A 72,089-nucleotide genomic window follows, 5' to 3' on the forward strand; every position below is an offset into this window, starting at 1 on the left:
AAAATTCAAGATAAGTTATGAGTTCAATTAGCGTTCATTGCGTCTCCTCCTCCTAACATGAAAACTCGACCTCTTGCCTCGTTGCCATTGTTATTGTTGTTTCCCCCGTTGTTGTTGTTGTTGTTGTTCCCGTTGCCCTGGTTATTGTTGTGGTTCTGATTCTGGTTCAACTGAGGGCAATCGCGTTTGTAATGTCCTTCTGCCCCACACTGGAAACATCCCCGGTTTCCACGCTGTGGTTGCTGCTGCTGGTTCTGTGGAGCTGGCGGTGGGAGTTGCTGGTTCTGATTTGCTGGCCGCGAGCTTCTACAATCCTTAGCCTCATGACCCATCTTGAGGCATCTTTGACATTGTTCCCTGCGACATCTTCCGCTGTGGTGTCGGTTGCACTTATTACACAATGGGTGAATTCCCCGATATCCACCCTGCCCCTGACTGCCAGATGATTGCTGACTTGAGTTCTGGTAGTCACTTGTCTTGCGCTGCTGAGACTGAACAGAAACTGATCCCTTGCTGGAATCCCCCTCCCATTTCCTCTTGTTGTCACTGGGAGTAGCAGAAGTGGTGACAGCAGTAGTGGTAGCCTTGACACGTTTTGGCAGTTTGTTCTGATCCACTGCCTGATCTGTAATACGGTGAGCGAGGCGCTGAATAGCCTGAATGTTGTCAAGATTGGCCGATGTCACATGGCTCTGGATCTCTGGCGCCAATCCCTTAAGATACATCTCAATGCGCTTGTACGGAGGGTCTACCATAGTTGGACACAGCACGGCCAGCTCGTTTGACCGTTTAGTATACGCTTCGATCTCAGATCCAACCATTTTCAAATTGTACAGCTCGTCTTCCAACTTGTGAATATCTTCACGCGTGCAATATTCCCTTTTGATAAGTTCCTTGAAATCGTTCCAGGGTGTGGCGTTAGCAGCTGCCAACCCTAAGATCTGTACTTGCGCGTTCCACCAAGTCAACGCGATTCCTTCCAAAGTGCCAGTGGCGTACTTGACCTTGCGAGCCTCAGGGCACTCGCACATTTCGAATACTGACTCTAGCTTTTCAAACCAATGGAGGAGTCCCACTGCCCCCTCGGTGCCACTGAAAGATTTTGGACGACAGTCCATGAAGTTCTTGAATGTGCAGACAGGCTGCTGCGCGTGTTGACCTGCTTGAGCTGCTGCAACTGCCGCAGCAACTTGAGCTTGAACGAAAGCCTCTAGCTGGGCTTGTGTCATGCTAATTCTTCCAGACATGATCTTCATAGTAAAAGTAATGTAAGTGAGAGTGGTTCGCGAGTAGGGCGATGACAGAAAAGTGTAAGCACGTAGGGGTTCTCAAGCAATAACAAGTAATGAGCAAAGTAATGTAAGCATACTACGAGCAAAGTTCTATGCAGTTCTAGCAAGCAGGTAATAAACATAAACCTTATTACCTAGGATGTCGAGTCTTGCACGTGGAGCGAAGCGTCGTTGTGGATCGTTGAGAGCACTGTTCTGGTTATAGTCTGGTTTTAATAAATACGTTTTCCCATATTAAAACCAAGTTCTCTATAACCAATGGCTCTGATACCAATCTGTCACACCCCCAAAATCCACCTGCGGAGTATCACCGCTTGGGAGCGTGACTGACCAGGATCAAGCCACCAATCATATCGAACATGTAGTTAATGTCAAGTATAATAAATGTAAACCAATTATTCAATACGATTGATTGTTTCAACAAAGCATAATTTAAGTAGCGGAAACGTAATAATGAAATCCAATGTATGTAAATAGTTCAAGTGTTGTAAGTATAACATCACATCCACGATCCAAGCTCCACAACGACCTGCTCCTCCCTGTGCAAGCTCCATATGTACCTAATATCCTGCAAGGCATGCAGCAGAGAATCAACAACTAGTTGAGCGAGTTCACAGTTAACAGTTCAGTAACAGTATAGTGTGAGTAGTAGTATGTTCGTTCGTTATGTCATGTATCGTATTGGTTTCCATCGCGGCCTCCCAGGCAGGTATGCGAAGATATTAGGGGAATGTTCCTCCCGTGTATTCTAGACTAGGTTTATTTGTATCGCGGCCTACCAGGCAGGTGTGCGAAGATTAGTAAGTTACAGTTCGCGGCCTTCCAAAGGCAGGTGTGCGAAGTCAGTCATAATATCGCGGCCAACCCTTGGCAGGTGTGCGAAGATCAGTTCAATAAGTGTTACTAGTCTAGTCGTAGTTCAATCAGCAGAGTATGTACCATAGTTCATCAATTCGCATCACTACGTTCCAGTATAGATCAGTACCAGTAAATAATCAAATCCCATTCCCACCCTGGGAACCCCATGCCTTGGCTGTGTGAACTCACCTTGGTTTGCTCGGTATGTTATTGCTTCTAGGGTTTATGAATCTCTAAGTCCGTAACACACGACCTAGGATGTGTTGCATATGATACGATGTAAGTGTTTGCATCAAATTACGGTTTACAAATCATTGATATTCAAGAGACTGTGTTTTGTGTGCTTATTGTATGCATAGATCGTTCATTCATGCAGGATTATACTGTTGCATTCAGTATCATACAATCATATACAGAATCATACATCACTTAAACAGTTAATCATATTCATATAGTTCATGTGTCGCATCTTGATTACACAGTTTAATCTAACGTAATTGTTAACCTGGTTACCACTGATAACATACTGAACATGTTATTATCGTTAATAAGTTTAACAGATTAATCATTATATAGTATGCAGCTCATTGATTCAATTTAGACATCACATAACATCAGACAGACAGACAGACAGACAGGGCCTTGCCCTTCTATAACTCAGACAAGTATGGGGGGCTTCCCCTGTTTAAACGTCGCACTACTTATAAACTTATTAAAGTCGGGCATGATAGATCATATTAACCTCGGACCAAACTAAACTCATCACACATGAAACACGCAAACTCGGACATGAAAGGGGTTATAAACTCTGTCCACACATAATAAATATAAACTTGGTCCATTATTCATCTATAAACTCGGTCACCACAAATCACATTAAAGTCGGCCCATGACAAATCAATAAACTCGGACCATGTGTATTCATTAAACTCAGACAATATACCATTTGTTAAACTCGGACTATAAGCATTCACATAACAACTTCGGACCTGATCATTCTCTTTCAACAAATTCGGACCACCTTTATTAACATACTCGGACCACTTATACATTAACATACTCGGACATGATCAACCACTTAAACTCGGACCAATTTAGGTGGGGGGGGGGTTTCCTTGCATTAAACTCGGACCTACATCCCCCCTTTTAAACTCGGACATAAGTATTGGGGTTTAAAAGAAACTCGGACATGGTTAAGCTCATTAAAGTCGGACTAAGTGCACTCATTAAGTTCGGACCAAATTCAATTAAACTCAGACCTTCAATTGTTCAATAAACTCGGATATGAAGCATGTTTTAAGCTCGGACCATGTTTTCATTCCATACTCAGACATGTTTTCATTTAACAAACTCAGACATCTATCATATATATATTAACCTCGGATCAAGCTTGATGAATTAAACTCAGACAACTATCATCCAATAACTTCTGTCTAGTGAATAATCATGTGCGATCAAAACAGTTACGTTTCTTTTGGATTCTAACCCTAATATCAAACACAGTGACGGCAGAATCATAATCAATCCACTCATGATCAACAATGATCAAACTATATCATTATAGGAACCATCTATCAATCATACGACTAATCATTATCATCAATAATTCAGAATCAAATCAAAATCACAACCTATCACATGAAGAACTAGGGTTTTATAAGCATCAATCAATCAACAATTAGTCAAGAATTGATACAATCAAATAATCAACGCACAATCATTAACAATTACCTTGAATGATTCTAACGAAATAGAGGAATCGAAAGTGATGAATGCCTTGTGCCAATGGTGGTGGTGATGATGATTGCTAGAGAGATGAATGTACGTGCTTTGGTTTTTGTGCCAAATGATTAGTGAAAGAGTTTAGGGTTATGTATCACTAGAATTCCACTAATTGTCCTCTACATCCTCAGGTATTATATTTTACAATAGTGCACTATTCCAATTAATTACACAGTTTCACCACCAAGTTTACACATTTGGCAAGTTTATCATAATTAACACATAGTCATGCACAATCACACAATACACTTCATTATACCAAAACGTATACAATTTTATAGTAATCAATTGTGCAATTAAACAGCTAAACAATACTTGAACGTGCAATAAATGCGAAATAGAAATCTTGGAAATTCGAGTTGTCACATAACTAGTGTTTTCACGCGCTGCGCGTTGCGCAGCGTGAAAACTTATAGCAAGTCGAATTTATACTGTCAAATATTTGGCCCAACTTGTTTTCGAATAAAGTTCACGTCAAATATATTTCACCGTTACGTTTTGGTATATATACAAATTTCGTATATATGCTAATCGAATAAGAGAGATGCTTTAAAATATAAAAATGCCATTTTTTATAAGAAAAAGTAGATGACTTGGAAAAGCATGTTTTAATACATGGAATTAGTTATTGCTGGACTTGTCTGTGTATTTGAAGTATGCAATCGACATAGCTATTCATACCGCCAACCTGCTCCTCAACTAGATTTGAAAGTAAAAAGAAACCTTCACGCGGTTGTTCTCGTTGTGTTAGCAGATGACATAAAGGATAATACGATGTATCTGCCTCTCTAAGTTTCTTTATTATCCCCATCAGCTTTCTTGATATTTCATTCTCGCGTTGTACAAGACTTACCTGCTTATTAAAACAATAATCATATCATCTGTACATTCCTTCATTTCAATCTCCAAACTATATTTTCAAAATGAACATGCTACATACCCTTGAGAACCAATTATAAGCATCCAATTCAATTTCAAATGGAAAAAGTGTATCATAACATTTACAACTACAGTTTCAATCTCATTATGCAAACAATTCGAGATCATCTAATTATTATTGAAAGTTCAACATGTCGGCTAATTAAAACTAAGATACAATATAAGAACAGTCAAAACTCAATAGTTAACTAACTAATCAACTATATAGCAGTTTATAAGAATTTTATAAAATCTCATCATCCTCGTAAGCATTAGTTATTAACAGAAACCTACACTACATCGACAAACATTCATCATTCTTTCAAATAATCCCGGACAGTTTAAAACAATCTTTTGAATCCTATGTATATCTAGACCAACAAACAGTTAACAATTTCATATATCAAAGATCCTCAAACAAAATTATCAACACTTCAACATAAATTATGAAGCACAAGACTAAACGATGAAACAGCACAACTATTACAGTATACTAAACAAACTAACCAGTTTCATCTCGCCCCCGACTCGAAACTCCACGAGAAGATGCCGGACCTGAACCACAGCAACTTACCCAAATCGAAGCAACAGTTGGATACACAACTTGGCGGACCCCTGTTTCCGAAGATGACGAAAACCGCTGCAAATTTGACTGTTAATTTCATGTGGCTCATCTTAGTGATATTGCTACCTTAGACCCTAGAAATCGTCTGTAGAATGGTAGTCTTGCTTGCTGTCGTTGTGATAGTCATTCAAAGCCAGGAACATTGAGGTACAAATTCGTACAGGATAAAGTGTTATTATTGGGTCTGGAGTGTTAATTTTATCGGTTTAGTGTTTTTAGAAAATATGATTATGAATGGGGCAACAACACTATGCAGTGCCGTTTCTAGACCCGAATTGCAGTGGAAATCAAACAACCAGAAAACGGAGTTACTGAAAAAACACGAACCAACTATAAATGAAATTATTATTAAATCAAAATCAGAAACTCCTTGTTATGGCGGTGGTGGATGCAGGTTAGATAAACCATGTGGTTTCCTAAGCAAATCGGAGCGGATGTACTTACCGGAATCAAGTCGAAGCATCCTAGCGATGAAGTGCAAGAAACGGAGTTACTCAAAAAACAAAAAACACGAACCAACTATAAATGAAATTATTATCAAATCATAATCGGAAACTCCTTGTTATGGTGTGGATGCAAGTTAGATAAACCATGCGGTTTCCTCAGCAAATCGGAGCGGATGTACTTACTGAAATCGACTCGAAGCATACGCAGACAAAGAAGACGAAACTTATCACCAAATTAGTGTTACCATATCAGTTTAAATGATTCAAAATGATTAATTAATTTGTTTATTAGCACTATTTTCACATGAAAGCTTAGAAATAATGTTGATTACATTAAGAACCCGTCATTTTTTACAACATTTAGCAACTTTTATTAAAGGTTCAAAAACTCACATCATAACAGTAAATGACTAAAAAAAACAACCAATATTTGGAATACCTTAATGATTTTAAAGTGGGTTCGCTGAGGTGTTTCTACTGTTTGTAAACTTGAAGCTTTTGCTTGAAGTTGGTGGCTGCATAGCACAATAAAGCGAGGCCGGATCTAGGAAGAAGTTAATTCCAACCCTTAAATTACACAATTATCAATAACGAAACAATTATATCATATAAATTCTCGGCAATGGTTCCAACATAAATCTCACATTGAATTTAATGTCAGAACTGTTCACGAAAGATGAGCCCTAAATCTACATATGTAACCGTAATTAGAAGAAAATCAGAAACCAAAATCACATTAGATGATACCTAAAACATGATCCTATGCGTAACAACAATACCTTAAGTCCGTGTCCTCACCGGTGCGCACCGACGCATGTTTAATCTGAACAATTTACAGTGATGAAAGTCTTGTCTCCTGCTGTTCTGCTTCTTTTATCAACTGCATCCTTATTCAATATGCCCATGTTCTGTTCTTGATGAATCAATATAAAAGAGAAAAGATTTTGAAAGTGAAGAAGAGGGGTTTTAACCAAAACTATAGTATGTGTTAGGGTTCATAACCAACACTAAGAGTGAAATAGATAAAGAATACATAACCTGTTGTCGACGCCGGAGAGCCACCATAAACCCCGCCGCCATGTGCAGCGGACCCCCTCTGTCATGTCGACGCGGGAGAGCGATGTGCGGCGGATCCACTATGTCGACGCCTAAGAGCCTTCTCTGTCTCTGTCTCCCGTTTCTTCTCTGATCTCTGGCTACCAAACTCCTCTTTTTCTTGACTCACTTTTTCTAGATCACTATACTAACGGCAGTTAACGTTAATTCACGGTAGACACTGTTCATCAGTTATGTTGTGAATTAATACATATATATGAATTTGCAGGCTGACGTTGCACCTATCGATGCTGAAAATGAAGTTGATGAACAAATACCTGGTGGTGTTCGTCGTTTTGTTCGTACTGCTTGTGAACGTTATTTTGTAAGTTTTAATATCATTTTACAAACCACTAAAAAACAAGTGTTACTATTTTTTGTTACTTAATAAACATTCTTCTTTTAGTTTCATATTTATTATTAATTTTATTTTTACAACAATACAGAGGATTCCTGATCCTATATCATGGATGGCTAGACTTGATGAAGGTTTGAAAGATATCACCGTTAGGCTTATGCATCTAGATCCCCCACAACAATTTACTAACGGTACCAGACGTGAAAGAAAAACCGACGGAGGTTTTCGATACGCGTTAACCAGGTGGAAGAAGTTTATGAAAACAGCTCGAATTAACGTCCGTGACAGGGTTCATTATTCTTTTGATGAAAATGAGCAGGTGTTGAGTGTTGAACTGGTTGTACCTTACGTTAGGTGTAGTTATTAGTTATATGACATTTAGGTCATGTTTTTTGCCTTTCATATGGTAGATATCAACATTTTATATGGTTTTGTTGGTTTATGACATTCGTTATGGTTTTCAATTTCAATTTATTACATTTTTTGCATCTTTTAATTGTGCTTTTAACCGCTCATTTGTTATTAGTTGAAAGTTTAATCTATATGTTAAGTAGTCATTTATTAAATTATATAAATCCTTAATTGATATATCTCTTTTACTATAGTGTTGTTATTATTATAAGATAGTATCGGATGCGATGGAAGTTGTTTTTAAGGTATCTTATTGATAATTTCTATATTGTGTATTGGCTTTGTTAGATATTTAGGTTAGAGCACTTTATGTTGTGGTAAATTGGATTAGAGGAGGTAGTTTTTTTGTTTTGCATATATTTCTAAAATTATCATTTATTGTTTTGTTTTTATAAATGTTCATGATGCTTGAAGGGAATAATATTAGTCCGTAGTTAATCAACTTCAGTGAATGTTGCAGCCGATACTCCCTGCAGAAGGAAGAATGCCACCTAGGATAGGTAATGTTGGCACATGACATGTATAGCAAACAAACTTATTGAACATGGGGCAATTATCACTTATATAGTGTCATATTTGCAGGTATTTCTATTTCTTTGTTTTTTCTTTTTTCTTGACATTTTCACTTATCATTCATGTTTTTGAAGTAAATCATAGCATTTGGTTAAATCTCAAAATAATTCCTTTTTATCATGGTGACAGTGTATGGGTAGAGTGGCATACCTGTCTACTTGCAAGTACAGATTATGCTTCAAGCTGTCTTGATCTCTTTGGAGGCAGATAAGTGGCTTTGGGAGGCATGAACAATAGAATTGATATATTTAGGGAAAATGTGGTTGAAAGATGATAACCCAACAGTTAAGGATCTCATTCTACAACTTCGATAAATTAGGGGGTTTTTTCAAATAATGCTTACTAGATGTTTGAAGACCGACAAATGTCCAAAGAAGCAACACTATGGACATTTGTCCAAAGAACGACAAATGTTCACAGTGCTACTTATTTGGACATTTGTCGGTCTTCAAACATTTCGGAAGCATTATTTGAAAACACGCCTGCATTTATCGGAGCTGTAAAATAAGATCCTTCACTGTTGGGTTATCATCTTTCAATCCCATTTTCCCTAAATTTATCGATTTTGTTTTTCATGCAGGGATGTAATGAAATGATTACTTTCAATTGAATAGACGGTCACTTGCATCCTCTCGAAGGGTTATGGAGTGCTTTATTGAAATCTTTTGTGTTTTATATTAAAATGCTGAAGTTGTTGTTGAAATATTATAAGTAAATAATACGGTTTTGGATGAAGCCGCGGATCGCGCGGGCATTAACCTAGTTTTTAAATAAAATAGATAACGAGTGTATAAGAAGATTAGATCTATGTGAGAAGGATGACCTCTCTTATGAAAGTATCTGAGGGTATTTAAATCGCGAAAAATGCACGTATCCAAACTTCATAGACTAATTCAATTGTATAGGTTCATAAAAACTCTTTCCATGCCAAAATCAGAAGTTAAAAATAAGGATAAATTACACTTTTAGTCCTTTATGTTTGTAGTGGGTTGCAATGGATGGCCTTTAACTTCAATAATTACAGTCACAGTCCTTTATTTGAAAAATTTATTACACTTTACGTCCTTTAGCCCTAACCATGTTATAATTTTCAGTTAAGTCTGATCATGTACCTAGCACTTGAGGGTATGTTAGTAATTTTACTCATTTATTTAAAATACATTTGATAATTAAACAAAAAAAATTCTAAATACATAAGCCCCTCTCTCTCTCTCTCTCTCTCTCTCTCTCTCTCAATAATCTGTATCTCTCTCTAATTAAATGAATGCCATTAATCATATGAACAAAAACCAGATTATGTACAGTTTGTATAGACAGTAAAGGTAGTTATCGCAATCATATGAACAAAATCCAACAAAACCATGATTTCTCTGTTTGAAAAAAAAAATATATTACGAATCAAAACCTCATTGGCACAAACAAATTATTAAAAAATAATAATAATAAAAAGGACATCCAAAAATGTAATCCCAATAAATGAATGAACAATTAGTTCACGAGTGTCTGAAACATACAAAAGTTTATTATCTGATCAAGGAAAACAAATCTTAAAAGAATTTGAATGTAAAATTTTTTGATCTGAATTCGTCATCGGATTTCAAGGTGATGTAAAATTGGGGTTTTGTTGATATTAGGGCACGTAGCTTTGCCGCAATAAAATAGCACAATATGTATATTGTTAAAGAGCCATGGCTGATTGAGAAGGGGATTGCAGCGGCGACTGTGTTGTAGAGATTGCAGTGGCGGCGGCGGTGGCGCAGCCGCAGGGGTGGTGTAGGGATAGCAGCGGCAGCGGTTGTGTAGGGATTGCAGTGGCGGCGATGTTGGGTTTGCAGTGGCGGAGGTGGTGGTAGGGGCATGTTGTTGGGGTGGTGTAGGTTGGTGGTGATGGGTGGCTGTAGGAGGGTGAGGAGAATTGTGTTTAGGGTTTGGGTAAGAAAAGTGAAGAAGAAAGCAGATGCCCAGATTTTTTTATCTTGACAGCTGTAATATATATTTTTTATTTTTAAAGATACTTCTAAAATGACTAAACCTAAAATGACTAAACTACCCTCATATGCATTGGACATGTTATATTTAACTGAAAATTATAACATGGTTAGGGCTAAAGGACGTAAAGTGTAATGAATTTTCCAAATAAAGGATTGTGACTGTAATTATTAAAGTTAAAGGTCATCCATTGCAACCCGCTACAAACATAAAGGACGAAAAGTGTAATTTATCCTAAAAATAATTCATTTATAGCGCTAAAAGGAAACACATTTTGCATCATGTTTGATATGTTAATGCGATTAAAAATTAAGTATAAGCACAAGAAAAGAAAAAGCAATGTTCGTATCACAGCTTATATGTTTTTAACCCCCCGGTTTTATAGCAATTTTTTGGTATATATGTTTTTGACTCCCTGGTTTTATAGAAATTATTGGTATATACATCTTTGACCCTCTAGTCGGAAATCTCAAGCTTCGCCACTGCTAGCAGGGAACTAGCAAAAAACGCCCCTTACAAACAGCCCAAGGCCAGAACACCAACAAAAACATTACATTTTCAAGATGCCTGCGAAAGGATTAAGACGCCATGCATTCCGGTCACACTTACAAGGGTGATATATCTTTAACAACACCCTAAAATTTACTTTAATAAAAATAATATTTGACTATGCATACCGTATATATTATCATCTATTATTAAAAAAAAAATCATCGTACTTTACGTTTTGCAGTACTCCGGCCTAGTTGTAGTTCTTAAATAAGATCACATACGATTGATGTTCTAGAAAAACCTTATGTTACATTTCCACTCCTTGGCCCTTAGACCATGCGTAATGGTTAAACACTATAATGCCCCCACCATGGGGCGTTTTGCGCCATGTGGCGTCCTAGTCAGCAAGGGGGCATTATAGCAAAAGTGGTGTAGTGGGTATAACGCCCCCATAATGCCCCATTCAATCCTTAAAAAAAAAAAAAAAAAAACAAAGTTATTTCTCATTGGTGGGTCAAACATAAGTCAAACCTCCAACCAAGCAAAATGGCGTTTTAATAATCACGCCGGGAGGATTTTTTTTCAAAAAAAACGCCCCAAAACGCCCCATGTAATGGGGGTTTGGGCGTTTTTGGGCGTTATAATGCAATTTTTTTTAAAAAAAACGCCCCACTACGGGCAGTCTTACAGGACTCGCCGACCATGGTAAAATAATATAATATTTTAATTCGTAAAATTCTGTTAGTTTTCCATTTTAGTGTTCTTTATTTATTGCCTTTTCAATATATTTATACTAGGTTATAACCCCGTGTATTACACGGGTTGAGAAAATAAAATATCTAATAGTTAATAACGAAGATTTAACAACTATAAAACGATATTTTAAGACACTTTTCTGATATCCGCCCAAAATTTTGTTTTATGTATAATCAAAACTTGTGATGTTTGTCAAGTTTATAAATATAAAAACATTTGAACCATCGATTAGAAGATAAACTGTATCATCGACTTTCTAATGACGTGAACCCAAGTTTTATTTAAATAACAGTGGTCTTAATTTATTAGTTCTAAAAATATTGTTGAAATGTTTAGATTAGGCATATAGCAATTAGCCAATTAGATAAACTTATAGCTACAAAATAATATTTAAATTAATTAGATAAGTATAAATTATCGGTGATTATTAAGTTAGGGTGAGAGGGGCACTCCCCTCTTAGGGGAGTCCCCTCTCTTACACACACCCAATCAGGTTATGCCACGTCAACTCCCCTCTTAAACTCCCCTCACACCCTCAATTTGATGGCGGCACTCCTCTCTTGGGGGGAATTGTTTTTTTTATTCAAAAAAAAAAAAAGAAAATAATTGATTGGTTGAAAATGAGGGTGGCCCACCATCTCCTCTCTCTTTCATGCAGTGAACATACACCGAGCTTGGTCCCCGATTTGCCTCACCGCAGGGATGGCGACGGTGTTCCCTAGCGGGGACTTGGGTCACCGCATGGGGTCACCGAGAGTGCCCCGTATACCCTTATATAACTTTAAAATTTAAACATATAGACTTGAGTTGCATCTTAAAAAGATGGTTGTTTTTGGATAAATTTATTAGTATGATAAATGTAGTTATTATTCTTCTTGTATTTTAAGTATATTAAATAAATAAATTATTTGTTAAGCAAGAAAATCGTTCCCTTCCCCCTCGTTATGAAAATGATCGATATTTGTTTCAATTATTAAGATATAATTTCTAATCTAGTAATTAATATAAAGAAGAAAATTGTTCCCTCCACCCTGGCTATGAAAATGCTCGATATTTGTTTTAATTATTAAGATATAATTTCTAACCTAGTAATTAATATAAATAAATAATAAGATAATTTATGGAACTTTATTCGTAATTTCTTAACATCTGAGCCCCCAACGTCTTTTTTTCTAACCCTTTTAGCCCCTAACACTAACCCCATCCATTAAATGTTAGGGGCTAAAAGGGTTAGAAAAAAGACGTTAGGGGCCAAAAAGATTAGAAAAAAAAGACGTTGAGGACTCAGATGTTAAAAAAATTTTTTGGGCTAAAAGAGTAAAAGTGCTATAACCACAGGGGCCAAAATCGTAATTTACTCTATTAGTTAAATAAATAATATTATAAATGAGAAGGAGATTAAACTAAATAATAATTATCGATAAAAATTAAACTAAATAATATTTAGTAGGAGAATTATCTATAATTAATTAGAAAAGATTAAACTAAAATAATACTTATCTATAAAACATGGCCTAATATGATGACAAGTGTCCCAAAATGGTTTCTTTTATTATATAGTATAGATTCTAAACTTTAGTTTCACGGGTTGATTACATTACATTGTCTTTTTAACAACTAATTTCTTTTAATCCTTGTTGTCTGTGTGACTTGAAACACTTTACGTGTTACAAGATAAATTATACTTGTGGTTCTGTTATAAATATAATCTATATCAAACTCTATGCTGTCAAAGGTAAAATACGCATTTTACTTTCATTTTTCTACTCAACAAAAGGTTTGATAAATTATTTACAGACAAAACGAAATGAAACATGGTATTAATAGAAGAAATATAATCGAAATCAAATAGAAATAATGAAAAGAGTGACGACGTGACGTCAGGAAAAAATAAAAAGAATAATGGGGAATCACCCCTAAAAATTCAGAAATATTAAAAAGAAATATTATTGAATTAATAACTAAAACAGCCACTTAGACTAAACTCTAGTGGTCAAAAGGAATTATCTCTATGGGGAAATCAAGGTTCAATATTTGAGAAGTGTAAGTAATTAGGGGGGAAAAATAGCCGTTCAAAAAAAATTAAAACTTTAATTGGAAAAATATACATAGAGATCCTTCTTTCATATCATTAATGTGCGCATAATTGCTCTACAACTTTTTATGAAATCAACAACTTTCTTTTTGGTAATACATTGATAATAATGAAACAAATAAAGAAAAAAATAATAAAACAAAATAAAATCAACTTTATTTAGACTATGATTATAAAAAGGCTTTTGATAATCTTAGAAATAGTATGCCGAAGTCACATGCTTTTTGGAATTATCCATCTTGTCACAAAACTATGTATTTTCAAAATTATCACAAACCCACGTTATTAACTTTAATAAGTTAACATCTATCTATTACTTAATATAATGGACCGTCTTGTTTTCTTAAGAATGAAATAAATGATTTTTTTGGAAGATAAGGAATATTTGGTTTCGAGGCAAAACATAAGAAACTTCCAAGTTCTACAGGGTTTTAAAAAATTAAATTATCTTTTGATAAAAATTGTTATGCTTCGTGTGTGACTTATTAGTTTTTTAAGGTTAGCATAAAAAAACCAGCCTAATAGTATGAAAGTATAAACAAATAATTATATAAGTAATAACCAACTCATGAGTTTGTATTAATTGGAACCAAAGAACTAGTCCAGATATGATATTTTTCATATTGTTATAGAAAATAAAATACTTTTATATTATAAAACTAGCTTGACACATGGATTTAAAAAAGTTACATTTAAAAAATATTACTAAATATGATGTATGATTTTTAAAAAATTAAAATAACATGAAACCAAGTAATTTAAAATAGTAATGTTTTGACACTTGTTATTTCCATTATCCATTTCCTATTTTATGAACACAAGTTTTAGTCTAGTAAGTTGTTCCGGAAATAGAAGTCGACATCTCCATTTTTTTAAATGTTCTTATGAAATTTTTATTTAGAGTATGAAGTAACAGAAAGTAATGCTAATCTGAAATAAAATAATAAGAATAAGTAAATAACAAACTAAGTAATTTGACATGAAAGTGAAATTTTTTTTTATAAAATTACATTACAAATTTCTAAAAATTTCTGTATACAACATTTGATGTTATATTTGAAAGATTACCATCACTATCTAGAATAACAACTTTGAGGCCATCTCGTCTTGTAACTCTTGATAATGCGACATACAATTGACCATGTGTAAAAACTGATTTCTTCGAAAACAAACCAAAACCTCTTTGATAATAAACAACCTAAACCTCATCTTCCAGATAGAAGCTTATAAGCTTTTCAACTGCATATTCCCTTGCATATATGAATATTAATGTCAAGTTTTTTGCAACCAACAGATCCAATGCTAATATGTAAAATGAGATTAAAAAAAGAAGTTACATAAGTAATTCTATATTTACCTACGATAATTGGTAGCAAATAGTCTCTATCACAATCACAAGAAATCTTAAGAAATTTTGTGGTACTTCGAAACTGGCTAAGAAGTTCTGGTCCAATAATACAAACTAACAACACAACAATTAGAGTTCAAGAATACATCATACATAAATAAAACTAACAAAACGCACAAATCTGATGCAATTAAGTAGGGTGGGTTTCACTGACGGGTCAAAACGGGTTCAGATCAACGTGGGTTTATGAGCAAAGGGAGCTCGGGTAAAAGGGGGTCGTTTTAAAAACAATGTCAATTAAGTTTGGGTCAAAACAGGATAAAGCTAAAATAGTGTTTTATAAAAAAATCCAACCTAAGTTTACACAATATTTTTTTATGGTGGCAAGTGGCGACGATGGGTTCGGTATCACCTACTTTGACATGATATCTACCAATTTACCCAAATGCTCTTACAATAAAATCTAACGTTTTAGCTAAAGTACATAACAAAAAATGTAAATAAAGAAAATGGGTTTGTTGGCCGAGATTTGTGATGTCGTAATTAATAAAATTCGGCCAAATATAGCTTTGTAAACACGAAAAGATTATGTACCGTGCCAAATTTGGCTCAGAACCGATTTAACCTGGTGTATCGAGCGGTTCAACGGGTGTAGCGGGGGGTTTAACCGGTTCTACCGGATGGTTCAAGCGGTACAACCGGCCGATTTGAACCGGTTTTTAAATCATTGGTTTGACGGCATGCTGTTTAAATTAAGGATAAAAAAATATATTATAAGGTTTTTTTACCTTGTTGATGCAAAGTCATATTTACCTTTCTTGAAAGATCTCATGTGGTTTGCGGCATTGGCGACAGAAGATAATTTTTATACCATGCATAATTTATGTATTTATATATATATACCCTATATAGGGTTAGGATCATGAGTGAACAACCCCCTTGGTTGTGAACTAAATGAACACATCTTGACCCTTGATTTGTTTTTAAGATTATAAGGGTAGGATTATAATTAGCCTCTTAAACTTAACTTTTTATTTAATTATAATCTAAAATTGATATTGACTATCAAGATTAGTTTCCATATTTTATGTAAATCCTCCCTATAATCTTACGATCCAATTCATTAGTCCTAATTTTGAATTCAGATTCACCAAAAAAAATTGGCAGTCCCCATTTTCCTAAATTAAATTGAAATTCAAAACGATTTTCCCCAGATCCTATATTTTTCCAAATCCAAGAGCAATTTTCCGGTGTAAAAGTATATGTTATTTTATTAAATTGTATAAAAATATAACCTTTTATTAAATCATATATTACATTTTTAATAACTCCCACTTTTATAAGTAATATTTTGTCAATGGTCTCAATAGAGTAGCTTCTGTTTCGAATAATATTGTACATGTTGTAGTTTTGTTCCTTGCTATTATCTAGTTTTGTTCTTTAATCTTTCAATAAATAACCAATGGGAGCAACTAACGATGCACCATCTTATCTACCAATTAAGTGTAATACGTACGTAAACTAAGTAGTATCAAATAGAAGGGTGCGGCAATAAAGTGTGCAGTTTGATTGCTTTATCATTGACAACATAATAATAATATGAAAAGGAACATCTGCAATAATGGATGGACTATCCATATTTTTATTTGACAGAATTGGTGCTGGTATAGAGGTCCGATGTCTGTCCAGGAGGTCTCAGAACTGCAGGCCTATAACATGTTGCTCTATGCTTTCGCAGGTTTCTATTCCATCATGTGTATGTTTAGTGTTCTTGCACACTTGATTGCAATACGAACAATATACACATGTGTACATCGCCGTATACATATGTGTACACATTGTATTACTAAATCTTCATAACCTAGTGTATTAATAAAAAATACCCTGTACATATGTCTACACATTAATACATTGGCATTCACAAAAATAGGCACAAAATACACATGTGTACATCGCATAAAAACAGAGTAAAATCCACTATCTTGTTAAATCAACCCTATCCTGCAATACACACATGTGTACACACTTATACATTAGCATTCAGAAAAATACCCACAAAATACACATGTGTACATCGCATAAAAACATAGTAAAATCCACACATGTGAACTCGCTGGCAACTGGATATCTTCGAAGAACCTCCTCTGGTTTTCCTCCTTGACGGCGACGATGGTGAGACACAACCTTTATCCACCAAATATGTCACTCTAGTTTTTTCCTCCTTGACGGTGGCGATGCCTAAAAAACAGAGTAACAGAGATGCTGAAATAGACGGATGAGGAACTTACCACTGCTACGATTTTGATGCATATCCTCGCCGGAATGCAACACCTTGAGTATCGATGGATGAGGAACCCTAAATCGCCATCGGTTACAGAGATGCTGAAATCGTCACCGGAGGAAGGAAAGGAACTCGCCGCCGGAGGAAGGAAAGGAACTCGCCGGAGGAAGGAAAGGAACTCACCGCCGGAGGAAGGAAAGGAACTCGCCGGAGGAAAGAAAGGAACTCGCCTGAGGAAGGAGTTATTTCACTTTGAATGTATAGAGAGAGAGAGAGAATTAGTGATTTTTAAAAATCATGCGATGATTACTGGGTTTCCAATGCTACATTTAATGGAATTTTACTATAATACCATTATGAGAACTATTTATTACTAAAACATAACAAAATAATTACAAAAATGCCATTAATCTTAAATCTCATCATCTACTAAATCAAAGGCCAAGATCTGTTCATTTTGTTCACAAATTAACCATTGTTCACTCTAGAACCTTACCCTATATATATATATATATATATATATATATATATATATAGGTAGATGATCCTGTAAAAAGTGGGACATTTTGTAAGAAGTGTAAGAAATAATCTTGGAATGACAAGTGTCCCTCTTCTTAATTAATTCAAAAGGGTACATTAGTAATTTACCTTTTCTTATCAATTAATTGTGTGTAACTGTTTTGGAGTTAATTTAGGAGATTATATCATCAGAATCAATCATTAACTAGTATTATATCATCTTCGTTCATTAATTCAGGTTCAAAAGTATTTTTTTTCTCTGCAATTTTGGAGCAATTTTTTCATTACGAAAATCACAAATGTAAGAAAGCGATACAGGTTCATGTGTGGTGTTTTATTGCATAAAACAATTGTTTGTATGGTGTCGTTTATATACAGATTGCGTTGAGGAAAAATATACAATAAAACTTACTGTGTTTTCATGGATTTCATCTATATTTTTTTTCATGAAAAAACATGAGTTATTTGATAAAGTTTGTTTTATATAATGTTTAGTATGAAACGGGTTCTATTAAGTTGTATGGTGTTATATTCATAGAAGGTTGCTTGGGATTCCAGATAAAACACCATGACTTGAATCATGGCGTGGTGTTTTATCTGGAGACATTGTTCATGGCGTGGTGTTTTAAACATCTGGAGACAAAACACCACGTCATGAACAATGTCTCCAGATAAAACACCACGCTATGAATAATGTCTCCAGATAAAACACCACACCATGAACAATGTCTCCAGATAAAACACCACGCTATGAACAATGTCTCCAGATGTTTTAAAACACCACGCCATGAACAGTGTCTCCAGATAAAACACCACACCATGAACAATGTCTCCAGATGAAACACCACGCCATGAACAATGTCTCCAGATAAAACACCACGCCATGAACAGTTCTTCTTAACGTAAAACACCACGCATTGAATCTTATATAAAACAAAGAGGCTTCCGATTTAGATCTTGGTAATTAATTCCTATAATTAAGGAAAAAGGAGTGAATGTAGGTGTTTTTGGTTGTGTAGAATACGGTTACCATATTTGAAATATTGAAAAAGACACTATTGCCCTTCAATTTTACATAAGGTCTCTCTAATTAAAACACAATTTACATTTTTATACCCTATTGATCTCAACCATTAGATCAAATATCCAATGGTTTAAAACACTTCTTACCCTTCTTACATTTTAGACACTTTTTACCATATCCCTACCCTATATATATATATATATATATATATATATATATATATATATATATATTTGAAAAATATTAATAGTAATATCAAAATTCATAGTAATATCATTCCATTATCAAAAACCTATCGCAAATCAAATACTAATAGTAACTTTGAAGTATTTAATTTAAGAATTAACACAATTAAACACCTTTACTGTTATAACCGCTATAGGCCACCGCTATAGCACCGTTATTGCGGTATTTAGCGCCGCTAATAGCGGAACCGCTATTTGGACCGCTACACACCCTGAGGTCCGCTAACCGCTATAGCACCGTTATTGACTGCTTAGTTTGGATGTAGTAATTTGTTATAATATGATAAGTTTATGGTGAAATAGCATGTTTAGGTTTAGCTTATTTAAACAAACATAGCATAATATTCAAGCTGTGGTGCAACATTTCTAGTTGTAAGTTAACTTATAAGTTATAACAAATGACAATGTAAAAGAAAAAAAGATATAACTTTGTAAAAGAGAAGAAAATTGTTTACTTACAGTCTTAATTCATGGAATGAAAGATAAGTCATCCATCCAATTCTTTTATTCCCAATGGTGCATAGGTAACCTAAGGAACCTACTTGATCTGCATATGGATAACAATCAGTTATCAGCTATCAGGTCCATCTCCTGATATTGTTTAGCATGCTTCAAAGGCTCCTTTTAAGTAAAATTATACTCATATATGATAAATAAATTCAACAAATTATCTAAATTATATTCATATATGATAAATAAATTAGGCATATAAATGAAATACTTGTACATCTAGGAGCCCCAATTATCTAAATTATACTCATATATGATAAATAATTCAGCAACCTCTAACTTGAAACGACACAGGCTAAAACTGACCAAATTAGGCAAACAAATTAGATAACCAAATTAGGCATACAAATTAAATATGTGTACGTCTAGAAACCCTAATTATCTAAATCATGCTCTTCTATGTAGATAACTTCACCAGTTTCTAATAAAAACTATGAGACTAAAAACACATCAAATTAGGTATATAACTGTATATAACACGAAATACATTTTATCGAACAATTGAAAAGCATACCAGCGAAAAATCAGAGGCGATATCTTCGGCATCGATTTAGGTAGATCCGGAACATCGATCGTGTGGAAACCCTAGAGAAAATATATTATATGTGGAACACAAGATTGCAATGATTTTACCCCAAATAAATTGAAATCAATCAATAGAAATCGAACCTCCAAATAGCTATTAGATTGCGATGAAGCTGTTGAAGAGGAAAAAAAAAGTAGATCTTTGATGTAGGAGAAGACATTTTACAATTGATTAAGAACAGAGTAGAGAAGAAAGATAGAGAAACGGCCGAAACTTTGGGGGGAGATGATTAGGGTTAGAAGAATACATAGAACACAAAAAAAACCCGGTTTAGTAATTGGGAGGCGTGGATAGTCTAAATAATGAACACGATAGCAAATGAAATAAGAGGCTGACACGTGTTTCAGTTGAATGTGGAGGGGACAGGTGTCCCAACCTCTGTTCTTTTATTAAAGATAAATATATGTTTCTAAGTTGTCAATCGAAAAAAAAAAGAAAGGATGTGGATAAATGGAGGGTTGAGAGAGTTGAAAAATGATCCAGGAATGCATTCGCTGATTGCAAATGTGATATGTGTAGATGTTATAGATGATTAATCAATTTCTTTTTATAAAGTTGCGACTTTATCCCTATTTGTGTAGTTTATAATCTTATCTCAATTATAAACTTGTTGTTGGTATTTTTGTTTCCCCCTATTTTGAAAAAAAGGAAATTCGGGTAAGTGTTTTTTTATAATCACATGTATAAAAGAACATGTTTCATTTAGCTCCTTGATGCCTATCATATGTGGTTACTTTGGTTCTACTAACGACTTTAACTATAACCTCAGCTCTATTTATTGGTCTGAGCAAGATATGACTTATTTGAAATTAATTACACAATTCATAAAAAAAAAATATTTTTAACGAAATTCTGTGTATTTCTAGTTACTTATCATGTCAATTACCATTTTTTGGTCATTGAGATTCATGGTAATTCGGATTAACATTTAGGTATAGATATTACCATTTTTTTCTCTTTTTAAACAAATTAACATGATTGAAGTTCTTATAGTTCTTATATATGGAATCGTGTTAGGTCTAATTCCTATGGTTGGATTATTTGTAATTATATATTTATAATATAAGTGTAGCGATCAGTTGGACCTTTGATGATTTAACATCTTTTTTATTATTATTGACCTCCCCCTTTCTTTAATATGCAAGAGGTCAAATTGAGATTGTTGTTCAAGTTCTACTTAGTGTTTCAGTCAAATTCGATCGAAGAAGATCCGAGTCACACTCTATAGGATTTGAACCTACGAAATCGGGTGTTGGAGACCCGCGTTCTACCAAACTTAACTAGGTGTTTTTCTTCTCATAAAAGATAAGTATGTAAAGAAAGGATTGGTCCCAATACATCTTGTATGCAGTATCATAAGAATGAAAGATCCTATATGAGCAGTAATAGGTTGGGATGACAAGATTTGAACCCGTGACATTTTGTATTCGAAACAAACGCGCTACCAAGCTGCACTACATCCCTTCCATTGGTCTACAGTGTCATTGTAGAGATTTCCTGTCTTGTTTTCCACATTATTATCTCCTCTATTAAAAGATTTACTTTTTAATGATACAGAAAAAACGTCAGTATCTTCCCCAGACTCGGTTATTTTTCCTTATGGTTCCATTCCATACTTCTATTATTTTCCAAGGTGTAGTTGGCCCATCTTGGAGAATCAGAGAATTAACCCATGAAGTAAATCACCGCACTCTTAGTAAATTTATTAAATGACTAATTACATATTTCTCATTCTAATAAAATCGATTACAATGACTAATTACATATTTATATACTTTTATAGTTTTATTGGTGCTACACTAATAAGGGCATGTTTGGCTAAGCTTTTTGAAACAACTTATTGACTTATTGGCTTTTTGAAAAGTAATAATCTCCAAGATGATGTTTGGCAATGGAGGTGTATGTGAGAGGAAAAAACTAATAAGTCAATAAATTACTTTATCCTAACTTTTTTTTAAAAAACCAATAAATCAATAACTTGTTTCAAAAAAACTTAGCCAAACATGTTCTAAGTTGGATGCTTTGCAGGTTCGGGCTTGACCAGGTGGTTCAGGTTCGATTCCCTGAGGGTCCTTATTTGTTTTGTTTTTCTTTTCTACCTTTCTACACCTAAACCCTCTCTTCTTCCCTCCCGAAGCAGGCAGCGGCGTCCATCTGAATCCGAGGTAACTTTGCTTTTGCGATCCGCTCTCTATTTCACTTTGGTTGATTGCCACTCGCTTAAGTTTTAGTGTTTCGTTATAGACTTTTGCAGTCAGTAACTTTCGTTTAGATGTTGTTTGTTTAAACCCTAATCTATTTCGTTACAGAAGTTTTGTTTTAGGGTCGTGTGGAACGGAGGTAAAAGATGGTGTTCGGTCAGGTGGTTATCGGTCCTCCGGGTTCCGGAAAGACCACTTACTGCAATGGCATGCAACAATATCTCCAGCTCGTCGGGAGGTACACACACTTATATTCATCATCATTAGTTTCCATCACTCTTATTCACTTCCCAAAGTGTATGTATTTCCCTTTTATGGTGGTGATGCACTTGTAATTTTCTTTCAGGAAAGTAGCTGTTATCAATTTAGACCCTGCAAATGATTCATTACCGTAAACTTCGATTATTGCAGCACTTTTTATTTGAAACCCTACCATATAGTTTGCCTGTTTGTTGACATGATTTCTTTAATATTTGTTTTAAGCTATGATTGTGCCATCAACATTGAGGATCTTATCAAACTCAGTGATGTGATGAATGAACATTCGCTTGGTCCCAACGGAGGTTAGACGCCCCTCCTGCTGACTTTGTTTGACTAATTACTTATTATATATATACAAGGGACTTGGTTTTAATGTGTCATTGTTACTTTTTGATCTTCTTTTGTTCCGTAGGTCTTGTGTATTGTATGGATTACTTGGAGAAAAATATCGACTGGTTGGAATCTAAACTGAAACCTCTTTTAAAAGGTTAGTATACATTAAAGCCCTAGTGTTATGTTATTGTTATTATGATTCTAACTTTTTTGTTTGTAGATCACTATTTTCTCTTCGATTTCCCTGGCCAAGTAGAACTATTCTTCCTCCATTCCAATGCGAAGAAAGTCATCATGAAACTAATTAAAAAACTCGATCTTCGGGTAAGCGACGTCTTTTTTAAGTAAATTCACACACACTTAAAAACTTTTTCTCTAAGTGTTAACAGTTAAGTCTTCTTTCTACAGTTGACTGCAGTTCATTTGGTGGATGCGCATCTCTGTAGCGACCCCGGGAAATACGTTAGCGCATTGCTTCTATCGCTGTCAACGATGCTGCATATGGAACTCCCACATGTCAATGTCTTGTCGAAGATTGATCTCATCGAAAGCTATGGAAAGCTAGGTATGGAAACGTTTTAGGCTTTTAGTTACTGCATTCTTTCCAAAAGTTGACTTTTATGGTCAAAGGAACGATTTTAGGTTGCTGATTCTTGTAAACTGCAGCCTTCAATCTTGATTTTTACACGGATGTGGAAGACTTGTCGTATTTACAGCACCATCTAGATCAAGATCCCCGCTCTTCTAAGTATAGGTTGACATCTTAACTAGTTTTAGTTTCTGCGTCTCGTATAGGAGCGTATGCTTGTAGTGAACTTATCGGTTTGTATTTATGGCGGTAGAAAACTCACAAAAGAACTCTGTGAAGTAATTGAGGATTTTGGTTTGGTGAACTTCACTACCTTGGCTATTCAGGCATGATGATTTCTGCAAACTATTTTATTAAGTAGGATATGTACGCATGATTGATATTAATTGGTTTTGACGTTTTTTTTTTTCAGGACAAAGAGAGTGTTACAAATCTTGTGAAACTAATAGACAAGACGAATGGATATATATTTCAAGGCATTGATGCTAGTGCAGTTGAGTTCAGCAAAATCGCTATTGGACAAACAGATTGGGATTACTACAGATATCCTTTTCAATGATTGCATTCTTCTTTCCTTTTGCTTATTTCATTTGGCTTGTGTGATCTGCGTTTGGTAAAATCTGATTATAAATCATAAACGAGTCGTTATTTTTGTGTAACTGTGTTTAGATTGTTATCTTTTGTGATGTGTTATTGATAAACTGAAAAAGGTTGAGATATGGAATACTTGACAATAGTTTTCACAACAGCAGCAGTGCAGGAGAAGTACATGAAAGACGATGAAAATTTTGATTCTGATGATTAACCCGAAGGTTAGTTAATTCCCAAATCATCCCAAAGCAAACTATATGGTTTATATTATTATTTCCTAATATAAAATGCACTAGTTGCCATCACACACACTGCAAGTTTCATTTTTTGGGAAACTTTGATTTAATGGTGAATTTTAGTTGACAATCAGCTTAGTCGTGTTTTTGTTTTTCTTCTATGCACGACAGGTTGGGAGGCTGTGAAAAGAAGAGCTAGAAGATTGTAATTTGACAATGTAACAAATCACCGGATTTAGTTGTTTGAACTGTTCTTTTTGTATCAAAACGTGTCTTTTAATATTAGGGTGTTGTTCTATGCGGATTGAATGTTACAAAAATGAAAATAGCGAAAGGAGAGTATAATTGTAGCTTGTAGTTTGTATTTCCATCCCGGGAGACTCTTAATGGTTGGTTTTAATAGTGGTTTGGTTGAATGTTTTTGGTTATTTGTATACATATTGTTGTGGTTTGACTAAAAAGTGTAAAAGTGTCTGTCAGTGTCGCGTAGAGGTTCTAACTAATTAAACCCTCAAAAGTGTAATGGTTTAAACAAATTAAATAAAGTAAAAACAAAATTAAATTGTCAACGTGTGGTTGGCTAAATAAAGGTTAGTTACACAACTCTCCCTCAAGCTCGTTAAGCTGGTCACGCCCTGTGGCGCCGACCACATAGTGGTGTTTAACGCCTAATTCAGCTTATGTGGACATTGCGCCCATCTTCTTGGCGCCTGCTACACTCGGCCTTACAACAAGATAATTACTGATCATCGATCAATTACACATGTGCTCAATGATTCAGTTAAACTCCCTGTTAATATGTGAACTGAAAAAGCTCAAAATTCAAGAGACATTGAGATTTTTATGTTTGTATAGTCAAAATTCCTTTTAAACAATGACAAAAGTCAACTCAAGTATTCTGTAGTAAACAAAGAATTTATACATACAAGCTTTTACATTCTAACAAAAAACACTCTAATCTGCACACTTGTATGCAAATCGCATTTCGGAATCACTTTCTTCCAATTTGAAATGGCAAAAAAATCCCATCTTTCACCATGCTTTCCCTCCAATGTTCAAGTATACCATCTGCAGACGGTAACTTGTTTCTCTTCGGTTCATCTACTTCCCCCAATTCACCAGCCAAGAAATCATCCTCGGAATCGTAATCATCATCCAACGCCTCTTTATTAGTCAACTTTGACTTCTCATACCCAAGACTTTCAGGCGTTAACTCATCCGCAAAACGTTCCATTATATCGCCTAATTTATGTTCTTTAACGTCCATTGGTGTTTCCAAATCAGACTCCTGCGTAACGTCACCGCCTGAACTCACCTGATACGAGTTGTTTGACTTTGACCCACAAAGCGTTTGCAATAATCTTGATAACTTATACGCTGAAGCTTCCATTGTTACGTCATGACTATCGATCGCGTCAAGAAGCTTTCTTAAATGAGATTGCGTGATTTTACCTTTGTACTCCTCGAATAGTCCTCTCCATTCCTTCTCTTGAACGTGGAATGGAGCGTGGGCCATGCTATTAAGAATCGTCACTGCTCGGTCGAAATCATCTTGGATCATAGCGCGACATATGATTTCAACAAAGAACGATGAAGGTGGTATGTCACCCGCTTCTAGCATTACATCAAATGCATGCTCTAGTAAATGGGTCTGCAATAAACATAAACAGAAATTTAAAAAATGGGACTGCCTAGAGAAATTTAAAATGGCATTTTTGTCCCTGAGGTTTAGCCAGTTTTGCGACTTTCGTCCAAAAGTTTGTTTTTCCGCATCTGGTCCAAAAGGTTTGAAATCTTGCCATTTTCATCCGGCTTGTTAACTCCATCCATTTTTCTCCGTTAAGTCAGGGGTATTTCTGTCTTTTTTGTTAACATAAAGGGCTATTCGGTCTTTTTCAGGGGTATTTGGTCTTTTTACATAACCGAATTGCCCTTTAAGTTAGCAAAAAAATATGAAAATATCCCTGACTTAATGGAGATAAATGGATGGAATTAACGAGCCGGATGAAAATGGCAAGATTTCATACCTTTTGAATCCAGATGCGGAAAAACAAGCCTTTGGACGAAAGTCGCAAAACGGGCCAAACCTCAGGGACAAAAATGGTATTTTACTCTATATTTTTAGATACAATATTTGATAATAAGAAGAAAGCACAAACCTTCCCAGCCCGGGATGCTTCAACAAGAAGAAACGAATGTTTGTGTTGATCAAGCTGATACCCCGAAAACACCATTTCCTTATAAACATAATCGAAATACTCCCATTGATGAGAACTAGCGGATACTCTAAGCATTTCACCATAAGTGTATGCATCGGGGCTAACGAACGGGCCATCACGGCCCACACTAACGTTATGACCATTGGATCTTTTAGTATCTTCAAATAATTCCTTGGCTTCAAAGAACATATCGCTCCGTCCGTAAACTTTAAGCATTGCATTTATAATCCCGATGTCGGGAGCACAATGCTCTTTACTGATATCAAAGATCCGTATACAATTACCAACATGCCCTCCATCCATTGAAGACAATATCATGCCCGTGAAGGTAACCACCAAAGGCCTTGTTAGAGGAAGTCTTTTCATCTTCTTAATCTGCAATTGAAGCCAACTCATGGGTCATGACTATCAATGAAATTTACATCATCGAAAACACCACTAATATTTTAAAAAGAGTAAAATGTCATTTTCGTCCCTGTGCTTTGGCCAGTTTTGCGACTTTCGTCCAAAGGTTTGTTTTTTCGCATCTGGGTCCAAAAGGTTTGAAATCTTGCCTTTTTACATCCGTCTCGTTAACTCCATCTATTTTTCTCCGTTAAGTCATGAGTATTTCCGTCCTATTGCTAACTTAAAGGGCAATTCGGTCTTTTTCACTTTATGTAAAAAGACCGAATTGCCGTTTAAGCTAACAAAGAAGACGGAAATACCCTGACAATAATTCGCAAAAATACCTAGATGCGAAAAAACAAACATTTGGACGAAACTTCGTAAAACTGGCCAAACCACAGGGACGAAAATGGCATTTTACTCTTTTAAAAAAATGTACCTCGACAATAGCTTCTTGCCACAACCCATTGTAGCAAAGACAAAACGCCAGCTCACAGTATACAGAAGCGGCCCCAACAATACCGTTCATTTCCATTTCTCTCACCGCTTCTACCGCTTCCTTCACTTTACCTTCTTTCGAGAAGGCCTTAACTAACACTAACCATATCCAAATAAAACAAAACGTTTAATCAGTAGCCAGCATCTACATGCATGGAGTCATGATGATACATTCAAAAGGATCCAAAAATACCTTTATAAGTAAGGGCTTTTGGAGCATTCCCACTTCTCTTCATCTTCTCAAAGTACTCGTGCACGAGATAGTACTTCCCCGATGCCAACATTACCTTTTAACAACTTATTCATAAGACTGTATAAATGACAAAACTACCCCTCACCTAAAAATTTATTTAAATTTAGTTTAACAAATACCTCCATTGCAAGTCCGTAAGTTGCTCCACTTGGTTTCAAACCGCTTCTTCTCAACTCCTCGAACACCCACGATACGCCTTTCCATTCTCCCGACAATGTACAAGCATTCAGTACCTGTGAATAAAATTACAAGATTAACCTTATCCCTAGAACAAACAACAATGCTTACAATTTGTACGATAAATTGTGTGAAATCTATCTTACAGCATTATATACAACCAAATCCGGTTGGAGAACAGGATCCCAGTTTTTCCGTTTCTTGATAATCTTCTTAGGCTGTTGCTTCATGCAATCAATTACATTCACGAGTTCTTTTAGAAGACCAGATTGACCGAGTGCAATGGCAATGCAGTGGTACGCAGCCATATCAGGGTATATGTGGTAATCAGCCTACATTAATGAGATTTCATTCCATTAAATAAAAAATACAACTTTGGCATATAATTAACAAGCTATGTTTTTATCATTACTCGCATCGAGTTAAAGATTTGAAGGGCTTCATTGGGTCTTCTTGCTTTTCCCAAAACTGACAAGAGTTTAGTGTACACAAACCTACAAATTATGAACTATGTTAATAACTTGGAAAAATTACAAGTTTTGTCCTTTATCTTTATATCACTTTTCAGGCGGTGTCCTTTTTAACGAATGTTGACAGGCGGTGTCCTTTACTAAGTATTTTGTTGCAAGTTTAGTCCTTTACACCCAACCCAGTTAAAAAACCCTGTTAATTATTGGGTGTAAAGGACTAAACTTGCAACAAAATACCTAGGTAAAAGATAAAACTTGCAAAAAAATACCTAGTAAAGGACACCGCCTGTCAACAATTAACAAGGTTTTTTAACTGGGTTGGGTGTAAAAGACTAAACTTGCAACAAAATACCTAGTAAAGGACACCGCCTGTCAACATTCGTTAAAAAGGACACCGCCTGAAAAGTGATATAAAGATAAAGGACAAAACTTGTAATTTTTCCTAATAACTTATGAGCTATGGTGATTAAATCACTCAATCGCGGAAGTAAGTAACGAAAATGTTACTAAAAACCGAAGAAAACTACACCTGCTCTTGAAGTGTTTATGCTCTTTAGAGCTATACACCCATTTAACAACAGATAAAGCATGCCTCCATTGACCTTTATCACCAAGCCCGCCTACAATCTTCAACAACTGATCTTCTGTAAACTGCAATTCCGACTGTTTCATCATTCTAGAAAACTTCCAGTTCTTCATACTTAACTCAGTTCCACTAAGCCTATCCAACATACAAATATTATTCACAAATATATAAATTCATAAAGAAAAATTGAAAAAACAAAAGAAGAATTTAACATTTAACATTTTTATACCTGTCAACAAGAAACTTTATAGCTTCAGCATCAGTAACCTTTCTGTTGGGCCTAACCCACTTACTATTCTTTTCAATTAAACCATCTTCCAACTCAATATCATCTTCCACAACCCACTTGAACTTATCTCTCTCCTTCTCAATAAACTCACTCAACTCATCTAAAAATTCATACTTTAAGCTCTCCCCATTAACAAACTCCTTATTAGCACTTGCATGCTCCATCAATTCAGCTCTTTCTAGCCTCTCCCATGGCTTCCCCACCAACACACCCTGTTTGGTTTTAGTGGCCTTAACGATTGCCCTGTTGAAAGTCTTGAATTCATCCTTAAGGGTCTGAAACTGGGCTTCTTGGTCATCTTGTTGGTGGGGGTGAGATGGAGATGGAGATGGACGGTGGCGATTGAGTTTTTGAATCTGTTTCTTGCGGAGAGTGTGGATGAGTTTGGGGGTGGGGGTGGGGGTGGGGGTGGGGGTGAGTTTGAGGAGGTTTTGGTTGGTGGGTTTGGGGTTTGGTGGGTGTGAAGGGAGGGGGGGTTGTGGAGGTCCTCTTAATCTTAAGGATTCCATTGTTGAAGGTTAAGTCATCTGGAACCGGAAGTTGCAGAAATCTTTAGGGGTTTTAGGATGGTACAAGTATTGTTTGCAAAACAAATAGTACAAGTTTGTAATTGTAATGCATAGTATTTTATCTTGCCTGTTTTTGTGATGATATTTTATGTTGTTGAATTTTATTTTTTTTAAACGTGGAAAACAAAACGTAATGAACAGTAGATTTTGTTTTTTTTTGGGTTTTAGCCGCACTATTTTTGTGGTGTTACAAATTTGGTTTTTCACCTTTTTCTTTCTTACACCTTATTTTTTTTACCGGCTCACATTCATGTAAACCAAGATAGAGAAAGCGATAGTGAGAGACGGACGTTGCTGCCATCCGCGCCTATGAATTACTTCTGTTTGATGGTGTCCATTGTGATAGACATGCGGTTGATGGATGGTAGTGATGCTGGCAGACATGTGTAGCAGTTTACCATTTTGATTAGCGGTTGTGATGAGGTTCGAATTTTTACCGAAAAAATGGGTGAAGATGACGTGGCAGTGGCCAAGTTTTTTGAGAACACTAAGCCTCAGAATGGTCGATTTCATTTATTTGTTTTCATGTTTTCCTTTGATTTGCAATGTTCTGTTAGGGGCTTTAGGCCTTTTTTTGTTCGCGGGAAATTTGAATTTGTTTTCGGTTGATTTGTTTTATTTTTCTGTTGCTTTGGATAGTTTGTGTCTATGCTGATGGAAATGTCTTCACCTAAGCCTGATTGGTTAGTTGATTATGATTGTGTTGTTGAAAAGGTTATCTGAGCCTCAGATAAATAAATCTGACACTCAAACGCATCGCGAGTTGGTGTATAATCCTAGTTCCTATAATTCGTCATTCTCCACTCGACTTTCTTTTTAAACTTGAAACAAAAATATAAAGATGATATTAAAAATTTTAATGATAAAAAAACTTATCTAATCTAACTTATAATAAAGGACTACAAATAATGACACGTGTCATTCTCTCCTTCAACTTTACAAATTTTATTTATAGTTATTTAATAAATTTCTTTTTATTAATATTAATAACTAATATATAGATATAATTTATTTTTATCCTTATCTTTATCTAAGATTAATAAATAACTTCAATTTTGCAATTTAGACCCTTGGTTTTTTTTTACTTTTAACCCAAAGTTTTCATCTTTTGCAATTTAATCCCAACTCTTTTATTTTCAATTTTGGTCCATCATACTTATCATCATTCCTAAGCTTTTTGTTTCGTTCTAAATTTTTTGAGTTAATGCACCGCAACATGCGTGTGGGGTTCAACATTTTTTTCGTGTATTTTTTTCCGTTTCCCGTTTGACTGGCCCGTCGCAGCACATCTATTTTTCTCCGTTTAACAAGTTCGACTAACACGCTGGTCTTGGATTGACTTAGTTATTTTTTTCTATGTTTTACGTTTCGGTTTAATTTCTCTGCAACGAGCGTTCGTTATTCAAAGATTTTACGTCTGCTTTTCGCTTGGCGTTATTTTTTTTCGTTTTTATTTAATTTGTTTTTACGAGCTTTTCCAGTGTTGGTGGTCGCTGACAGTGGTATAGCATTGGCATTACTTGACACAGTTTTACAACAACCGTTGCAACGCAGGGGCTTAATACTAGTATAATAATATAGGTAAAGGATCCTGTACAAAGTCATACTTTTGTAAGAAGTGTGAGAAATAATTTGGTGATGACAAGTGTCCTCTATCTTAACTAAATCAAAAGGGTATATTAGTAATTTACATTTCTTATCAATTAATTGAGTTTCAAGATAACTGGAAAAAAAAACTGTCGTCCTATTTTTTTGCAAGATCCAATTCGATTTTCACCTACGTATCATTTCTTCATCATCTTAATCGCAACATCTTTTAATCGTATATTGTTCATATCTTCTTTTCATCATCTTTAAATTGCAATACAATGTTTTTTGGATTCCAGATAAAACACCATGACTTGAATCATAGTCAATGTCTCCAGAATGTATCCAGATGTTTTAAAACACCACGCCATGAACAATGTCTACAGAGAAAACACCATGACTTGAATCATACTCATGGTGTTTTAAATTCTGGGAATGTTTTGTATTGATTCTCCAGATGTTAATACACCATGGATGTAATCACAATACAATGTTTTTTGGATTCCAGATAAAATACCATGACTTGAATCATAGTCATGGTGTTTTAAAATCTGGGAATGTTTTGTATTGATAAAACACCATGACTTGAATCATAGATGTTTAAAACACCACGCAATGAATAATGTCTCCAAATAAAACACCATGACTTGAATCATAGTCATGGTGTTTTAAAATCTGGGAATGTTTTGTATTGATAAAACACCATGCCTTGAATCATAGATGTTTAAAACACCACGCCATGAACAATGTTTCCAGATAAAACACCATGACTTGAATCATAGATGTTTAAAACACCACACCATGAACAATGTCTCCAGATAAAACACCATGACTTGAATCATAGTCATGGTGTTTACGATTTTTATACAATGTCTCCAGATAAAACACCATGACTTGAATCATAGATGCTTAAAACACCACACCATGAACAATGTCTCCAGATAAAACACCATGACTTGAATCATAGTCAATTTATCCAGTTGTTTTAAAACACCATGCCATGAATCTGATTACAGTTCTCGTTATGATAATGTATGACGAATATGCAACCAAAGACCTCCTACAATTAAGGTGAATCATTAATTCCGATATTTAAGGAAAAATGAGTAAATGTAGGAGTTTTTTGGTCGTGTATGATATGGTTACCATATTTCAAACATTGAAAAAGACACTATTGCCCTTCAATTTTACATAAGGTTCCTCTAATTAAAACACAATTTACATTTTTATACCCTATTGATCTCAACCATTAGATCAAATATCCAATGGTTTAAAACACTTCTTACCCTTCTTACATTTTAGATACTTTTTACCATATCCCTACCCTAATAATATAATAAACATGATTAAAAATCTGGTCGGCATATCGAATAATGCCTTACAACATCCCATGTCGCCTTATGGGCAAACCTGTCTTCCGTTCGTGGCTCTAAAAACCATTTTTTACATATGCTTGATTAAATAATCATATGTCAAAATATTAAATTTAGGGTTACTTGTAATTGAGGTATGTTGAGCATTCCCAACCCCATCCTTATAATTTAGTGAAATCACAAAAAACATCATTCCATCCCATACCCTATCCTCATATTTTGAGGAGAAAACTAAATGGAATCCCTATATTTGGGAAAAACTAAAGTGAATCCTTATCTATTTAGGAATAGAGAATGGGATGTGGGAGTTTTAAAAAAGTGAGATAAATTTAAGGAATGGTGATTTTTAGTTAAATTGTAGGGATGAGGATATGGAATGAAATGTGAATGCTTTAAGGGCATTCACAGCCCATTCTCTATAGTCTATCCCTATCTATATCTTTATCTTTAATATTTAGGAAAAATAACACTCCGTCACATACTCTATATTATACCCTATTTTCAAATTTTGGAGATAAAGATATAGAGAACTACACCGGGTCTCTGTATATAAGGATTCACTATTCACATCTCCAAAATTTAAAGATCGTACAACATGCAATTTGGTTTGCACGTCAAGTATTTCGGTTTGTGCCTCAAACATGGAAGAAAGAGGAAGAAATTATATAAAAAATAGAGATAGAGATGGAGAATAAGATGTGAGAGGTTTTTAGAAATTAAACAAAATTTATAAATAAATTTACAGAATGATAACTTTTAGTTAAATTATAAGGATCAAGATAGCAAATGAGATGTAAACGCTCTTAACTAAGGCCTATATAATCTCCCATGGAGTCTAATCTCATTAGAGGCAGTATTGGGTCCGGTGGTAACATCAGATTCTGGATCGATCCTTGGATAGCTCCCGAACCGCTTAAAGATATTTCTTTCCCCTCTAAATGCAATATCTTCATGTGAAGAGTGGGGATGGATTGTTTACCGACCCTTTTGGCTCTAAGGCGTCAAAACATCCACGCTGATTCTGATAAACGTGTCCTTTGTGAATATGGGGCAAAATCTGCAGATCAGTTGTTCATTTCCTGCTATAGGGCTTCGGTTTTATGGGAGTATGGGACTAAATCAGTAATTGGTGTAAGATCCCTCGGATATTCGCCATCGCTCTTTAATCAAAGAAGGTCCCTGATGGGAGTATGGGACTAAACTTGCAACAAAATACCTAGTAAAGGACACCGCCTGTCAACATTCGTTAAAAAGGACACCGCCTGAAAAGTGGTATAAAGATAAAGGACAACTTGTAATTTTTCCAAAAGTTTTTCCTAATCATGAAAACATATTAATAGAACAGAACTCATGGAACATCATAAACGTAGCCGAAATAGATATACAACATAACAACCAAGATCAGGAAAGAAAGAATGACAGCAAATAATAATAAGGTATACCATAGGACACACCAATACTCAAATTCACGCATAACATCTCTCTATTCTACATCAAGTCCGGCAAACTCGACACAAACCAAGCACACGAAAATGGCGGTCCATTTTCTTTCTAATTTGCTTCGATAAAGTCTTCAACTTTTTGACTTTGAGTGCTTCACAAGCCAATCGATGACTGAGTCGATGTTTGTTGAATTCTTGCAAGATATCATAAAGCAACACACTTCTCTATCTGTGATAGACTTCAAATCCCTGTATACCATCACAACAAAAAGATTGAATCCACCCTTAAAGATTAGAGTAAACTTCCGTTTTGCTCCCTGTGGTTTGGTCACTTTAACGGTTTTGCCCCAAACCTTTCAAAATAGCCATTTTACTCCCTGATCTATGAAGCTTATCTCTATTTCACTCCCCGTCCCTAACGTCATCCAATTCAACTGTTAAATCCTGGTCACATGCCCCTCACATGAGGGGCATTTTAGTCTTTTCCCATCCCATGTATTTAACAGTTGAATTGGATGGCGTTAGGGGCGGGGAGTGAAATAGAGATAAGCTTCATAGATCAGGGAGTAAAATGGCTATTTTGAAAGGTTTGGGGCAAAACCGTTAAAGTGACCAAACCACAGGGAGCAAAACGGAAGTTTACTCTAAAGATTATCTATAAACAATATACTTGTTTTGAATCATCAAAACCCTGCATGATATGATCTAAGAAGCATTCATGTGTTATCTAAGTAACAACTTATAACCATATTATTCATATCCTTAATCTGATAAAATGTACAAAAAAAAAAGATAAAATTTAAAAAAAGGCCTTACATTTGATCTGTCAAAGCTTGCTTAGAAAGGGCACCAGCCTTATCAATTTTGTTGCCCAAAACCAGCAAAGGAATACCACTCAATGCTGGTTTGCTTAAAAGATCATGGAGTTCACCCTTTGAAATGCTCAGGTTATCATGATCTGCAGCATCCACAACGTAACTGCACACATCCAAAACGAAATCAACAAAATTAATTACTTTTCACAAATCATAAGTCAAATGTTTTCAAAAAAGTGTTTTAGTGAAAGTAACTTACACGATAGCAGAAACTGCACGGCAATACCTCTCCCACATACTGCGAAACCGCGGTTGACCTCCAAGATCCCACAGCTTTATTGTCACATTTCCTTTAGTTACCTTGCGCATATTGAATCCCACCTAAACGACATTTTTTCTTTTATAAGATGCACTAATATAATTAAAAACTTTGTAAAGACCAGTAATGTAAAACTTGAAGAAAACTCACAGTCGGGATCATGTCCTCGCTATATCCACCCGTCTACAAACAAAATAACACAAAAAGAAAAACAGTTATAACCCGTGTTACCGATGACTTTTCAAGAAACCGAATTCAGATGCGAATGAAATGCATATGGAAATGCTTTAATATACTTACAGCAACAACATTAACAAGAGAAGTTTTGCCAGCATTCTGGAGCCCAATCAAAGAAAGCTCCATTTCCTGCTTGAAAAATAGGCTGTAACAAGTGATCTCAACATCAGTTCAAACCCAATCACTATATCTAACAAACCCTAATTAAACCATCACAATCCCTTCACAGCTTTAAAGATCATCAATAATAACATGAGACAGCAGATCTTAATACAAAAAAGCATATATTTTTATGCAAATATAAAGCTCCACAACCAAGAAACACAAACCCTAGCATACCCAAATCAACCAAACGCAAAACCCTAAAAGCAAACAGCTTTCCACTATCATACATTCAAAATTAAAGCAGATACAAGCGAAATTGATGCATAAAGATTTAAGGGGAGAAGAGTATGAACCTTCGGAGCCAGTCGAGAAAAGCTTCCCATAGGCCCATGACGATTGGATTAAGAAGATAAGATCTATTGAATCGAAGAGAGCACTATGAGCTTACGATGATTGATTTTGACCTTGTTGAACAACAGTTATGAAGCGAAATCAGGGGAATTCCATGAGTGGTTTTGAAATTGGAAATAAAGGGAGTGAGTGACCTGTGGTTTTGATTTATCAAGGTTGATTTCAGTGGGTTGGCATGATGTGGACCAATCAGAGTGGATGACTTCAACCTCTCTTGATCATTTCGGTTTTAACACTGTGTTCCAGAGTTTACTAACCGAAGGAAAGGAAAGGAAACAAAAAGAAAGCAAAAATATTTTGTGTTCCAGAGTTTCATTTAAGGAAGGAAAAGAAAGGAAAATAAAACATGTCGTGTTCCCGAGTTTCATTTAAGGAAGGAAAAGAAAGGAAGTGACAGGAAAACTAGGCTAAATTCTTTAATTTTTCTTTCCTTCCGATTTGGAAGGAAACGGTGGGAAAGACATCTTTATTTTTCCTTTCTCGTCATTTCCTTTCTCACTTTTGCTTTCTTTTCATATCCCTCATTAAGTTAACTCGGGAACAGAGTGTAAGTGTTCAAGGTTAGGTCATAGGTGTTTTATGTTTCTAAGTTATACGAAATTGCAAAAATAACACCCAAAGTTGTCAAGACTTAAAGATATTAGTCTAGATCAATGTTTTAATAACCGAATCGGTCGGGTGAACTAGGAACCGGTTCGGTCAAATGCATAAGATAGTTCATGTTGAACACTTGAACTGGTTTGTGAAACCGGTAAACACATAAAGTGGGTGATAATTGTTACAGCCTTAACGGAATGTAAGTCAGAGCATGTCTTCTTACGGTTCGTAAGACGGTTATAACAGATATGGACATGGTGGCTGCTCCTGCCAACACCGAAGGCTTCATGCCACTTCTCTTCCGGCCACGACGCGTGTTGTGGACACCTGTGCGTCTTCTCCCCTATTTATACCACCTTATTCACCTTATTTTGCACATCAGTTTGAGTTTTAACTCACTTTTGAAGTCTTGTTCTTGGTCCACTTAGTGCACGGTTCTAATTCAGTTTCAATATGAAGTTATTGCTGAAATCTGAGGTCCCTTAACCCTCTAGTAAGTTGTTCTAACTCTCCTAAGTGGTTAATTTACCTTTGTTTGCTCGAATTCGCTTCTACTTCGGTTAATCTGAATCCAGTTTGACTCGACCATTAAGCAAGCTATTACAGTGAGCGGCTAGAGAAGTATGGAGTCGAGGAGCAAGGCAGTAGATAAGATAGAAGAATGGGTCAGGCTCCCAGTGGAGCAGAGGATACGGTTAGGATAACGAACTTGAAACGCGGAGCCTGAGCGTAAGGCGAGCGAGTGGTTAGTAGCCAATAGCGCCCTGGTTTATGGCATTCCTCTCTGTGGCTGCACTCGAGGAACCACGGGGTACTCCATACAGACCAAACAAGTCTTAGGGATGAGACGCCCGCTCAAGGACCTCAATTCTCATTAGAAGGTTGAACCAAGGACCTATGGAAGTCGAGGCTAGCTCGTCCCCATAGGCAACACAACAGTGTCCTGAGGGAGGAGTTTAGAGTTGTTAAACTTGTTGGTTTTCCAATTCCTTACTCATATCTAGTCCTCAATAGCTAAGGTACGTTGCTATAATCCATGTTTTTAAACCCGGACCGGTCCGCCCGGGAGCCGGAAGCATCACCGGGGCGGTTCTTGCATTTAACTCGTTTCATCGACCAGGAGGTCGGGCCGGCGGTCCATCTATTTAAGGTCGGGCTGACGATCGAGGAGAAGAGACGTCGAGAGGAGAGTGAACAGGGGCGGTCCGGCGGTGGCGTAGAATGTGTTTGACTTTTTCCGGCCAACATGTGGCGGTCCGGCGGTGGCGTGTTAGCTCCGGTGGATCTGCTTTCTAGTGTAAGTTAGAAGAGTAGGAGAAGAACACACTTTATTGATATCTACAATGCCTTTATATGTGTAACACCTCGTGTTTTCGAATGTCAAAGTCAAAGTCAAATCCAAGTCAACTTTGACTTCTTTGACTGTTAATGGTTCTTTTTGCTTTTTGTATTATGTGGAGTAAGTGTTGCCTAAATGAAATGATCGAATGTTTAATCAATGCGACCGATTTACGACTGTGAATAATAGGAAGTAATAATGCGATAAAGTTAATCAATCAATAATCAAGTTAATCAAATCAATCAATCGAACTCGAGACTCGAACTATGCGAAACTGGTGTGGTAATACTTACGTGTGTGTGTGCCTTATGTGTTACTTGTGCATGTTTACTTTATGTTTTGTGTGGTATTCAATCGAATCAATCGAAACTCGAAAAGCAATCAAACTCAATCGAAACCGACATCGAAGCGTGACTTATAGATGATTGTATGTTAGATATAGTAGTTGGGACTGAAAGTAATTTGACTAGGAACTCTATCGTATTCGTATCATCGTCTATCGAAATCGAAATATCGAAAACCGTCGCGAAACATTCAAAAAGGGGTTGCTGATCGAACAGGAAGCATCCTGATCGAACAGGCCAACCGATCGGCTAGCACTTCCTGGCCGATCGAGCAGGCCATTCGATCGGAGATCCTGGCCGATCGGTTGACACTTTCCTCTTTGGGAGGCCTATAAATAGCCCTGTCATTATCACCCTTTCTATTTTTGGAAAGCTCTGACCGAACCAGCCTTGTTCTTCACCTTTTCTCAGATTTCTCTCAACTCCGGTAAGTTTTCACTCTAATTCTTGTACGTTTTTTATCATTACATGATTCTACACCTTTCTATCTTTCAAAACTTGATTTCAAACCGTGAAATCACCAAGATCTAAGTGTTATTGGGTGATGTCATCATGGTGTTCTTAAAGAACATCATACTTTGGCCTCATTCAACCATGAATAGCTCAGATCTGACCGATTTCCACATAAACAAACTAGGATTTGTAAGAATCTTAACAATTTCATGGAAGGATTTCCAACTTTTCTTCAACATTTTACACTCAAACCTTAAAAACCGATAGAAACGGAGCTCGAACCAACTAACTAATCATTCTAACAGTTAAAAGGTTCAAGATTCGGATACTATCTACAAGGTTCACCGATTTCGGGTTAAGCATCAAACTAACCGTTCCGAACAGTTCACCGGCCGGACTAGGGTGATTCCTGTCCGAACCGGTGCAACAAGTAAGAACCCACGTTCTAGGGTTTAACTCGCTGTCGAAATACCTTAAAAATCATGACAAATAATCAAACAACCAAGTGTTAGACGAAAGGCCGACCAGGTCAGAACTGCTGGCCGAACGGCTAGGCTGTTCGAACGAACAGCCCAGCCGATCGAACATACCAGCCGATCGGCCGGGCCAGCCGATCGGATAGCACATGGTTCCACACTTTTCAAATTTCAAGAAGTATGCTATTGACGAAGTGATGTTCGATCGAATACGCTACTCGATTGGTAAACATTACTCTTCGGATCATGAGATACTATGCTTCAACACTTAATCGATTTTGGCAACTCGTTCGTAGTATGGAATGCCAGCCGATCGAACAGACTGTTCGATCGAGTGACATCCCACTGAGAACTATATCTGGAGTTCCTAACCGATCGGCTAAGCCGGCCGATCGAACAGACCGTTCGATCGATCGACCTGAAAGGTAAGAACACTTCAGTGTTCTCAAATACTACAACGAAAACTTCAAAAATTCAAACCATCATACACAAACGCATCAGAGGAAGAAACAATCCACTCGAATGGACCAGCCGATCGAGCCTACCGGCCGATCGAACAGGACTGTTCAAACGGACTTTCAAGCCGGTCGAACAGCCCGTTCGATCGAACCTGCTGTTCGATCGACCAGGCTATTCGATCCATTTGCACTTATTTGCATTTCCGCGTTACTCATCGTTATGCTATCGAACTATTCAGGCTAACCCTACTCTCAGCGCTCCCTTCAATCCATAATCAATCACTGTGAGTATACTCGAACCCTTTTTGCTTTAGCACTTTTGGGTGTTACATACGTTGCTTATCAAAATCACAATCGAACACACTATTCAAACTATTTGAACGCTAACCGATTGCATGTATTACGTGACTAAATGTATGCTTGTTGTTATGTTTACACGTGGAATGCTGTCTACCTGCCTTAGCAACGTAGTACTATAGTTTGGACTCGGCACCCGTTCACACGGGGGTTGTTAAGGACAATTACTTGCATGGATTACGGTGGTAATCATGTATTGCGAACTGTCTCGGACAGTCAACCCGCAGTCGTTGGTATCGATAGGTCCATGTCGATAATTAACATGCATCATTTCCCTCTGTGTACGTGATGGTTATGCGTAAACTTTTCGAACTCTATATGCTATTATCAAACTTGTATGCTCACATTTACATTTTATGTATTGACTTTATTTTAACGTATGTGACAGGTGTTTAAGGTATTTGCTTGCTAGGGATGTGAAGCTAGAATAAGTCGAGTTTTTTCTCAAACTAGTGTAGATATAAAAAATATTTACCTATTTGGGTATTTTAAAAAATATTTACCTATTCGGGTACTTTTCTATATCCCTTTAATTTTTTACCTAACTTATACATTTCTTTTTATTTTTCTACCCAAAGTAAAATTAGATTACTCACAGAATTAGAATCAGCAAAAATATGAGTAATTATTTTTTTTTGTAAAAAAATAAAAAATTCTGCAAAAATTCTACACAAAAATCTGCGCAAAATCCACAAAAAATCTGCAAGAATATATTAAAAAAATTCTACAATAATTGTGCAAAGTTAAAAAAAATCTGCAAAAATTATTATAAAAAACCATATTATCTATAGGGTAATAGTTGGTGGATTTGATGGTCCACATTGTGTAATTCATTTGGGGTTAATATCTATAAAAAGAAAAAAAACCAAACTACTTATACATACAGAATATTGGAGAAATAATCACTATTAATAAAATTGAAATAACTAAAATACTTAGGATCTTTTCTCAAAACTCAAATTTCAAGAAATTCGAAATTTGTAACTTTATTTTATAAATTGCTTGAGTTTAAATAAACTTGTTTGAAATATCAAACTTTCCACCAGATTACTATCACTTAATCCATATAACTTAGGTTTTTTTTATAATATTTTTTGCAAAACTTTTTAAACTTTGCACAATTATTGTAGAATTTTTTAATATATTTTTGCAGATTTTTAGCAATTTTTTTTGCAGAATTTTCACATATTTTTTTGAATATTTGCAGAATTTTTTAGTTTTTTACAAAAATTAATTACTCATATTTTTGCTGATTCTAATTCTGTGAGTAATCTAATTTTACTTTGGATAGAAAAATAAAAAGAAATGTATAAATTAGGTAAAAAATTAAAGGGATATAGAAAAGTACCCAAATAGGTAAATATTTTTCAAAGTACTCAAATAGGTAAATACTTTTTGTATCTACACTAGTTTGGAAAAAAACTCAGAATAAGTCTCTAGAGGCCCCCAACAAATAGTTGTCTGTCAAGAACAAGCTGCTAGTGCATAGTTGTCTGTAGATCTTGTCAGTCTGGGTCTTTAGGGGCATTGAACAATATTTATGTTTAATTTGAATCTGAGTTGTCGGAACAGGATTAATTGTTTGGATGTTATCTGTAATAACTTGTTATTTATTCGGGATACGGTATGGGACGTATCATTTTAAACTGAATTTGTATTAATAGTTGTTGTGGAAACTTCTGGACAATCTGTTTCGCTCAGTGCCATGCCCCGATGATTCCGCCATCGGTTGGGGTGTGACAGAGTGGTATCAGAGCCATAACTATAGGGAATTAGGTAAGACACGACCTAGTCCGGGTCGCTGTCATAGAGACCTAGACTATAGTTAGGAACCACAGACCAAGTTTATGTGCCTTATTCTGCAATTCTTCGCTATCACTGCACTCGAATTTTCAATTAAAGTTAAGCGATTTGGTCAGGAATAGGTGTGAAAGCCGCAAACTCCCGACTGAATTGCCTGACTTATGATGATTTTATCCATTTGCTCATGCTTATCCTGATATTTTCAGCAACATACGAGGAGAATTATACCAAATCAGGAGTGAAATCCCCATTTTAATGAAAATTCTCCTTAGATTTTCTAAGAAACAAGGAAGAAATTGCTAAGCCAGGGGTGAGACCCTAACCTTGGCAATTTATTCCGGACATGTTTTCATCTCACCAAAGCTTCGACGGACTCCAACGACCTGAACTCACGAGTATGACCTAGGGGACGCGTGTGGAATGCCCAAGAATCGAGGCAGAAACACGACCCTCGAAGTCGAAAGTGACGACAAGTCTACTGTGAATAGTCGGATTGCTTTGGGTAGTCGATGTCTAGTAGCCGTAGACAATCTACCTCTCGATTTTATGCGTTTTGATTCTGAGAACCGCAGCCGTGTACTCTGATGACTCGTTGATTTTATGTGTTTATGTGTGTTCTATCTGTTATGCGTTTATATTTTGGACATTATTCGATTTTGCTGCCATTTCAATCAACACACACGACTCGCATTTGCTATCCTATCTCAACACGCTAACAAGTCGCTGCAATTCTAGACGATACTATGCTACGATATACGCTTTACCATACTCAATAAGCCATACGATTACGTGGTACTATTCGATATACTATACGCGATCACTATATACGAACGACACGCGAGCTTTGAATGATAGGTTTCTGTTTTCTCACTGCTTCTATGATTAAGTGGATACGTGCTTTTGTGTTTATGTGACTCTGTGCTCTATGTGCCTACGTGCTTATATGCTTCTGTGTTTCCGTGTATCTGTGGTTATGTGCCCATGTGTTTATGTGATATGTGTTCCGACGTTTTCCTAAGCTTTAGTAGTCTAGACGTGTGAGGTACGACTTCGTTATGTTGAGTCCTGTGACGATGTCTATTGCAGACCATGTCGTCGTCTGGATCCCGACACCACCTGACTCGTCAGGAAAAGAGAGATAAGCGTCTTGCCGCTATCATCGCCAAAAGCGTGGCAAAAAGCTGTGAGCAATGTTTATGAAAACGTCAGCAAGTCGACTGATGAATCACGAACAGACGCACCCAAAGATGCTAGCAAGGCTGCTTTCAGCTTCAAGCAATTCAAGGCATGCGGACCCAAAGAGTTCACTGGCGAGGATGGCCCTACCGCCATGTTTCACTGGTTTGACTCGGTCGAAGTCACTCTGCGCCAAAGCGGCTGTCATGAGAATCTCCGCACACTCAATGCTACTGGCGTCTTCCAGTCCCGTGCTCTAGACTGGTGGACGGCCGAATGAAACAAGCGCGAAAATGATGCAGCTTACGAGCTAACATGGGAGGAGTTGAAGGCAATTATGATCGACGAATTCTGCCCTCCTCATGAACGCCAAAAGCTGAAGGACGAGTTTTGGACCATCAAGCAGAAGGATGGAGACAACGCTGCTCTCACTGCTCGTTTCAAGCAGCTTAGCATCATATGTCCCGATCAGGTCAAGACCCCAGATATGACCATCAAGAAGTACATTCGAGCTCTGCCCGACTGTGTAGCCGATTTTGTTCACGCCTCCAAGCCAGCAACGATTGAAGAGACTTACCTACTCGCCGCTGAGATCAATGACAAGCGAGTAAAGTCTGGTTTTTGGGATAAGCAAACCAGGTCTCTGCACCAAGCCACCGCAGCAACCACCGACTCATCTGCTCAATCCTCCAAGTCATCAAGAAGAAAGAAGAAGCACAACAACAACAGCTCCAGCAACAAGAGCTGTGCTGCCGCAACAACTGCTGCTCCTCTACAAGCTGTACCAGCTCAGCAGCAACAGCACCACCGCTCAGCTCCAGTGATCAATGCACCGCCAGTGAAGCGTGCATACACAGGCCCTCACCCGCTCTGCCCGACATGCTCGTACCATCATCCAGTGGGTCTAGCCTATCGTTTTTGCGCTCACTGCAACCTTTACGGTCATTTCACTGTGAACTGCCGCTATGGTCCCCGTCAAACCCTAGTTCAAGCTACTGTCAACCAAGCTCTACTCCCCGCCCCTCAAGGCCAACAAGCAGCTCAAGCACCCGCAGTCAATGCTCGAGTCTGCTTTGCATGTGGTGACCCTAACGACTTTGCAAACAGATGCCCGAACAGGGTGGTTAAGCAAGAGCCCCAGCAACCCTAGCAGCAACAACAGCAGCCTCAACAACAGCAGCAAGTAGCCCATGCTCGAACCTTCAACATCAATGCCCGTCAGGCTCAGGCGGATAACAACGTGGTTAATGGTACGTTCCTTGTGAATGGTATTTATGCCTCATGTTTGTTTGATACTGGAGCCGATAACTGCTTTGTGTCGTTTGAATTCGAGAAGCTCCTTAGTCGTAAGCGCTCTTATCTGTCCTCGTCATTCGAAGTCGAAGTCGCTACTGGAAGAACTGTCACAGTTAACTCTATTCTTCGTGATTGTACTCTCGAGCTCAACAATCACATCTTCCCAATCGACCTTATTCCGATGCAACTCGGAAGTTTCGACGTCATAGTAGGCATGGACTTTCTTCACGAAAACCATGCTGAAGTTGTGTGCTTTGAAAAGATGATTCGATTCTCGCTTGCAAATGGCGATCTTCTATGTGTATACGGTGAAACAGCGTCGAAAGGTCTCAAGCTCATGTCATGCATTCAAGCCAGCAAGTACCTCCGCAAGGAATACCGAGCCTTCTTGGCCAACATTGTAGTAGCGGAGAAGGAAAATAAAAAGAAAGTTGAAGCCAAAGATGTTCCAGTGGTCCGTGAGTTTCCTCAGGTGTTCCCTGACGATCTCCCCGGACTACCGCCAAGTCGTGATATCGACTTTCGTATTGACCTTATTCCTGGAGCTAACCCCGTTGCCAAAGCTCCTTATCGACTCGCTCCATCCGAAATGCGGGAACTCTCGAATCAACTCCAGGAATTACTCGAAAAAGGCTTTATTCGCCCAAGCACCTCTCCTTGGGGCGCGTCAGTCCTTTTCGTCAAAAAGAAGGACGGGTCGTTCCAGATGTGCATCGATTATCGGGAGTTGAATAAGCTAACCATTAAGAACCGATACCCTTTGCCTCGAATCGACGACTTATTTGATCAGCTGCAAGGTGCCAAGTGTTTCTCGAAGATCGATTTACGTTCAGGCTATCATCAATTACGGATTCAAGAGGAAGACATCCCCAAAACCGCTTTTCGAACCCGTTATGGCCACTATGAGTTCGTTGTTATGCCTTTTGGTTTAACTAACGCACCCGCGGTTTTTATGGATCTGATGAATCGCGTGTGTAAGCCTTTCTTAGACCGTTTCGTCATCGTGTTCATTGACGATGTCTTGATCTATTCCAAATCGAAAGCCGAACATGCGCAACATCTACGTTTGGTTCTCGAGTTACTTCAGGGGAACCAACTCTACGCCAAGTTCTCCAAGTGTGAATTCTGGTTAGAGGAAGTTCAGTTTCTGGGTCACATCGTGAATAGTCAGGGAATACACGTCGATCCCGCGAAGATTGAAGCCGTCAAAAGTTGGATTACGCCTAAGAACCCGTCTGAAGTTCGTTCTTTTCTCGGACTAGCAGGCTATTATCGACGATTTATCGAAGGATTCTCCAAAATCGTTGTGCCGCTTACCGCCCTTACTCATAAAGATAAGCCTTTTGTGTGGGGAACCGCACAAGAGTCTGCCTTCCAAACCCTCAAGCACATGCTGTGCAACGCTCCGATCCTTACGCTGCCCGACGGAAGCAACGATTTCATTGTCTACTGTGATGCTTCCAACCTCGGACTTGGTTGCATTCTTATGCAGCGAGACAAGGTTATAGCTTACGCATCTCGACAGCTCAAGATCCACGAGAAGAACTATACAACCCATGACCTCGAACTAGGCGCAGTTGTCTTTGCATTAAAGATTTGGCGACACTACCTGTATGGCACTAAGTGTACAATCTACACTGATCACAGGAGTTTGCAACATATCTTCAATCAAAGGGAACTTAATATGCGTCAACGCCGATGGGTAGAACTCCTCAACGATTACGGCTGTGAGATTCGTTATCACCCAGGCAAGGCGAACGTTGTTGCCGACGCGCTCAGCAGAAAGAGTTACGTGCTCAGTATCCGAAACGTTCAAGCCCAACATAACCTCGAAGCCCTTATTCGTGAAGCTCAACATGCTTGCTTTAACGAGCGTACCTTGAAGAAAGAGAGGATCTATCACGGTGGAGCTCAGTTAGTAAGCAAAGCTGATGGGATATTCTACTATCTGGACCGAATTTGGATCCCTAAACGGACCGATTTGCGAAAGATTGTCATGAATGAAGCCCACAAATCCCGATACTTCATTCATCTCGGTGCTGACAAGATGTACCAGGATCTTCGTTATAAGTACTGGTGGCCGGGCATGAAACGGGATATCGCCCTCTACGTTGGAAGTTGCTTAACTTGTGCAAGAGTCAAGGCTGAACATCAAAGACCTTCTGGAAGTGGGAGAGTATAGCTATGGATTTCATAACGAAACTATGGATTTCATAACGAAACTCCCGCCCACGCCATCAGGTCACGACAGTATTTGGGTCATAGTTGATCGTCTAACCAAATCAGCCCACTTTTTGCCGATACGGGAAGACTATAAGGTGGCACGACTAGCCCAGATCTACACTGACGAGATAATTTGTAATCATGGTACGCCTCGCGACATCATCTCTGACCGTGATACTCGGTTTACTTCTCGATTGTGGGAAACTTTTCAAGCGGCTCTTGGTACGTCGCTTAATCTGAGTACCGCATTCCATCCCCAGACCAACGGACAGACTGAAAGAACGATCCGTACTCTTGAAGACATGCTCTGTGCGTGTGTCATAGATTTTGGTGGTAGTTGGAACAAACACCTGCCACTAGTCGAATTCTCGTATAATAACAGCTATCATGCCAGCATCCAAATGGCACCCTTCGAGGCCTTATATGGTAAGAGATGTCGATCGCCTATTGTGTGGCACGAGATCGGTCACTCGCAACTAACCGGTCCCCAGATTCTACAAGAAACGACTGACAAAATCCACCAAATTCGAGACAACTTGGTAAAAGCTCGAAGTAGACAGAAGAGTTACGCCGATAGAAGACGCAAGCCCCTTGAATTTGACGTTGGCGACTACGTACTCCTAAAGGTATCCCCTTGGAAGGGTGTAGTCAGATTCGGCAAGAAAGGGAAACTAGCGCCTCGATATGTTGGACCTTTTAAGATTCTGGAAAGGATCGGAAAAGTCGCCTACAGACTCGAACTACCGGAGGAACCCAGTAACGTCCACCCGACTTTCCATGTGTCTAACCTCCGAAAATGCCTTGCTGATCATGATCTAATCGTACCACTCGACGATCTTCAGGTCAACGAAACCTTACACTTTGTGGAAAAGCCTGTCGAAATCATGGATCGCCAAACCAAGCAACTCAGGCGCTCACGCATCCCTATGTCACACCCCAAATTTTTTTACCACGTGTCTCCGGTGGGCCTGGTGGGGGTATAGTGACGTAATTGATATCATCATGGTCAAACAACACAATTTATATGCACAGCGGAAGCAAAAGATAAATATATTACAATCCGATATAAAGTAATATCTAAGTATTACAAACGGAGAGTAAAAGATCCACAGGCGGATCGCAAATAAAATATAACATTGTTCAACAGACTTCAGGCATCTAAGCTTGCGAGACTTCTATTTGATGCTAGGAGTAACCAGCCTATTACGCATAGTACCTATACTTAGTCTTTTTGGGAAAATACGTCAGTTTTCACTGGTAAATACAATTTAACTGACTCATTTTGAAAATGGTTTAAAAATTGATTTGAGTGCAAACGGCACAAAACTTTTTGTTACTTGGGATAATTATTTGCTTATAATCTTGTAAAAGAATTACATGTTTGTTATGCGTTCAGTTGCCTGGGTTGTACCGGGTTAAAGATTAATAGACACACCACTTAATATAATTCCGTCGCGAGACTTCTCTCGACCGACGATTATACTTTATTGAAATGCACTACGGGTGTATGCCTACACCCGTGTGCTAAGGTCGTGGCCATTCTTTGAATGATGCCAAGGATATCCGGGACATGGTCATTAAGCCCCCAAAGGCGTTAAACAAACAAAACAGCATTTTCAAACAGGTTAATTTGATAACACTTAACCACCGACCGGTTAAGGTCAATTCCCCGACCAAGCGGTATTTTATATACCGTACCCCAAGCCCGTATAGGGAAAATAAGTTAAATATATTTACCTGAGCAAATTTATACAATTTATCCCAGCCGTATACCACCAAGCAAGTACAGATAGCTTTTACTGGGCTCCTAAATCTGGAACGAAGGTTTTTAATAACCTATTAGAATCCTAACGGGTCTTTTAATTTGGCCTAAGCCTAGACCGGTTAGTTCTTAAATGAAGATTACAGTTTAAATGCACGATAAGGCGAAGACCGTTTTAGAATGTGGTTTGACCCAACAAGCTTGCATACTTGTTTAATATGGGTAACTTAATCACATTCTGGATTTTGAGACTGAAACGATATGGTTTGACCCGTTTCGGCTAAAATGGGTAAACTAGTTACCTACGCCGATCCGAACGCATAAAGTGCGTAACGAGTAACCATAAGAATCATATACAAGTTTCCTAAGTTAATATGCCTTAAACATGTTGTGATATCAGTAAGATACCTTTCATAAGGGCATTTTGGTCATTTTAAAGGGTGTAAAAGAGTTTAAATGACATTCTGAGTTACAGGTCTGAATAAATCAGTAAACCTACTCATTTTACCAAGTTATAACAGTAGGGTATAAATCCTATGTGAAATTTATCAATCTTAGTCATTCTAGACACCGAAGGGGCGTTTTGGTAATTTCACATATGCCAAAAAGGTCAAAACTGGAATTCTGATCTTAGGGTATTATCATACTATTTAAAATATAAATTTTTACTGAACACATCAGTAGGTTTCAATCCCAATAGCTTAAATAGGTTCTAGCATATACTTATGCGTTAAAAACGCTTAAAAGGCGATTTGGAGCCATTTCCGGGTTTTATAAAGAAAGCTGATATTTTTAAAATTCCAGAAGGCTCAAAGTGATATATTTAATATATTAGATCAGTAGAAAAAGGTTTGGGGTCAATCGGATTTATAAAACTCATTTTATAGCTTAAAAGGGCAAAACCGGCATTAGCCGATTTAAGCTTAGAATACTAAGTTATGCTCAGCCTAAAATTGAATAAAAATCTTTAAAAATCCCAAAATATTATTTTAATACAGTAGGTATAAAGTTTTGAATAAAAATTTGGGTTTAGATAGGCTATATGCAATTTACGCCATTTAATTACTTTAGAAGCTTCTAATTACGCTAATGAGCATAACTCTTAATCTACACCTCCAACTGACCTCAAATTTTAGGTGCAAGCTTATAAATCAGTAGCTAAGGTGTCTACCCTTTCACATTTTCAAAAATCATATTTTAAGGTCATTTGGGCATAATGGTAAACATATAGGCATTTAACGGAAACATGCATGTGAATAGGATCTCTAATGAACCAAGTTGCATAATCTCAGGGAGTTATACTAACATGAAACCTGGTCCTAAATAAGCTCTAAGGCATTCCTAAACTATGCTCTAATGGGTCAAAACTGAAAGTCAAAGCAAAAGTCTACTTTTGCGACTTTCGGTTCCGAACCGAGCTTAAACTGAAAATTGTCGAGTTGAACATGTTTAGACATGTTCTTACATTAATTACCAAGTTATATTAATGACAAAACAGGTTGCATAGCCTTTACATTGCTAATTATGCATTTATTTGAAAATAGGCTTCCTGTTGACTTTTTATAATTAAGTTTGACTCGACAATTGACCTAGTTAGAGTGGGAATCAGAGAATACCCTTTTAAGGGTTTATTGCCCACATAATTACCAACTCATAGGTACTTTCAATTTGAAATTTGACTGGACAAATTAAGGTTAATGACAAAGTCAAACCTTAATTACGACGGATTGACTTTAAGCTAATAAACTAATCTAAACCGAATTAAGGAAGGTTAAGGACACTTACAAAGGTCCTAAGCACGATTAATGATCACTAAGAACATGACTTGAGCTCCAGAAATCTTCAGAATTGAAGTTGTGAGAGTTTTCAAGTGGGTGTCAAAAGTTGCAACAAGCATGCTCTTATATTGGACCTTAGAACTCACAAGATCAATCCACCAAAGCCTATAGATGATCCTTGATCATTTACAAGTGTCCCTATGCTTGAAAAACCATCAAACAAGCCCCTAGAATCGAATACAAGGCTTCTAAGTCGGTTTAACCTGCTGAACTTGCAGGTGTACATGATTTCTGCCCAGCTAAGGTCCTCGCGTAGCGCTACGACAAAAGGGTACTTGCTCGCGCTACGCTAGCAAGTGGGTAACCAGCCAAACAAGTTTCAAACTTTGCATTTTTGGTCCCTGGTCCTTTGTAACGTGGTTTTAAGTTTCCAAATTGCATTTTCAGCCCTCTAACTTTATTTTTAAGGGCTCTAGGACTTTTACCAACTTAGTTACGTCCTTGACTAACCTTGTAACCACTCATAAGCCCATAGAATTCAATGTTGACGCTTTTAACCCCTCGTACACGAATTTGATCATAACTTTCTCATACGATAACGAAACTTTATGAAATTTTTACCACATATTCTAGTGAGTATAATTTATCGTTACAAAGCTTCGGGTCTACCAAAAGGTCACTCAGAGGTATACTTTGCACATGTTGACACAATTAGCCCCTGCAGTTTGTAACTCCTCACTTTCTTTCATATTTAGCTTCGTATGGTCCATGATTTATTCGTTTGAAGGTATAAATATCTTGTAGGGCTATTTTTAAATATAATTATCCATCATTGACACTTTGGACCCTTATATTCACATAGTTTCCCCGTTTGTCAACATTAGTCCCTCTAAGGTATTCTTGCACACGTTCAGAGCTTATGACACGTGTTCATACATTATTGGACATAAATTTTCAAGGTGTTACATCCTCACCCCCTTAAAAGAAATCTCGTCCTCGAGATTTATGGGAATAATTGAGGATATTTTTCTTTCATTGCGGACTCCAACTCCCACGTATACTCGGGACCTCTTCGGGCATCCCATTTCACCTTGACAATAGGCACATGCTTCCTTCGAAGCTTCTTTACCTGTCGGTCCTCAATCGACACAGGCTTCTTCACCAATTTCAAGCTCTCATCTATATGCACATCTGTGTGTGGTATGACTAGTGATTCATCAGCTAGACATTTCTTCAGATTGCAGACGTGGAATACATTATAGATACCGTTGAGCTCTTCTGGTAAGTTTAACTTATAAGCCACTGATCCTACACATTCGATGATCTCGAACGGTCCTATATATCTGGGGCTTAACTTACCTTTCTTACCAAATCGCATCACCCGCTTCCAAGGTGATACTTTGAGCAAGACCTTATCACCAACTTCGAACTTGAGGGGTTTTCGCCTTTCATCCGCATAGCTCTTCTGCCTAACACGGGCAGCTTTTAGGCGGTCGCGAATCTGGACAATCTTGTCCGTTGTCTCGAAGACTAAATCAGGACCTGATAATTGAGTGTCTCCAACTTCTGCCCAACAGATGGGCATTCTGCACTTCCTACCATACAATGCCTCAAAAGGTGCAGCCTGAATGCTGGTATGGTAGCTATTATTGTAGGAGAACTCGATCAGAGGTAGGTGCCTATCCCAGCTACCACCTAAATCGATCACACATGCATGCAGCATGTCTTCCAACGTTTGAATAGTATGCTCACTTTGCCCATCCGTCTGAGGATGGTAAGCTGTACTAAAATTCAATTGCGTCCCCAGAGACTGTTGGAAACTTTTCCAAAAATGGGACGTGTATCTAGTATCCCTATCAGAGATAATAGATACCGGTATGCCATGTAAGGATACAATCTTATCCACGTACAGTTGGGCTAGCATGTCGGAGCTGAAAGTCTCTTTATTGGGTAGGAAATGTGCTGACTTAGTCAGTCGATCAACTATCACCCAAATAGTGTCATTTCCTTTCTGCGTCTTAGGCAACTTGGTGATGAAATCCATCGTCACCATTTCCCATTTCCAAGTGGGAATTTCAGGTTGTTGCAGCAAACCTGACGGTTTCTGATGCTCAGCCTTGACTTGAGCACACGTCAGACATTTAGCCACATGGGTAGCTATAGACTTTTTCAAGCCTATCCACCAATAATTTGCCTTCACATCCTGGTACATCTTATCCGCTCCAGGATGAACGGAATGTCTGGAACTGTGGGCTTCCTGAAGGATGACGTCTCGAAGTCCTCCATATACAGGAACCCATATCGTTCCATTTAATCTCAGGATTCCGTCTTTGCCATAGGATAACTGTTCTTCAGTTACTCCTAGCGTTTCATTAGGATAGTTAGCTTCTGACACAGCTTCCTTCTGTGCAGCTAACAACCTTCCATTCAGACTGTTCTTGACCTCAATGCTCTTGGCATTGATCCTTATCGGCTTCACTCTTTCCAGGGTAATATCTTTGTTGAACTTTATTCCTTAATAAAAAAACTTAGGAGGGTTGCTACATTCATTAATCCTTGATTCTCTGCTGAATACTGGCAACTTACAGATGATTATGGATTTGCACGATATTATTCGTTGTTTCCAAGGCAACTTTCAGATCCTGATAATTGAACCTACCAATTTTCTGTCTAACAATAGATGTTTAACATCACATCTATACAAGGTTTCCCAAGGAGCAGCCTTGATGCTTATATAACAACTATTATAGAAAAACTTATCTTAAGGGATGGCTAACCCTTCAGTCAGTCGTATAAATCAACGATCCTGGGCAGCTGATGGTAATTCTTACTTGTTGCCTAATTAGGGTTGCGGTAATCAATGCATAAGCAAAATGAACCGTCTTTCTTAATTAACTGTACCGAATTCTCAGAATATTGAGTTAGGCTATATGAATCCTCCATTTTAAAACTTACTTAATCAGGGTTTTGATTCTTCCAATGATGGTACTAGCCACCTTGGAGATTTCATAAAAGAACAGCCCTAAATAGGATATAAATCTTAACTCTACTTGCCTCTCAGGAGGTAAACAGGATAACCTTAGGAGAAGATAATCAAGACATACGGAGATTACAGAGATTTTCCAAATCTCATGCTCCAGTTCATCCATCATTGCTGGCGTCAGGTAAGGGACACATTCACATTATGCGTCTATGGATTCCATTAATCGGGGACATTTATTTGGACAATTCCATTTTGGATATCTTCTTTGAATATCATTAGTTGACTTTTAGCATCATATGATTATTGGGATATCTTTGTGGTTCCATGCATTAAACCTCCATACTGATCAGGCATGGAAGCAATCTATGGAACTCATTAAGATACATCAATCCTCATATAGCGCTTTTGTCATACCATCTGGTATTTTAATCGATAGAGATTAAAGAGATATCAATTATATATGCTAACGCACTTCCTCTAGAGAGAGGATACTTCTAAAATTCTACGATTAGAAGCTTCTGACAGGAATAGAAGAAATGGTTCTTATGATTCCGCTTGTAAGTTTTACCTTACACTTAATATCTAGGGTTCTTACGGGAAAGATTTTTAAAAGTTTGCTAAGCTTAGGGTTTTATGAGAATCTTATCAGCACCCGAAACCAAACGAAAGTCTTAGTACTAAAATCACAATAAGTGATTTATCTAATGTTATTACTAAGGCGAACTGCCTCTAGTCGTTCATCAGGAGGGTTAAGCACCTCCATTCTTAATCCTTTTAACTTAGCTAAAAAAAATCCTTGACAAATTTTTAGGGCAGCCTCAGCTTTGACTGGTTATTTCTTAATCTCTATAACGTGAGTAGCTGAGGTAGATCCATAATAGATTTATAATGAGCAGGTTTTGAAACCTTAATGTGCCCTCGTATTTCCGATGCTAACCACCAACAATTGCTTGCATTTAAGCTTAGATTTTGGGTAATTGGAATAGGGTATTATCTCAGCCAATGAATCAACATTTGTAACCTACTGTCGACATCCTAGAATTTTTATGGCGAGAGTCAGAAATTTCTTATTCCATCTTTTTCCATTTCGATGTGAATAATAGGTCCTTCTAATAGGGTCCTTAAAACTTGGACCATCCCATAATGTATAAGAGGATCTTTCTTGTGGACTTCATTAATGTCCTTACTCATTAAGGGTATTGCCATCGAATGACTGTGATGCATACCTCACAGCGTTCTTTTCAGCGTAACCACTGATACACCTAATGGTTTCTTCTTCATCCAACAATTTCCTGCAATCGATGGTCCCCTTTTATTATTGAAGTCTCTGGACTTCCCAGAGATGAAGTACTTTTAAGTACATCCAGAAATAATGGGCTCCTTGCCATATATGCCTTTGTTGGGTTTATTCTTCGCATTTAAAGTATGAGTATGGCTTTTCTCATGAGCAACGATATGCGTTCTAATGCGAGCAGCATTTGGCTTCTTGAACCTTTTCATGACTTTTCTTATAGTCTTTCTAACAGCTGCGTTATTTACAGTTTTGGAGATTAACTCCATTAACATCGAGGTTCACATTTGATGCACCATTATCATTCGTCGCATCTTTATCATTGCGACTGTTGTCTTATCTCTTCCGAGTTTTCCATACTCGGAGGTTTGGCATTAAATACCAAATTCGGCAAGAGCTAGGCAATCCATACCCAGTGTCTCCTCGAATTGTCAAAGGCTCCCCATAAGGAGTCTTGATAACTACTTGCTTCTTATCAAGCACAATATGGGCTTGGTTTTAAGACAACCAATCCATTCCTATTACTAAATTGAGTCCCTCTATTTGAAAGGAAACAAGGACAGTGGAAAAGAATGGTTCCTAATGGATATAAAACATCCATCTAAAATTGCTGAAGCAGTCTCTAAGGTACCATTGGCCAATCCTACTTTATGCTTAACGCTTAGAGTTTTAACAGGCAGATTTAAAGATTACAAAATCCATAGTCTACGAAAGACTTATCTGAACCTAAATTAAATAATACTCCCGCATGAGCGTTATTTGATAAAGAAAGTACCGGTTGTGACATTGTCATCCTAAATAGCCTCTTGAGCATCTATTTGAGAGTCCCCAGCTTTGGTCTTCTTAGCCTCCCCAGGCTTGTTGATTTAATTTGGGTAATTAGTTTTCGATGCGCCCTATTTCCTTACCACCATAGCAGGTTGCGTCCTTTTTATCTTGGCACTCCAAAAATTTGTGCCTTCCTTTATTACAGATTTCACAAGGCTTAGCTTGTGAATTCCAAGTGCCCTTCTCTTTAGTCGCCTTCTTTGGGCAGCGGGTCTTTATGTACCTCTTCTTGCCACAACCATAGCATGTGGCGTCCTTCACGTCCTTGCATTCATGAGTCTTGTGATCTGTCTTCCTACAGATGCCACACCTCGTGATCTGCTTTTGGATACATTTTCCGAAGTGCTTCTTCCCGCAGGTTTTAGATTTGGGTTTTGCCTTCTTTGGCTTGGACTGGTTATAGCTTGAACCGGTCTTACCCTTTTTATAACCCTTATTTGGGTATCATCGCACCTTCGCTTATGATCCTTCAACGCACGGTCCACAGCGTTGTTTACGGCTATATCTATCATAGCCTGTAACTTGGTGCTTGATGAATTCGGTCTCGCATCATCATTCTGATCAACTGGATGATTGTGAGCTTCAGAGGAGTCAGCCATCGCGAAGTTTTGAAGGCTACTAACCAAGTAGTAATAATTTATTTAATTATATAGCCAATCGTCGAATTTTATGATTAAATAGCCATGGTGAAATTAAACCTTATAGGCCATTAGATAGTATAAGATTTATCTGATTATGTTTTGCCTAGGTTTTTAAATAAACCATCTTTGGCATTTACACAGAATCCAATCCTTCTTATTAGACAGGGGATATGAATCACAACTGTCAATGTCGTACAGACACTTTATACAGCACAAAGGCTTGTTTCAAAGGATTCTTTAGATGGCACAAAGCCTTGTCATAAGGACAATCTAAAACATAATCAATGATTCCTTTGGATCGGAAAATTTCATAACTCATTACCTTTCGACAAGAAGTTATGAATAACTATCTCTATCATGAATACATCTTTGCCCGTAGGCATACATCTTAAAAGGATGTTTTGACATATACATCATGTTCGACGATTATTAGCCATGATTCATTTTGATCATTTAGGCTAAATAAGGGGTTTGGAAATTCCCAATATAAGGATGACAAATGTGATTTTACCGCATCACTGTTGTCAAGAGTGTTAACATGTTTATCACGGAATTGAATCTCTTTAATACAGGTTTTACCATCATAGCTAGGTCTTTACTGACATTCAAGCTAGGTTATACCTTTTAAGATTCTTCTTAATATATTCACTGGTAGAAAAGGAATGATATTTATTTTATTCAGGATTTCCATTATAATTATCCTAAATTTATTTTAAAATATAACTATGGCACAAAAAGGCCAAGTCACAAGGGCAACTTTAAATTATAAACCATGATTTGGTAGAATCAGGTATTTAGGCTTTGAACGTTGTTCATTGCCTTTTCTTGACAGGGGGTCGTATGCTACCACCGTCTTTTGTCTTATATGACAATGAATATGGCCCGTAAGCATTACATCCTTAATGGGTGCTTTATTCACCAAATAAGAAGGATTTCGGGAGAATCCAGTATAAAGGTGAATTATGTGATTGGATCACATCTGCCAGGAATGTTAACATGTTTACAGGTGTTTACAAGGATTCGAATCCTTAGTATAGGCTTAGGAAATTTCTAAAATTTATATCCCATGGTTTTTCACCGGACGGTTGTTTACCTTATCTGACCTTGCCAAGTATCTTTAATTGCCACATAAGGAAAAATGGACAAGGTTTATTTTAGAAAGTTTTACAGTATTATGATTTATTAACCATGGTTTTAAATAGCCATTTCTGGTTAATTTGTTAATCATTTATATATTCAGGACCTTTATTACAATCCTATATTACAGTTTTAATTTTGGCACAAAAGCCTAGTCACAAAGACAGTTTTAATTTATAACCAGGATTTTCACAGAATCGAGGTATTTGGGTCTGAATCACAGTTCATTACCCTTTCTTGACAGTGAGTTGCAGACTTCTACTGTCTCTTAGTGCCAGGGGACGTTACTTATTACCCGTAGGCACTTCATCCTTAAAGGATGGCTATTTACTTACAGGGAATTTTAAATAAATCCCAATTTTCAAAGATGGCCTGTGTGATTTATACTGCATCACAATTTGCCCAGCATGTTAACATACTTTCAGATGTTAACAAAATTTGGAATCTTTTGGACAGGTTCTACCGTCTTGGCCATGTCTACAATGACATGTGGCTAGGTTTTACCCCCAAGATTCTTTTTTTTAATATTAAACGCAGATCAATCCTAAATTGAGATGTTAACAAGGATCTGAATCTAATTGAGGAACTACCATCTTGGCCCTGTCTTAGAACGACACCTGAGCTAGGTCTTGTCCTTTTTAGATTTTGTCATTTTACTATAATGGTAGATCTTATAATGGGAATGTTATTTTAAATCTAACTGTTCACTTAAATTTAAACAAATACATGGTTGCCCTAAACGGGCTTCTACAAAAATGACTTGCCCAACAGGGGCTAATCAGAAAATAACAAAGGAACAAATCAAGGACCAATTAAAACGAATTGGGATTAGTCCTAAGTTCTTGTCTAGACTCTAGAATGTGCAATTGCGTAACTGAGATTAAACACAAAAGGCTAGTGTTTAATTCACTCAGTGTTGGCTCTGATACCAACCTGTCACACCCCAAATTTTTTTACCACGTGTCACCGGTGGGCCCGGTGGGGGTATAGTGACGTAATTGATATCATCATGGTCAAACAACACAATTTATATGCACAGCGGAAGCAAAAGATAAATATATTACAATCCGATATAAAGTAATATCCAAGTATTACAAACAGAGAGTAAAAGATCCACAGGCGGATCGCAAATAAAATATAACATTGTTCAACAGACTTCAGGCATCTAAGCTTGCGAGACTTCTATTTGATGCTAGGAGTAACCAGCCTATTACGCGTAGTACCTGTACTTAGTCTTTTTGGGAAAATACGTCAGTTTTCACTGGTAAATACAATGTAACTGACTCATTTCGAAAATGGTTTAAAAATTGATTTGAGTGCAAACGGCACAAAACTTTTTGTTACTTGGGATAATTATTTGCTTATAATCTTGAAAAAGAATTACATGTTTGTTATGCGTTCAGTTGCCCGGGTCGTACAGGGTTAAAGATTAATAGACACACCACTTAATATAATTCCGCCGCGAGACTTCTCTCAACCGACGATTATACTTTATTGAAATGCACTACGGGTGTACGCCTACACCCGTGTGCTAAGGTCGTGGCCATTCTTTGAATGCTGCCAAGGATATCCGGGACATGGTCATTAAGCCCCCAAAGGCGTTAAACAAACAAAACAGCATTTTCAAACGGGTTAATTTGACAACACTTAACCACCGACCGGTTAAGGTCAATTCCCCGACCAAGCGGTATTTTATATACCGTACCCCAAGCCCGTATAGGGAAAATAAGTTAAACGTATTTACCTGAGCAAATTTATACAATTTATCCCAGCCGTATACCACCAAGCAAGTACATATAGCTTTTACTGGGCTCCTAAATCTGGAACGAAGGTTTTTAATAACCTATTAGAATCCTAACGGGTCTTTTAATTTGGCCTAAGCCTAGACCGGTTAGTTCTTAAATGAAGATTACGGTTTAAACGCACGATAAGGCGAAGACCGTTTTGGAATGTGGTTTGACCCAACAAGCTTTCATACTTGTTTAATATGGGTAACTTAATCACATTCTGGATTTTGAGACTGAAACGATATGGTTTGACCCGTTTCGGCTAAAATGGGTAAACTAGTTACCTACGCCGATCCGAACGCATAAAGTGCGTAACGAGTAACCATAAGAGTCATATACAAGTTTCCTAAGTTAATATGCCTTAAACATGTTGTGATATCAGTAAGATACCTTCCATTATGCCCCAAATGGTTTTAATCCCAAACTGTGCCTCATAAGGGCATTTTGGTCATTTTAAAGGGTGTAAAAGAGTTTAAATGACATTCTGAGTTACAGGTCTGAGTAAATCAGTAAACCTACTCATTTTACCAAGTTATAACAGTAGGGTATAAATCCTATGTGAAATTTATCAATCTTAATCATTCTAGACACCGAAGGGGCGTTTTGGTAATTTCACATATGCCAAAAAGGTCAAAACTGGAATTCTGATCTTAGGGTATTATCCTACTATTTAAAATATAAATTTTTACTAAACGCATCAGTAGGTTTCAATCCCAATAGCTTAAATAGGTTCTAGCATATACTTATGCGTTAAAAACGCTTAAAAGGCGATTTGGAGCCATTTCCGGGTTTTATAAAGAAAGCTCATATTTTTAAAATTCCAGAAGGCTCGAATTGATATATTTAATATATTAGATCAGTAGAAAAAGGTTTGGGGTCAATCGGATTTATAAAACTTATTTTGTAGCTTAAAAGGGCAAAACCGGCATTAGCCGATTTAAGCTTAGAATACTAAGTTATGCTCAGCCTAAAATTGAATAAAAATCTTTAAAAATCCCAAAATATTATTTTAATACAGTAGGTATATAGTTTTGAATAAAAATTTGGGTTTAGATAGGCTATATGCAATTTACGCCATTTAATTACTTTAGAAGCTTCTAATTACGCTAATGAGCATAACTCTTAATCTACACCTCCAACTGACCTCAAATTTTAGGTGCAAGCTTATAAATCAGTAGCTAAGGTGTCTACCCTTTCACATTTTCAAAAATCATATTTTAAGGTCATTTGGGCATAATGGTCAACATCTAGGCATTTAACGGAAACATGCATGTGAATAGGATCTCTAATGAACCAAGTTGCATAATCTCAGGGAGTTATACTAACATGAAACCTGGTCCTAAATAAGCTCTAAGGCATTCCTAAACGATGCTCTAATGGGTCAAAACTGAAAGTCAAAGCAAAAGTCTACTTTTGCGACTTTCGGTTTCGAACCGAGCTTAAACAGAAAATTGTCGAGTTGAACATGTTTAGACATGTTCTTACATTAATTACCAAGTTATATTAATGACAAAACAGGTTGCATAGCCTTTACATTGCTAATTATGCATTTATTTGAAAATAGGCTTCCTGTTGACTTTTTATAATCAAGTTTGACTCGACAATTGACCTAGTTAGAGTGGGAATCAGAGAATACCCTTTTAAGGGTTTATTGCCCACATAATTACCAACTCATAGGTACTTTCAATATAACAACCCTCGGTAAAACCGACACCTCTCATAATAATTATGTCACCCTAATATATCTTTAAATATATCAACTTGTCTTTATATGCACCCCGTATGTGAAAACCGAGCCCCAAAATAGATTATACTATATAAAATAAATAAAAACAATAATTATTAAGCTGAGGCGGGCCGCGTAGGGCCTCACCTCAAACTTATGCGGGCCGCGCGAGTATGTAACCAGACTTCGCCAAAACTATAAGTTAAGGCGGGCCGCGTGCAAGGTAGCCCAAGTTCATGCGGGCCGCGAGCACCTGGAAATCTGGCAACGCCCTGGGCCGCCACCTGGCCCAACACCCGTCGAAGCTATACGATGACTGGGCCAAGCTACGCGTTGACCCAGCCTTGACGCGGGCCGCGTAAGCTTAGCCCATATGTCACGCGGGCCGCGAGAGACCCCAGATCAGATCCTATAAATAGCACGCATCGGCTTCATTCGACGATCGCTCAATTTCTTTCTTTCTTACTAAATTTCCGAGTAGTATACACTATACCCGGACATTATACCCCCTAAAATAGCGAGGTTCTGCTACGATGTAAGTATTATAACCCCTGGAGACGTATTAGATACGCTGCCCGATTGATCTAGGGTTCCGTAACGGCTGTCGTGGTTCTGCCCGACGTAGTCGTTGGAATGCCGTCTCGGGGAGAATGTTAAAATGGGTTATTATACTAACACATGTGCATTTGTGTAAATTATAGATATTCACCAGGAAACCCTAAAGAATCACCTAAGACAGCAATGTGAGTTGATCCTTCTTTTTATATACTCATTTTTGTGAGTTGATCCACTTTTTGTAAACCTTTTTGTTAACTGTTTTACAAAACCTTAAATATTTTCCATGCGAATAACAGTTATTGAGTATTTGTAAGAATACAATTACAGTCGGTAAATTTGGGGTTTTGTATACAAAATTTGTTACCACCTGGTAAAGGAGTAACATGACCATAAGTCGGAACGACATTACCGTGTGGTGGTAATTGATATAACTTGGAAACAAATGTAATTGCAGATGCGCCCTCAATACTGTTCACTGTGAATTTTTATTTAAACTTGATTAAACTGGGATTCACTCACCAGTATTTCCCACTGACAAAATGTTTTTAAAACGCGTTTCAGGTAACAATATGTGAAAGCCAAATAGAAGCCAGCTGGACAGCACTGAAGGCTTGAAAAAGTGGCAATAAAGTTACCTAAGAATAAAAGAGATGCTTTTTAATAAATAAATAGGATTTATTCCTATGAAACGTGTGTATTGAAAACTTGGGTTTTACCCATAAGTATAATATTATAAAACATGGTGGTTTACTCTGATTAAAATATTTCCTAACTACGGCCCTGATGAAAATTTCCGCTGCCAAATTGGATAAATAAATGTGATACCACCGAAACTGGCTCACGGCCGCCCGTTCCCGGGAGATAGGGATCGGGGGCTGTGACAGAAGGTGGTATCAGAGCTATGCCACTGATTCAGCCACAGAAGTGTTCTGCTAACATCAAATTTCAAAGTGTTAGGAAATAAATTATGGAAATACGTGTATAATTGTATTTCTTGCTATGTGTTATCTGACTATTTGTTAGTTTACAGTATGAGCGACCAAGGACCTTCTGACGCCTATCGTCAACTGTCTGGTTCGCCTAGGAGTGAAGGCACCTCCTCTTCTCAGCCTGCCCTCTCAGGGTATTCTGCTGACACAGAAGAAGGGATCTTTGTGTTTAAGGCTCAGTCTGAAGAGCCATTTCCTCAGAAAAAGAGGGGATGGTTCAGTAGGGGAGCGCACGAGCGTAGGAAAAGAATGAAAAAGTTGCAGGAACAGCGAGTGTTAGCCGCAGCAAAAAGAGAAACTGATGCTTATAATCAGGATATGCTCAATAGGGGTATCGCTAATATTCATATTTTAGCAACCACTGCTGCTGACCCAAACCTGGAACAAATGCTAGCACCCCAACCACAAAATCCTGATCAACCCATGGAAGTAGAAGACCAGATAGAAATGCCTGATTTCAACCCGGAGGAAATACCTAGGGTACCTGCACCTGATCCTCTAGACCCAAAAAATTACGACCCCTGGTGGGACGATGTTAGGGACTACGTGCAACAAAACCCAATACAGGAAAATGTGCCAATGCCCAACTTAGGAGCTTACCCAGGGTTAGATCCTCAAGATCCCTACAACATTAGTGATGCATATGTTAGGGAAATTTTAGAGAATCCATACCCATACCAAGCCCCTATGCCTCCGTATCAGGAACCCGTACCTCCGTTTCCAAACCCAGTCCTAGAACCTGCACCCCCAATGAGTGCAGAAAATGTCCAGGAACTTAGGACTTTTGGGGAGGAAATTTTAGAAAGCAGTGATCGTATGCGACAGGTGGGAGAACGCCTCGTATGGAAATACGATGAGCGTAATATGGATTTTTGGATGAATCCATATCAGTGAAGGTGATGGTAGAAATAGTAATAATAATAATAATAAAATAATATATGTGTGTATGTGTTAGAAAAAAAAAACTACGGATGCTTATTATTAGTATTGTAGCTTTACATTCCAGTCAGTATTGTAATTTAAATTTCAGTACTAGTGTGTAATGATGCATACTATATCAATAGAGTAAAAGTCGCAATGCTCGACGTTTTTGGTTAAACGTGCGTGTCATGTGATTGGCTATATTCAAATATTAATTGTGATATTAATATTTGGTAAATGTTTAAAATTCAGATGGCCGACGAAGGAAATCAAGATAATCTGAATAACGATAACCAGAGTAACATTAACGTGGTTAATGAGAATCCGGACAACAATAACAATGGAAACCAAATGGATAATAGTGCCGTTCAACATATAGTGGCACAAGGAATTATAGATGCAATGCCATTTATTATTCAAACAGTTCAAGAAGCGAATAATAAAAGTAAGCATAGCAGTAAACGACCCAGTGAACTGGAAAACAGCGTGAACAATGGACTCGTACTTCAAGCGCCCATTCCCAAAAGAAGAAGAACCATGTCATATGGTTGTTCTTACAAAGAATTCTGGTCCTGTAAACCAATAGAATTCTCGGGCAATGAAGGACCCATTGCAGCCCTACGCTGGATAGAGAAAACTGAGGCTGTTCTAAAAATAAGCAAATGTGCTGAAGAAGATAAGATAATGTTTGCTTCAAATCTGTTTAAAAATGCAGCCTTAGAATGGTGGAACACTATCCTCCAGTCAAAAGGAAGTGATAGGATTTATAACATGGAATGGGAGGAATTTAAGAATACGGTAGAAAGAAAATTCTGCCCTCCCAATGAAAAGGAACAAATAGCAAATAAGTTTCTGAATCTGAGAATGACCGGAGTAGACAGTAAGGGTTACACTACCACATTCTTTGAATATGCTAGGATAGTACCTACCCTTGCATCACCTGAACCGGTATTAATCTCCCGTTACATCTGGGGATTAATTGGAGAAATTAGACATGTAGTCAAGGCAGCTAGACCCCAAACCATAGAAGAAGCTGTAGAACTAGCCAATACCTTGACAGATGAGTTAATCCGTACTAGAGAAGAAGACCAGAGAAGAAACCTAACCCAAAGGCTTACTCAAGAATTCCGTTCTGGGAATTCCAATCGTAGGAATGTAGGTTCTACCTCTGCACCATACTGCAAAGCCTGCAAAAAGAAGCATTCTGGAAGATGCTCTACTTACTGCAATTTCTGCAAAGCACCAGGACATAAGGAGGAGACATGCAGAAGAAAACCAACTAATGGGATGTGCTTCAATTGTGGAGAAAAAGGTCATATCAAGCCAAACTGTCCAAAGTTAGCCCCAGCTGCGAACAACAAGAACACTAAAAATGCTAGAGCATTCGTTTTAACTACAGAGGAAGCCAGGATGATTCCAGATGTAATTGCTGGTACGTTTTTAGTTAATGATATTTTTGCTAAAGTATTATTTGACTCTGGTGCCAACCAAAGTTTTATTAATACTTCATTTTGCAAACTCCTAAATCAATCATTAACTAAACTACCACAAGAATGTCTAGTAGAAACTGCAAATGGAGAAACTGTTAGGATTTCTGAAATCTTGCAGGGGGCAAGAATAGAAATTTTTAATCAAAAATTTATGGCAAACCTTTACCCAATGAATCTGGTTGGATTTGATGTAGTATTAGGAATGGATTGGTTAATAGCCAATAAAGCCAGTATTTTATGTGATCAAAAGACAATTCAATTAAAATCACCAAGAGGTGAAAAGATCTCAATTAAAGGAGATAAACCATTTAGATCCACTAAATTCATCTCTGTGATGAAAACTGCAAGTTGTATAAGGAAAGGATCTATAGTGTATTTGATTTCTATAATCACTAACACTAAAGGAAAAGAGTTAAAAGACATTCCAGTAGTGTCCCAATTTTTAGATATCTTTCCAGAAGAATTGCCAGGACTACCACCAGACAGGGATGTTGAATTCAGAATTCACCTATTACCAGGGACAGCACCGATTGCCAAAGCACCTTACCGTTTGGCACCCGCTGAAATGCAAGAACTAAAGAAACAATTAGACGAATTGTTGGAGAAAGGATTTATACAGCCAAGTTCATCGCCATGGGGAGCGCCGATTTTATTTGTTAAAAAGAAGGACGGATCAATGCGTATGTGCATTGACTACCGTGAATTGAATAAAGTCACGATTAAGAATCGATACCCATTACCGAGGATCGATGATTTGTTTGATCAACTTCAAGGAGCTCGATTTTTCTCTAAAATCGATTTAAGATCAGGATATCATCAATTAAAGGTACAGGAAGAGGATATTCCTAAAACCGCATTCAGAACAAGGTATGGTCATTATGAATTTACGGTCATGCCATTTGGTTTAACCAATGCCCCAGCCGCATTTATGGACATGATGAACCGAATATGTAAGCCATATTTGGATAAATTCATAATTGTTTTCATAGATGATATTCTAATTTACTCTAAAAGTAAAGAAGAGCATGCAAAGCACTTGCACTTACTTTTAAGTTTATTGAGAAAGGAGAAGCTTTATGCTAAGTTTTCAAAGTGCGAATTTTGGTTAGAACAAGTACAATTTCTCGGACATTTAGTTAACCATGAAGGAATTCATGTAGATCCAACAAAGATCGAGGCAATTACCAAATGGAAAACCCCAGAGTCACCAACCGAGGTTAGAAGTTTCTTAGGATTGGTCGGTTATTATAGAAGATTTATTCAAGATTTTTCTAGAATAGCCATTCCTTTAACTAAGTTAACCTGTAAATCTGTTAAGTTTGAATGGGGACCAAAACAAGAAGAAGCCTTTAGAATTCTTAAGCAAAGATTAACCCAGACACCAATACTAGCATTACCAGAAGGAACTGAAGACTTTGTAGTCTTTTGTGACGCTTCTAAGTTAGGTTATGGATGCGTATTAATGCAACGCCAAAAGGTTATAGCCTATGCATCTAGACAGCTTAAGAGTCATGAAGGAAATTATTCGACCCATGATTTGGAATTAGGAGCCATAATTTTTGCCCTTAAGATTTGGAGACATTATCTTTATGGTAATAAGTTTACCATATTCACAGATCATAAGAGTTTAAGATATGTCTTCGGGCAAAAAGAATTGAATACGAGACAGAGACGCTGGATGGAATTACTTAGTGACTATGATTGTGATATCCAGTATCATGCAGGAAAAGCCAATGTGGTGGCTGATGCTTTAAGTCGAAAATATCACGAAAAGCCAAAAAGGATACGTTCTCTTAAATTAAATCTACAAGTAGATTTAAACAATCAGATTAGAAAAGCACAAGAATCAGTAATCAAGGAGGATACTGAAAAATTAAAAGGAATGATTAAGGAATTAGAACAAGGAACATATGGAATTTGAAGGTTCCATAAAAAGAGAATGTGGATACCTAAATTAGGAAATTTACGTCACCGTATATTAGAAGAAGCTCATAAGTCTAAATATACGATGCATCCAGGAAGTGATAAAATGTACCAGGATTTAAGGAAAAATTTCTGGTGGATAGGAATGAAAAAGGAGGTAGCAGCTTATGTTTCTAAATGTTTAACTTGCTCACAAGTTAAAGCTGAACATCAGAAACCCTCAGGTTTGTTACAGCAATTAGAAATGCCAGTTTGGAAATGGGAATTGATAACAATGGATTTTGTTACCAAATTACCCAAAACAAGAAAAGGTAATGATACAATCTGGGTGATTGTAGATAGGCTAACCAAATCAGCCCATTTCTTACCAATGAAGGAAACCTTTAGCATGGAACAATTAGCTAAATTGTACGTAAATGAAATCGTTTCTTTACATGGCATACCTTTATCAATTGTGTCTGATAGAGATAGTCGTTTTACTTCTCATTTTTGGTCAAGTTTTCAAAGAGCAATGGGAACTAAGTTAAACCTAAGCACCGCTTATCATCCTCAAACGGACGGGCAAAGCGAAAGAACGATTCAGACAATGGAAGATATGCTTAGAGCTTGTGTAATTGATTTCGGAGGTAATTGGGACGAACACTTACCTTTGATAGAATTTTCTTATAATAACAGTTATCACACAAGTATCAATGCTGCACCATTCGAAGCACTTTATGGACGAAAGTGCAGAACCCCAGTCTGTTGGGCAGAAATTGGGGAAAAAAATTATCTGGACCCGAAATAGTACAAGAAACAACTGATAAAATCATTCAAGTCAAGGAACGACTGAAAACAGCACGTGATCGCCAAAAGAGCTATGCTGATAACAGACGCAAACCATTAGAATTTCAAGTGGGAGATAAAGTATTATTGAAAGTCTCTCCCTGGAAAGGAGTGGTAAGATTCATCAAAAGAGGAAAGCTTAGTCCCAGGTATATTGGACCTTTCAAAATTCTTGAAAGAATAGGACCGGTAGCCTATCAGTTACAACTGCCAGAGGAAATGGCAGGAATACATGATGTGTTTCATGTATCTAATCTCAAAAAGTGTTTAGCTGATGAATCACTCGTAGTACCTCTTAAGGATATAGAGGTTAATGAACAACTCAAGTTTGTGGAGAAGCCTCTGCAAATTGAAGATAGGAAAATTAAGAATCTCAAGCACAAAAGACTAATTCTAGTCAAAGTAAAGTGGGACTCCAAAAGAGGACCCGAGTACACGTGGGAGCTTGAATCCGAAATGAAAAAGAAATATCCACACTTGTTCCAGTAGATCTCGAGGACGAGCTCTAAAACAAGGTGGGGAGGATATAACAACCCTCGGTAAAACCGACACCTCTCATAATAATTATGTCACCCTAATATATCTTTAAATATATCAACTTGTCTTTATATGCACCCCGTATGTGAAAACCGAGCCCCAAAATAGATTATACTATATAAAATAAATAAAAACAATAATTATTAAGCTGAGGCGGGCCGCGTAGGGCCTCACCTCAAACTTATGCGGGCCGCGCGAGTATGTAACCAGACTTCGCCAAAACTATAAGTTAAGGCGGGCCGCGTGCAAGGTAGCCCAAGTTCATGCGGGCCGCGAGCACCTGGAAATCTGGCAACGCCCTGGGCCGCCACCTGGCCCAACACCCGTCGAAGCTATACGATGACTGGGCCAAGCTACGCGTTGACCCAGCCTTGACGCGGGCCGCGTAAGCTTAGCCCATATGTCACGCGGGCCGCGAGAGACCCCAGATCAGATCCTATAAATAGCACGCATCGGCTTCATTCGACGATCGCTCAATTTCTTTCTTTCTTACTAAATTTCCGAGTAGTATACACTATACCCGGGCATTATACCCCCTAAAATAGCGAGGTTCTGCTACGATGTAAGTATTATAACCCCTGGAGACGTATTAGATACGCTGCCCGATTGATCTAGGGTTCCGTAACGGCTGTCGTGGTTCTGCCCGACGTAGTCGTTGGAATGCCGTCTCGGGGAGGGTATTACTAATGTTAAAATGGGTTATTATACTAACACACGTGCATTTGTGTAAATTATAGATATTCACCAGGAAACCCTAAAGAATCACCTAAGACAGCAATGTGAGTTGATCCTTCTTTTTATATACTCATTTTTGTGAGTTGATCCACTTTTTGTAAACCTTTTTGTTAACTGTTTTACAAAACCTTAAATATTTTCCATGCGAATAACAGTTATTGAGTATTTGTAAGAATACAATTACAGTCGGTAAATTTGGGGTTTTGTATACAAAATTTGTTACCACCTGGTAAAGGAGTAACATGACCATAAGTCGGAACGACATTACCGTGTGGTGGTAATTGATATAACTTGGAAACAAATGTAATTGCGGATGCGCCCTCAATACTGTTCACTGTGAATTTTTATTTAAACTTGATTAAACTGGGATTCACTCACCAGTATTTCCCACTGACAAAATGTTTTTAAAACGCGTTTCAGGTAACAATATGTGAAAGCCAAATAGAAGCCAGCTGGACAGCACTGAAGGCTTGAAAAAGTGGCAATAAAGTTACCTAAGAATAAAAGAGATGCTTTTTAATAAATAAATAGGATTTATTCCTATGAAACGTGTGTATTGAAAACTTGGGTTTTACCCATAAGTATAATATTATAAAACATGGTGGTTTACTCTGATTAAAATATTTCCTAACTACGGTCCTGATGAAAATTTCCGCTGCCAAATTGGATAAATAAATGTGATACCACCGAAACTGGCTCACGGCCGCCCGTTCCCGGGAGATAGGGATCGGGGGCTGTGACATTCAATTTGAAATTTGACTGGACAAATTAAGGTTAATGACGAAGTCAAACCTTAATTACGACGGATTGACTTTAAGCTAATAAACTAAGCTAAACCGAATTAAGGAAGGTTAAGGACACTTACAAAGGTCCTAAGCACGATTAATGATCACTAAGAACATGACTTGAGCTCCAGAAATCTTCAGAATTGAAGTTGTGAGAGTTTTCAAGTGGGTGTCAAAAGTTGCAACAAGCATGCTCTTATATAGGACCTTAGAACTCACAAGATCAATCCACCAAAGCCTATAGATGATCCTTGATCATTTACAAGTGTCCCTATGCTTGAAAAACCATCAAACAAGCCCCTAGAATCGAATACAAGGCTTCTAAGTCGGTTTAACCTGCTGAACTTGCAGGTGTACATGATTTCTACCCAGCTAAGGTCCTCGCGTAGCGCTACGACAAAAGGGTACTTGCTCGCGCTACGCTAGCAAGTGGGTAACCAGCCAAACAAGTTTCAAACTTTGCATTTTTGGTCCCTGGTCCTTTGTAACGTGGTTTTAAGTTTCCAAATTGCATTTTCAGCCCTCTAACTTTATTTTTAAGGGCTCTAGGACTTTTACCAACTTAGTTAAGTCCTTGACTAACCTTGTAACCACTCATAAGGCCATAGAATTCAATGTGGACGCTTTTAACCCCTCGTACACGAATTTGATCATAACTTTCTCATACGATAACGAAACTTTATGAAATTTTTACCACATATTCTAGTGAGTATAATTTATCGTTACAAAGCTTCGGGTCTGCCAAAAGGTCACTCAGAGGTATACTTTGCACATGTTGACACAATTAGCCCCTGCAGTTTATAACTCCTCACTTTCTTTCATATTTAGTTTCGTATGGTCCATGATTTATTCGTTTGAAGGTATAAATATCTTGTAGGGCTATTTTTAAATATAATTATCCATCATTGACACTTTGGACCCTTATATTCACATAGTTTTCCCGTTTGTCAACATTAGTCCCTCTAAGGTATTCTTGCACACGTTCAGAGCTTATGACACGTGTTCATACATTATTGGACATAAATTTTCAAGGTGTTACATCCTCACCCCCTTAAAAGAAATCTCGTCCTCGAGATTTATGGGAATAATTGAGGATATTTTTCTTTCATTGCGGACTCCAACTCCCTCGTATACTCGGGACCTCTTCGGGCATCCCATTTCACCTTGACAATATGCACATGCTTCCTTCGAAGCTTCTTTACCTGTCGGTCCTCAATCGACACAGGCTTCTTCACCAATTTCAAGCTCTCGTCTATATGCACATCTGTGTGTGGTATGACTAGTGATTCATTAGCTAGACATTTCTTCAAATTGCAGACGTGGAATACATTATGGATACTGTTGAGCTCTTCTGGTAAGTTTAACTTATAAGCCACTGATCCTACACATTCGATGATCTCGAACGGTCCTATATATCTTGGGCTTAACTTACCTTTCTTACCAAATCGCATCACCCCCTTCCAAGGTGATACTTTGAGCAAGACCTTATCACCAACTTCGAACTTGAGGGTTTTCGCCTTTCATCCGCATAGCTCTTCTGCCTAACACGGGCAGCTTTTAGGCGGTCGCGAATCTGGACAATCTTGTCCGTTGTCTCGAAGACTAAATCAGGACCTGATAATTGAGTGTCTCCAACTTCTGCCTAACAGATGGGCGTTCTGCACTTCTTACCATACAATGCCTCAAAAGGTGCAGCCTGAATGCTGGTATGGTAGCTATTATTGTAGGAGAACTCGATCAGAGGTAGGTGCCTATCCCAGCTAACACCTAAATCGATCACACATGCACGCAGCATGTCTTCCAGCGTTTGAATAGTACGCTCACTTTGCCCATCCGTCTGAGGATGGTAAGCTGTACTAAAATTCAATTGCGTCCCCAGAGACTGTTGGAAACTTTTCCAAAAATGGCACGTGTATCTAGTATCCCTATCAGAGATAATAGATACCAGTATGCCATGTAAGGATACAATCTTATCCACGTACAGTTGGGCTAGCATGTCGGAGCTGAAAGTCTCTTTATTGGGTAGGAAATGTGCTGACTTAGTCAGTCGATCAACTATCACCCAAATAGTGTCATTTCCTTTCTGCGTCTTAGGCAACTTGGTGATGAAATCCATCGTCACCATTTCCCATTTCCAAGTGGGAATTTCAGGTTGTTGCAGCAAACCTGACGGTTTCTGATGCTCAGCCTTGACTTGAGCACACGTCAGATATTTAGCCACATGGGTAGCTATAGAGTTTTTCAAGCCTATCCACCAATAATTTGCCTTCACATCCTGGTACATCTTATCCGCTCCAGGATGAACGGAATGTCTGGAACTGTGGGCTTCCTGAAGGATGACGTCTCGAAATCCTCCATATACAGGAACCCATATCCTTCCATTTAATCTCTGGATTCCGTCTTTGCCATAGGATAACTGTTGGAACCTGAAGGTTTATTCATGTAGGTTAGCAATGTCTAGGGATTGATCTTGTAATTATCTAGTTCTTTATGTTTTGGGTCAAGTAATGTGGTTTGGGCTAGTTAGTAAATATGTCGCATGGGCTTAGTAGGTATCGGCCCTATATGGTTTGTATATAAACAACCTTAATCAATCGATTAAGGGTTGTTGATTGCGAATAGAAGTTTGGGCGACACAAGCATAAGGAACCGAGTTCCTCTCGAATACTTGTATCAGTCATTGGTAACATTGAATGCAAGTTTCGGTTTGTTTATTGTTC

The 72,089-nt window shown here is 37.5% G+C and overlaps 3 protein-coding genes and 1 long non-coding RNA gene across 7 annotated transcripts; 1 reads left to right on the forward strand and 3 right to left on the reverse strand.

Annotated features, from left to right (window-relative positions):
* Positions 1-17,003: 17,003 nt before the first annotated feature.
* Positions 17,004-20,462, reverse strand: LOC110895168. Of its 3 annotated transcripts, none has more exons than XR_002566963.2 (4): positions 20,287-20,462; positions 20,132-20,202; positions 19,567-19,654; positions 17,004-17,549 (listed from the first exon to the last, which is right to left on the reverse strand). It is a non-coding gene; the product is annotated as an uncharacterized LOC110895168 (long non-coding RNA). The 3 variants fall into 3 exon arrangements; XR_002566964.2 differs by having other exon boundaries at positions 17,004-17,569; XR_004867467.1 differs by lacking the exon at positions 17,004-17,549 and adding an exon at positions 18,653-18,809.
* Positions 20,463-22,218: 1,756 nt separating this feature from the next.
* LOC110895166 (GPN-loop GTPase QQT1) lies at positions 22,219-24,834 on the forward strand. 2 transcript variants are annotated; one of them, XM_022142439.2, is made up of 12 exons: positions 22,219-22,368; positions 22,513-22,642; positions 22,751-22,795; positions 22,888-22,967; positions 23,078-23,152; positions 23,219-23,322; positions 23,407-23,563; positions 23,665-23,752; positions 23,841-23,913; positions 24,000-24,130; positions 24,332-24,399; positions 24,586-24,834. In XM_022142439.2, the coding sequence occupies exons 2-11, from the start codon at positions 22,551-22,553 to the stop codon at positions 24,390-24,392; spliced, it is 906 nt and encodes a 301-aa protein (XP_021998131.1). In that variant the 5' UTR covers positions 22,219-22,368; positions 22,513-22,550; the 3' UTR covers positions 24,393-24,399; positions 24,586-24,834. The 2 variants fall into 2 exon arrangements, with proteins under 2 accessions (XP_021998131.1, XP_021998133.1); XM_022142441.2 differs by having other exon boundaries at positions 22,266-22,368; positions 22,516-22,642.
* Positions 24,835-25,258: 424 nt separating this feature from the next.
* LOC110895165 (pentatricopeptide repeat-containing protein At5g67570, chloroplastic) lies at positions 25,259-29,890 on the reverse strand. Its single transcript, XM_022142438.2, has 9 exons — positions 29,234-29,890; positions 28,948-29,139; positions 28,361-28,442; positions 28,095-28,280; positions 27,891-28,004; positions 27,712-27,805; positions 27,460-27,617; positions 26,574-27,008; positions 25,259-26,065 (listed from the first exon to the last, which is right to left on the reverse strand). The coding sequence occupies exons 1-9, from the start codon at positions 29,800-29,802 to the stop codon at positions 25,406-25,408; spliced, it is 2,490 nt and encodes an 829-aa protein (XP_021998130.1). The 5' UTR covers positions 29,803-29,890; the 3' UTR covers positions 25,259-25,405.
* Positions 29,891-34,159: 4,269 nt separating this feature from the next.
* On the reverse strand, positions 34,160-36,371 carry LOC110895167 (ADP-ribosylation factor-like protein 8a). Its single transcript, XM_022142442.2, has 6 exons — positions 36,094-36,371; positions 35,699-35,780; positions 35,549-35,581; positions 35,339-35,460; positions 35,081-35,242; positions 34,160-34,513 (listed from the first exon to the last, which is right to left on the reverse strand). The coding sequence occupies exons 1-6, from the start codon at positions 36,129-36,131 to the stop codon at positions 34,396-34,398; spliced, it is 555 nt and encodes a 184-aa protein (XP_021998134.1). The 5' UTR covers positions 36,132-36,371; the 3' UTR covers positions 34,160-34,395.
* Between the last annotated feature and the right edge of the window lie 35,718 nt (positions 36,372-72,089).

This window comes from Helianthus annuus, chromosome 9, assembly GCF_002127325.2.
Source record: "Helianthus annuus cultivar XRQ/B chromosome 9, HanXRQr2.0-SUNRISE, whole genome shotgun sequence".
In the NCBI taxonomy this organism is placed as follows: domain Eukaryota; kingdom Viridiplantae; phylum Streptophyta; class Magnoliopsida; order Asterales; family Asteraceae; genus Helianthus; species Helianthus annuus.

Bases quoted from the DNA above. Each gene is read 5' to 3' on its own strand.
- LOC110895166 (XM_022142439.2), top strand. From the start codon at position 22,551: ATGGTGTTCGGTCAGGTGGTTATCGGTCCTCCGGGTTCCGGAAAGACC. The intron at 23,323-23,406 runs GTAAGCGACGTC...TTCTTTCTACAG, and splicing joins TTAAAAAACTCGATCTTCGG to TTGACTGCAGTTCATTTGGT. The intron at 23,914-23,999 runs GCATGATGATTT...TTTTTTTTTCAG, and splicing joins TCACTACCTTGGCTATTCAG to GACAAAGAGAGTGTTACAAA.
- LOC110895165 (XM_022142438.2), bottom strand. From the start codon at position 29,802: ATGGAATCCTTAAGATTAAGAGGACCTCCACAACCCCCCCTCCCTTCA. The intron at 28,443-28,947 runs GTGTAGTTTTCT...CATAATTTGTAG, and splicing joins CATAAACACTTCAAGAGCAG to GTTTGTGTACACTAAACTCT. The intron at 28,005-28,094 runs GTAAGATAGATT...TTTTATTCACAG, and splicing joins ATTTGGTTGTATATAATGCT to GTACTGAATGCTTGTACATT.
- LOC110895167 (XM_022142442.2), bottom strand. From the start codon at position 36,131: ATGGGCCTATGGGAAGCTTTTCTCGACTGGCTCCGAAG. The intron at 35,582-35,698 runs GTAAGTATATTA...TTTTGTTTGTAG, and splicing joins CTCTTGTTAATGTTGTTGCT to ACGGGTGGATATAGCGAGGA. The intron at 34,514-35,080 runs GTAAGGCCTTTT...GATGGTATACAG, and splicing joins CAAGCTTTGACAGATCAAAT to GGATTTGAAGTCTATCACAG.